This window comes from Diceros bicornis, chromosome 27, assembly GCF_020826845.1.
Source record: "Diceros bicornis minor isolate mBicDic1 chromosome 27, mDicBic1.mat.cur, whole genome shotgun sequence".
Taxonomy (NCBI): Eukaryota; Metazoa; Chordata; class Mammalia; order Perissodactyla; family Rhinocerotidae; genus Diceros; species Diceros bicornis.
Window position 1 is genome coordinate 33,736,266 of NC_080766.1, and position 71,336 is coordinate 33,807,601.

The 71,336-nt window shown below is 44.1% G+C and overlaps 2 protein-coding genes across 4 annotated transcripts; both read left to right on the forward strand.

The window, feature by feature from the left end:
- Positions 1–837: 837 nt before the first annotated feature.
- IFNAR2 (interferon alpha and beta receptor subunit 2) lies at positions 838–32,134 on the forward strand. The gene is made up of 9 exons (XM_058523026.1): positions 838–1,032; positions 10,893–10,984; positions 12,048–12,089; positions 13,303–13,429; positions 14,766–14,938; positions 17,085–17,245; positions 20,985–21,153; positions 25,028–25,158; positions 29,857–32,134. Exons 2-9 carry the CDS (start codon positions 10,930–10,932, stop codon positions 30,556–30,558), a joined length of 1,560 nt encoding a protein of 519 aa, XP_058379009.1. The 5' UTR covers positions 838–1,032; positions 10,893–10,929; the 3' UTR covers positions 30,559–32,134.
- An 897-nt stretch (positions 32,135–33,031) lies between these two features.
- On the forward strand, positions 33,032–57,658 carry IL10RB (interleukin 10 receptor subunit beta). Of its 3 annotated transcripts, none has more exons than XM_058523027.1 (7): positions 33,032–33,132; positions 34,395–34,518; positions 38,840–38,997; positions 41,214–41,380; positions 44,839–44,986; positions 51,995–52,152; positions 56,696–57,658. In XM_058523027.1, the coding sequence occupies exons 1-7, from the start codon at positions 33,084–33,086 to the stop codon at positions 57,032–57,034; spliced, it is 1,143 nt and encodes a 380-aa protein (XP_058379010.1). In that variant the 5' UTR covers positions 33,032–33,083; the 3' UTR covers positions 57,035–57,658. The 3 variants fall into 3 exon arrangements, with proteins under 3 accessions (XP_058379010.1, XP_058379011.1, XP_058379012.1); XM_058523028.1 differs by having other exon boundaries at positions 41,280–41,380; XM_058523029.1 differs by lacking the exon at positions 51,995–52,152 and having other exon boundaries at positions 56,696–56,838.
- Positions 57,659–71,336: the final 13,678 nt, after the last annotated feature.

Sequence of the window (71,336 nt, forward strand, 5' to 3'; positions counted from 1 at the left end):
CTACTGGGGATGTGGGGAGAAAAAAGGAGGAAGATTGGCAATAGATGTTAGCTCAGGGCCAATCTTCCTCAAAAAAAAAAAAGTATAACCTAGGTGGTTAGTGTATTTCATTTCTTCTCCTTCAAAAGGATTGTAACACATCCATTTAAGTAGCTTTAATGTTTAAAATATGCATACATTTTACTGAAAGCTACCTTATATTCTATTTTGGAAATTGATAGGATATAAATAATAGGTAAACAAAATAATGACTGACTAATCTGTATTTTCTCCACCTACCCCGAACACGCTGATGGGTGGGGGACTGGAGGAAAGACCCACAGAGAAGTGGGTCGATAGTTACAATATTTGCAAAGGCTTGCTCAGCCTGGCATTATACCAAGCCTTTACAACTCAATAGTAGCTATTTTTATCCCTGTTTTATGGATTGGAGAATTATGATCGAAGTGCTTTATACAGTATCTAGTAAGTGGGACAGCCAGGAGAGAATCCATTCGCACATTCATTCATTCAACACATTTTTATTGAGTTAATAAAGTGTGCCAGGCATTGTTCTAAATGCAAGCACTGTTCTAGCCCCCGAGGATGCTGCAGTAAACAAACAGCCAAAATCCGCTCCTTCTTCCCCCGTGGAGCTTACGTGGGGCGGGGGTGGGCGGCTGGGAGGTGTTAAGGGACCAACTCAATAAACGTCAGTCAATTGCACGATCCGGTGTCCCCGCCCCCGGCCCGCCCCGGCCCGCCTTCCCGGAGAGCTGCCGGAGGCCGGCGCTCGGGACGCGCGTCCGCGCTGAGGACTTGGTCAGCCTGACCGGAGGGGCCCCGGCGGTCGAGCCCTCCCGGGCGGAGTCCGCGGGCCGCCGCCCAGCCGCTGTGCCCGCCTTTGCCCCGCGCCCGCCGGAGGGGCTGCCAGCAGCGCGCATCCCGGCCGCGACCGCCCAACCCGGGAGCGGAGGGGCGGTGGCGGAGCCCGGCTCGCGGGGGGCCCGAGGCTAGCACCCCTGAAGGCAGCGGCGAGGCGACACTGCCAAGGTAACGGGGGGTGAGGGGGACAGGGGACGGGACCGCCAGTGCGGCTGAGCACCGGGGAAACGCCGCCTCCTGCAGCCGCTTCCCGGAATCCTCCTCCCGGACTCCTCCCCTCCCTCCTGTCTTCTCGGCCCCGGGCTTGGGCCCGCGCGCCACTGCCCGCCTCCCGGCTGCGCCCCCCGCCCCCGCAGCCGTGCGGGTCTTCCAGGGCCTCCGCCGGCAGACCCCCGCGGCCGCGCTGCCCCAGGCCCTGCCCAGCCCCTCCACTCATCGCCTCTCCCGGGAGCCCTCTTGCTTTGCTCTCAGCCCTGCACCCCACCTGCCCCTCCACGGGTGCCTGGGACGCCCGGGCACTTGCCGCTGCCAGATGTGAGCCGCTGTGAAATTGGAGGGTCACATTCCTCAAGATCCTCTCCGCCTCGCAAAACTGGGTTACCCGCTCGGGCCTCCGGTTCGGGGTCTTTTGCCCGCCCTCCAAGAGAACACCCGGGATTAACCATCCTTTGTTCCTGTGCGGGAGAGGCTCACAGAGGGGCAGCCCGGGCTGGAGGGTCCTACGTCCTTCCAGATCCATCGCTTGGAAGCTGGAGGGAGGAGAGGGGAAGGGGACATCGTCGCGGTGACAGACGAGTGGGCTCCCCTCCAGGGTCGAGAGGGAATGAGGAACTGAGTGCGAATCGACGCTCTCAACCCAAGCAGATGAATCAGTTAAACCCAGTTACGGTTGGATCCATCAGCCCACTTATATGGCCAGCGATGGCGTTACTGAGAAACTCTAGATATCCCACCTCCTTTTTTTTCTTTTAATATTTGTTTGATTTCCTTTTGTTTGGCAAGAGGTCTTTGAAACTAATATAACATGCCTGAGGAGTCAGATCTGAGCGGGACGAGGTGGGAGGTGCAGAGGCAGGCACGGGGGTGGGGGTGGGGGGTCCGTCCCGTATTCCGGGTGTCATACTAACTGACTCTGGGGTCTAATATCCACAGGCTGTCCGCTGTCCCACACCTTGGCAAGGTTTGGAAGTACCCCACCCCTCCCCCGCTGTTCAGGCTTAGGGAGGGGAGAGGTGGGAGCGAGATCATACCAAAATATGATCTAAGGAAAATATTTGGTAATCTTTCCTAGCAATTTGGACATTGTTGATAAGGTTTGACCTGGTTGTCTCAGGAAATGACTTGAACTTTTAAGTTCCATAGTTTACAAGTTGTTTTTCAATTTTAGATTATCAAAAATCTGCATGGCTCTTTTGTTCTTAACTGTATTGTCTCAAGTTTCTCATGTATTCATTTAAAAGTTAAAGAAAATCTACCTGAGACTTGGTTCCTGTGATTTGACAAACAATGATATGTCTTAAAAAAAAAAAATTATAAGAACCGTAGCCCAGAGGCACTGTCTTAGCAGTGAAACTTTTATTAAAATATATATTCCATCCCTCCTGTTTGCACGCAGAGAGCCACAGTGGCCTCATTTTCCTCTTACATTTATAAACCTTCCAGCTATCGAAGAGTCGATGGCATGTACTATATCTTTGACTATCTGTCATCATATTTTACCAAAACTAAAATGCCATTGAGTATAAGATGCACTTTTATTTTATGTAACCAAGTAAGAAAAAACAGTCAATGATGCTATGTCACGCCACTGTACAAAGCGTGCTGATTTCAGAGGTGTTGAAATGCAAGAAGGAAATGTGTAGTTTGTAATTGGGGAAATATAATGAGCTAAAGCAGATTGACAGTACTTTTCCCTTAGAATTTTTCATTCCTTGGAAGAATGAACTCGCGGTCTGCAATTGAGGAAGAATAAAGGAAAAGTAGTTAGTTGGGAGAGCAGGTTGGCCAAAGTAAAGGTGATGAGAAGTGGAGAAAAGACTAAACAAACGGCCGGCCCTGTGGCTTAGCGGTTGGGTGCGCTCGCTCTGCTACTGGCGGCCCGGGTTCGGATCCCGGGCACGCACTGACGCACCGCTTCTCTGGCCATGCTGAGGCCACATCCCACATACAGCAACTAGAAGGATGTGCAGCTATGACATACAACTATCTACTGGGGCTTTGGGGAAAAAAAAAAAAAGGAGGAGGATTGGCAATAGATGTTAACTCAGAGCCGGTCTTCCTCAGCAAAATGAGGAAGATTAGCATGGATGTTAGCTCAGCGCTGATCTTCCTCAAAAAAAAAAAAAAAGACAAAACAAACAAAGAAAAAAGAGAGATGTAGGATGGGAAATAGCTCAGACCCAGTGAAAATAAGCCAACAGGAAAATCAGTACATTTAGTTTCCCGACATGCCAAGGTTTTACAAACTGGTACATGGGAGGGTTATTCTTAAGCGTTGTTGTTGTTTTAATTATGAGGTTTTTAAAAATGTGTTTAACATTTGAGTGTGCCTGCCCACCAGAAACTATACTGGTGAGTCAACAAAAATCTTGCAAATGCTTCCTAAATAAACAGGAAAGAAGAAAACTGAGTCTTAGTATACTTAGCTTTTCCTTTTCTGACAGAAGAGCAGTGAGTGGGCTCTTCATGCTGGTCAGAGGTGAGTGAGATAGAGAAAGTCAGCTGGGCTGGGTGGGGAGCAGGGAAAGCCAGCACCACAGTCAGGAGAACCACCAAAAGACCCCGTGGTTGACCTGACCTCACCTCTCCACCAGAGGCAGTGGACCTGCATACAGGGCACCTAACAAAATCTTCCTGGAGAGACCAGGGCCCAGGTATCCTGGCAGATTGTGTGCTCCCTTGACTTAGCTCCCCCAACCCAGCACTGATCCGTGGGGCCAGGAAACTGCCCAATCTTGGCAGAACAAACTGGAATCAGGTACAGTTATAAACAGGAGGTCAAGATTTCACGCCACTGTATCACAGTAACGAGTGACAAAGCCATCCAGGTATGAGCAAGGTGAACAGAAATGGTGTAAAAAGAAAGAAAGAAAGAGAAGGAAAGAACAACATAGCTTGCAAGGGGTCTTACTAAAAAGAAAAGTTGTTCTTGGAACAGAAGGAAACTCCTTACAATAGCTAACATTCTACAACAACTTGACAAAAACATGAATTCCATAAAATAAACTCAAAGATGAGATAATTTTAAAATTGAGATAAAAAGTGAGATTGCAGACTTAAGGAAATAAATTGAAGACCATAGAAACATAATTACAGAAGAAATAAGAGGAAAGAATAAAATAAATCCTACTGAAAATAGAAATTTTTTTGTGTGTGTGAGGAAGACTGGCCCTGAGCTAACATCTATTGCCAATCCTCCTCCTTTCCCCCCACCCCTCATTTTTCTCCCCAAAACCCCGGTAGATAGTTGTATGTCATAGTTGCACATCCTTGTAGTTGCTGTATGTGGGACGCAGCCTCAGCATGGCCGGACAAGTGGTGCGTCGGTGCATGCCCAGGATCCGAACCCAGGCCGCCAGCAGCGGAGCACACGCACTTTACCGCTAAGCCACGGGGCCAGCCCGAAAGTAGAAATATTTTAATAGAGGAAAGTCTTGACTTAAGCCCAATGAAAAGAGACAAAGCTTAAGCCTGTTAGAAAGAATCTGGTGTGGAGGACAGGCCAAGCACAATCAAACATAGGATAATTGAGATCCCTGATGCAGAAAAACCAACAAATCGAACAGAAATGCAAATAAAAATAGGATAAAAGAGATTTTATTGAAATGAAGAAAAAATTATCTGTAGGCCAAAAGAACATGCCATTTTACTGGAAACTTTCATATGGGAATGCTCAGTGCCAGGGTATCTTAAATGATTTAAATTCAAAGAATTAGAATTATTTAGGAATCCAAGAAGAAAAAGAAGTAAAGGAGGGAAAAACCAAATCAAGATGGTCTCAGACTTCTCCAGTATTTTTTGTGAGGAAGATCAGCCCTGAGCTAACATCCGTGCCAGTCCTCCTCTTTTTTTTTGCTGAGGACGACTGGCCCTGGGCTAACATCCGTGCCTATCTTCCTCTACTTTATATGGGATGCCGCCACAGCATGGCTTGACAATTGGTGTGTAGGTGCGCGCCCAATCCGAATCCCCGCCGCCATAGCGGAGCGCGCGCATTTAACCGCTACACCAGCCCGGCCCCTCTCCAGTTCTAAGGGAAAGAAACTTTTCCCAAGAGGGTATTTTGTCCAGCTAAAATGTCATTGAAGTTGAAAGCCAATAGGCAGGCCTTCTCAAATATGAATGAACAAAGAGCATTCAGCTCCCATGAGTGCTTTTTGAAAAAAAACTACTGGATAACAAAATCCAGCAAATAGCAAATTAAGACATAAACCAAAATAAAGAACTCAGGCATGGGGAACTCACGATAAAAAGGACTGTTGGTGAACACTTATTTAAATGTAGAATTATTACAAAACATCTTTGGAAATTGTAGGTAGAATAAAATGGAATTGTTATATAAATCTAGATGCAAAGAAAACAATCAAAAACTATATAAGGAAATATGAGAATACTGAAGTTCTCATCTTTGAAATCATGGATCAATAAATATGGTTTAAAATTAAAAGATGCTGCGAACATATAATACTCCAACTTCCTAATGTCTTTCATAATCTTTTTTTAAAAGCCTTAGAGGGATAATTCAGAAAGTTATTCTTTCTTAAGGAGAAAAATAATTTAAATTTCAACAATTCCTTCAGCCTTTGCTTCAGTTTTTTTCCAAGTAAAATTAAATTTAGACAGAAACACTGTGTGTATGTGTGTGTGTGTGCGTGTGTTTGTGTGTGAATGTGTTTATGCATAGAAAGATTATGTTCACCTAATATTAATGATGGAAATATCTAGATACTAGAATTTACACTTTTATACATTATTTTTAATTTTTTAATGAACACGTAGAAGGATTTTTACAGAAACAAGAAAGATATTTGAAAAATAAACTAGAAACAGATAGGCTAAGAGGTTCACAAAGGTTGCTGCTGGGTGGAATAAGAAATGGGGATAATTGTTACTTTCTTCTTTGTACTCTTGCATTTTTTTTAATTTCCAGAAATAAATTATATTTGTATAATGTTTCTGAATCCAGTTCATTCATTACTCATTGACTACCAATGATATGCCAGGCATCAAGCTATGCCAGATAGAAGAAAAGATACAGTTATGCTCTCTCCCAGGAGCCTGGGAGGCAGCGAGTTCCTTGAGGGTTGTCTGTATGTCTGTCTGTTTAGGAGAATTTGAAATTCAGAGAAGAATCACTTCACCCAGGTAGCATCTGTTTGAGCTGGGCCTTGAAAATCGATAGTGTTTGTTCAGGTGTCAGTGGCAAGGATTGCTCCCTCTCAGGGAGGAATGGGGAGAGCCAGTAGGGCATGATGCGTCACCCAGAGCTCCTCGCTTGTGTAGGATAGTGACTCTAGGGAAACCTAGATAGGCTGATGACAGCCTTGAATTCAACCTAAGCCTCTTGGTGCCTCATTAGGCAACAGTGAGCTGCAGGCCGGGCTGTCTACGGAATTTGCAGGGCCCAGAGCAAAGTAAAAATGCATGGCCCACTTGTTTGAAAAGCAGGAAAAAGTACCATTGAAGGTACTAAAATAAACTCAGTCTCTCAACTTGTCATTTTTTAATTTGCTATTTAATGGCATTCTAAGGGAAAAAAATTTAATATTTAGCATGAATTTTACCATTCTACTTTATATTGTGCAAAACCAGATCTAAATGCAAATATGAGTAGCATTTCATTCATATGGGGAGTCACCGAATTACACAATTGGCATTTCCTAGTGCTTGTTGGGAGGGTGGCTCGAAGTAACCAGAAGAAGCAACTTAAACCAGACTCAGCAAGGTAGCAAGGAGGAAGAGAGGGTGCGCCCACGCACACAGCCAGCCCAAGGAGCACTCCCTCGTGCAGAGGGACACTCCCAGGGCCAGGCAGCTCCCCACAGGTGTCTGGGGCCCCTCTACCCTGGTGACTCTGGACATGCATGCGTACACTTGGGCCTGAAGGATGCCGGAGTCCACCTCCTGTTAGCCGCCCTGCACCCCAGTCTGAGGTGGGCTCTGGACAATTCGAGCTCTAAGTCTCCGCCTCCCAAGGACCTGCCTTCCCAACCCACAGCCTACTGGCAACGTCCAAAGGTCTTTAAACCTCTGCTCCTGGACCTGCTAGGTACCTGGATCCAGGCTGACCCATGTGCTCACCCGCACTTGACCAGTTGCAGCCCCCTGGGCCAGGCGGGGCACTGCCAGCCCAGAGCAAGGACAACTTCCACCCTGCCTGACCCCCACCTTCTCTGCACACACACCAGGAGGGCTTCAATGCAACATGGGATTCTCTGATGATGTGACCTCGCTACCGCCCCATATAAAGGGCATCAGCAGTCATGGGGTATAGAAAGAGAGGCCAGGCAGGATCTGGGACCCCATCCTGCAGGGGAGCGGGGAGAGAGACCAAGTGTGAGCCAAGGCTCCAAGCCCACTCTGTGTTCCATTATCCCAGACTTCACTAACAAAACACAAGTTCAAAGGTAAAATTATTAAGAATGTCAAGACAGGAGAGCAGTAAACCAAGCGTAGGACCCTTCTGCGTGCAGGGCCCTGGGGGACTGAAGCCAGCGGTGGCTCAAGAGATGGGAGTAACGAGAGCTATGCTTTAGGAAAGCTGATCTGTTGTACTCAGGGAGAGTTTTAAGGGGCTTCATTAACAATTTCAGGCAGGATACCAAGGTGGGAAATTCGATTTTCCAAGCAAGCAAGAATCTAGTCACCAGATATCTGGTTGGAAGTGGAGTATGGATCACCAGGAACACAGAAGGGGAGGAGGCAGCCCCTGGCTCAGAGTGGGAGAGCGGGACTTCTAATTGTGTAATTGTGTGTATGTGTTTCTTGGCTGCTGAAGGGACCGGGTGTTCTGCAGATGCAGAACAGAGGTGAAGAGGAAACGCCATCAAAACAAAACAGAGGGACCAGAAGCCACAGGGCAGATGTTCAACTATAAGGGAGTCAGCTCCTAATGTGGCATTCTGTAATGCAGGTGCACCCAGCATCTGGGGAATGTCCACAATCATGCAAGCCCTCTGCCGAAGGGTGATGATGGGAGATGCCATATCACAAAGATCTCTCCGTAGATGTTCTAAATGGATATGGTATTATGGGATACGTTGTGGGCACAGGTGTCTGGATATCTCATGGGTGGTGGAGTCTGCAGCAGGGGTGGCCACTTTGTCTTGGAATCTTGGATTTCTCTAGAATACCCTGGTGAGACCTGTTACAGTGATAGTCAAGAGGACTTTTTAATTTTTTGTGTTTGTTTTGTTTTGTTTTGTTGAACAAGATTCGCCCTGACCTAATATCTGTTGCCCATCTTCTTTTTTTTTTTTGCTTGAGGAAGATTCGCCCTGAGCTAACGTCTGTGCCAGTCTTCCTCTATTTTGTGTGTGGGTCACCGCCACAGTGTGGCCGCCTACGAGTGGTGTAGATCGGTGCCCAGGAACTGAACCCGGGAGGCTGAAGCGAAGCGTGCTGAACTTAACCACTAGGCTACGGGGCTGGCTCTTTAATTTGTTTTTAGCTTGAACTCAAGTCGGCTACTTTGTGGTCGTTTTTCATTTTGACTTGAGGCTGAATGCTGCCCCAGTGTTTGGGGGACAGAAAAACACCCGGAGTCTATAGGGCCCAGCTGCTTGGATGGAGACAAAAGCTGAGGGAGAGAGGGAACAAGACCCATTGGGGGCTCCTTAAAATTCTTGAAGAATTCCTTCCTCATCTTAGAATGAGGCAGGCTTTCTAACCATGACTCAAAATGCAGACACTAAGAAAGAAAATGCCTTTAAATCTGAAAACTTGAAACTCAGAAACTTCTGCGTGGTTTAAAAATAAAAACAGCACAAGCAAATCAAAGGGCAAATGACAATGAGAGGAATAACAAAAGATGTGAGTCATATCACAAAGGGCCAGTTTCCTTCATACTTAAAAAGCTCCTGCAAACCAATAGGAAAAAAAGCAACAACTCAGTAGAAAAACGGGCAAAAATACAGACAGTTAACAAGGAAGGACGTACAAGAAACTCTTACCTATGTGAACACACACTCAAGCTCACTCAGAAGAGAAATACAAATTAATATTAGTCTGAAGACAGTTTTTCATTTATGAATTTGATTTTAAAAAAATCCAAGAACTTGATGATGACCTCTGTGAAGAGGCTGTGGGGAGCAACAATTCTCACATACCGCAGGCGGTTGTTTAATTCAGTACAGCTTGAGGGTGGGAGTGTGGTTATTTCCATCAGAATTACAGATGCATGGGCACTTTGTGCCGGGTCTCTCTTGTCTGCCCCTCCAGACCCAACCTCCACCTTCTCCCCTCTTTACTCTGCCCTGGGATCCTGTCTTTTAGGGGTACAGCCCCCAACACCCTCGTCCTATGACATCTGGTTGGATTCAGCCAAGAAGGAGCCCCAAGTAAGAGAAGGGAGTGAAGACAGGGGATATTTATCCCCCAGCACCCTCCCTGCACAGCCACCTTGGGCTGGCTAAGTCTGGCTTACATGACAGCCCCTCACACAGGATTCTCTCCTTCCAGATTCCAGTGTTGGCACTTCCCCTGTCCCCTTCAAGCCCAGGATGGTAACAGCCCCCACTGCTGTTAGCTCCAGGAACTACACTCTTCCTTATGATTTGCCTACATCCTGCTCACACCTTCATAAATAGTCCCTTGATTAAAGTCCCTCAAAATAGCCTAACTTGGGCTGGCCCTGTGGCTTAGCAGTTAGGTGCGCACGCTCCACTGCTGGCAGCCCGGGTTCGGATCCCGGGCGCGCACCGACGCGCCGCTTCTCCAGCCATGCTGAGGCCGCATCCCACATACAGCAACTAGAAGGATGTGCAGCTATGACATACGACTATCTACTGGGGCTTTGGGGGGAAAAAATAAATAAATAAAATCTTTAAAAAAAAAAAAAATAGCCTAACTTGAATGTGTTGTTTCTTGCTGGGACCCTGACTGATATGCCCTTTTGCCTAGTAATCTTACTGCTGGGAAGTTTTCCTAATTTCCTAATTCCTTAATTGCACGTATGCAGAATGACTCATGTCCGAGATAATCCATTGCAGAGGAGATTGGAAGCAACTCAAATGTCCATCGTAGGGACTGGTTATGTAAATAATGGTATGTCCATAGAGTAGACTATGCAGCTGTTTAAAAAACAAGGAAATTCTCTGTGGTGCTGATGTAGAATGATCTCCCAAATATATGTATATATTTGTTTTTGTTTTTGTTTTTTTGCTGAGGAAGATTAGCCCTGAGCTAATATCTGTTGCCAGTCTTCATCTATTTTGTATGTGGGTCACTGCCACAGCATGACCGCCAATGAGTGGTGTAGGTCCGCACTGGGAAACTGAACCCAGGCCACGGAAGCAGAGAGTGCCAAACTTAACCACCAGGCCATGAGGCTGGCCCCCCAAATATATTTTTAAGTGGAAAAAGCAGGGATTGGGCAGGGAATGTATATGCTATCTCTTGTGTAAAAAGGGGGGGAAATAAGAATGTATATTTGTTTTTGCTTATGCACAAAGATATTCTGAAGTGCTCTCACACATACACACACAAATGAATAAAAATAGTTTTCTGAAGGAAGCAAAACTCTACACTATTTACTCTTTGTATGTTTAGAATTTCAGAACCAAATGACTATGTTACCTATTCCAAAGTGAAATTAAAAATTTCTCCATGACTAAATAGGGAATTGGTCCCACAAGCTGAAATAGGCTGCTGTGTCAATGGGGTAAGTGGTCCAGCTCCCAGGAGGGCAGAGAAAGCCTGGAACCAGAAATTTCCTGCTGGTCTTGTTGTCTTGTTTTTGTCCATTTTAATCTTTGCAATTTAATTAGACACTTCAGAATTTTGATCACCTAATATTGATTTCCTTTCAGATGTGACAGTAAAGACAAGACTTATCAAATAACAAAGATGCTTTTGAGCCAGAATGCCTTGGCGATTCGACCACTAAATTTGTATCCTGTAGGTAAGTGTTACTTTTTATCCTGGGGGGCTCTTGTAGGAGCAAGCCCTGTTGGGGAGTAGCAAATTGATTTCCCTCGCTAGAGGACCCAGTCTCAGCCTGCCCCATGTCAAGAGCCAAATGGAACATAGATAGGAAGCCTATGTTAATGGTTTGGATTCAAATATGGATTTCTGCCCTACTGTTAATTTTAGGAAAACAAACAAATAAACAAGAACGACTTAAGGTTCAGGGATGATGGGGAGTATCCTCTTATGTACTCTAAGAGTAATTTCTCTTAATACCCCCATTCTAATCCAGGCTGGAGTTTGTCACTCTTCTGTATCTGGGAAGAGGCCAAACCCCTTATCTCCTTCTACGTCACCAGACTGAAAAATCATCCCTGAACTTTGGTTTCCATACTTCATTATTGATTTTTTTTTTTCCATAGTCCTATTCATTTGTGCCTTTTCTCTCCCTTCTTTTGATTCTGTTTCAGTATCACTGTGTCATCTGTCCCATAGTTTATCAGTAGGGGATCCATGAGTGGGACACTTCTCCCCTGTGCAGGACTGTAGTGCCCATGCACTGGAGTATATAACATCCTTGGCCTCCACCTACAATAAATATCAGTAACCCCTCCCCCCAAGTCATTGTGACATCCAGAAAACAAATGAGAATCCCCAGTTCCCATCACCAACACCTTTCTTTCTCCACCACCCTTGGTAAATATCTTTACCTTTAATGTGTATTAATTAGCATCATGCTTATTCATATTCTAAGAATTTTTCCGGACAGATAACTGCTGCTCAGGACACTCCCTCACCAGCCAACCCTTGTTGTTAGTGTCAGCTCCCAAACAGATCTTATTTTGGATCCACTTAGAATGAAATCCTTGGACCATGTGCTTCTGATACCAATGGCAACTCTCTAAGCATCATTTACTTGAGCATTTTTTTTAGCACAAGAAAGTCTCCATCTAATATTAATATATATGTATAAAAGAATGTCATTCTCAGAGCAATGATCGTAAACTGAGCCCCGAGAAAGCCTTGTTACTTGTCTAACGTGTTTTTCTTCTTCCTAGTGTTCATCAGCCTCATGTTTGGTATTTTACATGCTTTGTCTGGTAAGAGATTTTCTTGGCTTGGCTAAATTTTGTATAAGGGTCAGCATGTGTGGGTGACCATTCAGAAGTCTAAAATGTGGGAAATTTGATTTCTGATCCCAGATCTGTTGCCCATTTTGTTTGAATCCTTTTTCTCAAATACTTTCTCTGTAAAAGGCGCCAAAATCAGAAAATTCTGGTTTTCAGATTTGTCTCATGAAACTATTAGGAGAAATTAACACTAGAGATAATTTTAAAACCCCTTAAAAGAATATTCCATTTAAAACCCCTTAACAGAAGAATGAGGAGACACAGACGATGCCAAAAAAAGCGATCTAGAAATAATTTCCCTTTAATTTGCATTCTTCCACCTGTTATCTGGTACTAGATAAAGAAAAATAGTTCTTTTTAAGCTAAACTTCTTGCCTACATATATAAATCTTTCCACAAAACTTCACTACACATTAAATATGTGTCCAGCCTTTTGGTGAACACTGGAAGATGAAGAACTGGCAACTGAGAAGCAAAGGCCCAGATCTTAACCACAGAAAACTTATATGATCTTCAAAACCTTAACCATATAAGGCGCGATTTGATAAGCGTAGCTTTAGAGTCATTTGTGCTGCTGAGTTTCAGCTGCATAACATTGCATAACTCAACTTCTCAATTTCACCCTTTGTAGAATGGGTCTATTAATAGACCCATTGTTGGGTCTTCAGCATTGTTGTGAGGATTAAATGCCTGCAGAGAGCCAGTCTGAGCACATATTATTCTCTCCCTCCCCTCTGTGATGGGGGAGTGAGTGCAGTGGGGGAATTCAGAGGAGGGAAAGCTGGCAGTGAGCTGAGCTTCCTAGGGAGGACTGCAAGAGGAGTTGGGAGTTGAGTTGAGAGAATAGGGGGCCCTGGGATGACGTGGATAATTTTGATCCCATGAGCCATTGAGAGTCAATGATAACTGGGTGAGCCCAAATTCTGTTTACACAGTGCTGAGTTCCTGTTTCCTAAGCTTGCCTGCCCTGACAGTGTGTTGCTCATTAATTAATTGCATTGGTTTGCTTCTCGAGTATGGGAAAACCATTTCCTTCCCATGTTTCCAAGACCCCAGGACTGTGGGGAGGGTTTCTCTGCTGGAAGTGTGAGCTCCAGATCCCAAGGGACGGTTTGAACAGTGACCAATTTACAACCCTAGGTTCCAGATTTCAATGTTTCTTTTTTTCTCCTGTTTCCTTTAGATTCTCCAGATGAATCTTGCATTGCTTTTAATATGACATTACGAAATTTCCAGTCAATTTTATCATGGGAATTAAAGAACCGTTCAATTGTACCAACTCACTATACATTATCCTACACAGTCATGAGGTTGGTTTAACATTTCATTTTTCTCCTGCTAAATATATTATCTTTTTATTATGTGGGGAGTAGAGAAGAGGTAATCTTTCTTGTGACTGAGCTTCTCTCTCTTTTTCATTCAGAGCTTTAAAAGTCCAAAGACAAAACACAAATCCGTTTTTAATTAAATTGACTACTTTAACAATCCAAAGCTATTTTTGACAAAGCTTGTAGTTATAACCAAAGCCAGTTTCTGCAGGTCAGAGCCTCAGGAGCAAAATAATTATTGCATATGATTTTCACAATTATTTCTCTAATTCAGTAAATCTGAATGTTTAAAAGTGCTACATTTTCTGAGGACAGGAGTCCAAAGGTCTGGTGACCATATTGATGGTTTGTGTTCACTTTTCTTTACTCAGGGAGGCATGTTGCACGTCAGAAAGCTGCCTGGCCCAAAGTAGCAGAGGGCCAGGTCCAGAGTCTGGCTTGGTCACTAACTGGCTGGAACCCTTGCGGGTAGAGCTCAGCCTCTCTGAGCTAACCCTTCTACTTAAGGGTTGTTGCAAGATTAATGACATAATGGACAGAGCCTTCTCTGGCTCTCTTCTTCCCACATCTAACAATCACCTCATAAGTCATTACTTTGATCTGGTAGCCCCTGGAAGTGTCCTTTTGTTCATTGTCTATTTGGCTTATAAACTGTTCCTACTGCTGACTGACCCGGTAGAGGGCGTCTTGTGAGTTTCTCTTTGGTGTCTGCTAAAGTCTTAAGTTTGTCTCTGCGTTAGGTGACCACATGTATCACCCATCCACCTTTCTGAAGCTGCAGAGATCAGACGTCTGTGTTGTCGCTATATAGCACAGGCTGCCTTTGGACTGGACCATGTGGTCCTCGGCTGGAGAGAGAGGGGGTCTCAGGGAGGGCATTCATGATTGCCCTGGAGGGGCAGGAAGATCTGGGGCTTCTACCATGAAAGCCCAAGGTCTGTTCATTTGTTCATCCAGCGAATATTTACCCAGCACCTCCTATGCCAGAGGTCCAACCATGAACCAAAGTCCTCCCCCTCCTTGGGCAGACATTCTGAAAGTAGGTGGAGATATCAATAAACAAAGAAAGATATAATGTAGCAGATGGTGGTAAAAGGTATGAAGAAAAATAAAGAAGGGTAAGAAGGATTGGGAGAGGGTGGGTGGGTGGAGCAGGGTGAGGTGTTCCATTTTAATCAAGGTGGTTAGGAGAGGCAACTTGATATGGTGGTATGTGAGCAGAGCCCTAAAGGAATGAGGAAGTGGGGCATGCCCTTAAATGGATTCTTATCCCATAAATGCTAATGCTTTCCTTTTACCATTTCTTTTCCTTTCAAAGTAAACCAGCAGGTGAGATGGTTGTTGAGGACTGTATAAATATCACAAGATCATTTTGTGACCTAACAGATGTGTGGGAAAGCGTGTCTGAGACATACCTCCCCACGGTAGTCGGATTCAGAGGGAACACAATGCTGGTCAGTTGTTGGGACAAGGTCTTCGTGGCATTGGACAGTGAGTTATCTCTGTTGTATCATCATCATCAAGGTCATCATTATTTGCTTTGCCATGAAGTAGGAAGGGGTTTTAGACTCAGGGCAAGGGTCCCCTCTTGGCCCTGCCACTTCCTAGCCCTGTAACCGTGGAGTAGTTACTTTGTTTCTCTGAGCTGGGTTTTCTTGTCCAGAAAATGGAATGATAATCCATGCTTTGCAGATGATTACTCAGTGTCTGTATAAGGCAGACATGTAGGCAGTAGGAGCTGCTGCTTTTGGGGTTGTTTCACAACCTGAAGGGAAGTGACAGGCCTGTATCTGAGCTGTCACAACTCTTTGGTCCAATGTTTTCCTTAATACTGCAGCCCATCCCCCAGATCGTAACCCAGCCGTTCTTGTACGTTCGAACGCCCAGCTGCGCATGCGCCTGGGGCCCAGACTCAGAGAGGACTGGCACTTGAGAGTGGGCCTGCCCTTTCTTTCTTACCCTATGACTGGAGTCAGCTCCCTAGCGCACTTGTGTTAACAGCTCCGGGGCAGTTGTCGGTGGCCCACAGCCAGACTCCATCACTTCTTCAATATCCTAATTTGCAACCTGTTTCTAAGAGAAAAATTACATGTTAAAGGCTTTGTGGGTGTACCCTCACATGTACCTGCTTAGCAAATTGACAACTGAATCCTACTGTAGCAAATGACTTAGATACTTATGAGATTCACTGGAATTGGTGCATGTTTATGAGTGTGTATAAATAGACATATCTGTCTGTGTCCACATAGAAAAGAAAGAAAAGCACAATTTATAGATCATGGTATTCAGACTATGAAAGGAGGTCTGTTAAAGTAATGATGAGATATCATTTTTCAAGACTCAAAATGGTAAATATGAAAAGTATGTAAATGCCCAGGTTTAGAGGAAATGCAGGGAGGGTACTTTGGCACAGTCTTTCTGAAAGTATTTGTCAGTGTATGTTTTTAAAACCTTATCATGTGTCTGCTCTAATCCAGAATTCCTCTTTAATAATTTGTCCTAAGGACATAATTATGGAGAGATGCAAAGATTTAGCTCCAAGACTACTCATTGATACATAGATTCTATTAGAAAAATTTGAGATAGTCTAAATGTTCAGTTAAATCACGAATCATCAAGCAGTTAAATCATGGTATAGCCACTTAGTGGAATAGAATTAATCATGAAAAATTATGATAAAGATCAGGGGTCAGCTGACTTTCTTGTAAAGGGCCAGAAAAAAGACACTATAGATTTTGTGGGCCACATATGGTCTCTGTCACATATCCTTCTTCATTTGTTTATAAGTCTTTCAACAATAAAAACCATTCTGAACTTGCAGGCTGTGCAAAAATCTAACCCACAGGCCATAGTTTGCCAGCCCTTGATGTAGATAAATATGCATCAATATGTTTGTGAAATAAGTGAAAATATATACCATGCAAAATAGTGTGGGTAAGAATGATTTTAGTTTAGATATGTGTATGTGTGTGTGTATACACACTAGTTCAGTTTATATATGTGTGTGCGTGTATATATATTTACATACGTACAGCATAGACAAAAGATGATTAACCACATTCAGAGACAATTGCCTGTCTGTATTTTCTGATGTTTCTGCAATGGTTATGTATTATTATTGTACAGTCATGCACTGCATAACAATGTTTCTGTCAATGACAGACCATATATATAATGGTGGTCCCATAAGATTAGTACCATATAGCCTAGGTGTGTAGTAGGCTCTACCATCTAGGTTTGTGTAAGTACACTCTATGATGTTCACATGACAAAATCACCTAACAATACATTTCTTAGAACTTTTCCCTGTTGTTAAGCGATGCATGACTGTAATATGAAAAGAAGTCATTTTTACTTTTGTGTTTAGAATACAGCCTGAAAACTGGGAAAGTACTGACTTCCATCTCAAAATCTGTTCTCCATTTATTGTGGTAATGTTAAGCAAATCACTTTATCTTATTGTTTCTCAGTTTTTCACCAGTAAAAAAATATAACTCATTCCTTAACTAGGACCATAGGCAGATTAAAAAGAAGATAGCTGTGAAGATGTAAGACTGTGTCATGACAATGGGAGCGTTACTGTTGTGCAATCATTGACTAACATTGGGGTTTGTTTCTGACTTTGTTTTCTAAACAGTGTCTTTGGAACCACCAGAATTTGAGATTGTTGGTTTTATCAACCACATTGATGTGATAGTGAAATTTCCACCTGTCATTCCCAAGATGCTAGTTGGGAAAAACTTACAGACTTATTTATCACTTGTCATCGAAGAAAAGTCAGGGAGCATTGTTAACCTGGTAAGTGGTCAAAGCAGTTCTGAGTTGGCAGTGAATACATTTGACTCTCTTCTTTAAAAAAAAAGACATTTGTAATGATTTGAACAATTAAAGCTAAAGGGTCTGCGTCAGTGTGGTCTGACTTTAGGAAAGAATTCTCCATAGTTCATTCATTGTGGAAATATGTTGACTTAGCCCAGCAGTGCAGTCTTCTTTCAAAGAATAAGCCACATGCACAACATGAAGGGACACAGAAGAGAGAGAGGCATGTGGTGTAGACGAGGAAAACAGGCAAATTTCAGCATGCCAGGGTGAGATTTTCTTTGAAAGGGATGGTTTAGCTGCACATAAAAAGCATCTATCTCTACCACTCCAGCCCTCATACACTGTAAGGGAAGTGGCTCTGTCCAGTAATTCTGTCCCCTCTTGATTTCTCTGAATGTGGGTAAGCTGAGGGCGATCCTAGTATCAGACAGACCTGGATCTTCAATTATGTGTTTTCTCAATCCCTCAGAATTCTGGAATGAATGAAATAGACAAACTGTGTTCACTGGTGGGCCCTGCTGTAATAGACAAACTGTGCTCACTGGTGGGCCCTGCTGTAATAGACAAACTGTGCTCACTGGTGGGCCCTGCTGTAACAGCAGCTTACATTTGCATAGCCCTTTGCAATTATAAAACCTTTTTAAGTAATACCAGCCCGCAAAATATCAGGGCGGGGCATTTCGGGCAGAGGGCACAGGATGTCAGAGGCCCTGAGGCTGGAGCGGGCCCAGTGGGTTTGAGAAACAGCAGGGAACTGGAATGGAGTGACCAAGACAGGAGAGTAGAAAGTGGTGAGGTCAGGGAGGTAGTGAGACCGGATCTTATAGGGCTTTGTGGGTCTAAGTCTTCGGAGTGTGATGGAAGCCACTGGAGGACCCAAGCCTTCAACAGGGCATCCTAGCTGATGTGTTAAGAATGGACCATAGAACTATGGAATTCTCCATAGTTCATTGATTGTACCCAGTGGCGTACTGGTAAGTTCATGTGCTCCACTTTGGCAGCCCAGGGTTTGCAGGTTCGGATACCAGGCGCAGACCTATGCACTGCTCATCTAGCCATGCTGTGACGGTGTCCCACATACAAAATAGAGGAAGATTGGCACAGATGTTAGCTCAGGGCTAACCTTCCTCAAGGAAAAAAAGAGGAAGATTGGCAACAAATGTTCGCTGAGGGCCAATCTTCCTCACCAAAAAAAAAAAAAGAGAGAGAGAGAGAAAGAATGAACCATAGGGGCCAAAAGTAGAAGTTGGAAGACCAGTTAAGAGGCTATTGGGATGCTAATTACTTAATAGAAAGCAAATTACATAATTATTATAATTTTTCCTTTATTATTCACCTGGATTATAATCAATACCCTAATCCTTTGATTAGGAAAAGGGAGCAAAAATAACAGAGGAAAAAATAAGCTTATTTTCCTCCAAGTTTCATTAAATATCATATTCTGGTCCCATCTAATTTATATTCAACCCATGAACTCCTAACTCTGTTTCAGATTATTTCTAAAATAAGAGACCTGTGCTTATTAAGATATTGACAACACTGTAAGAGGAAAACTATAGTTAATAAGCATCCTCTTCATTAAAGAAAATTAGTCTTTAAATTAAATTAAAGAAAAAAAAAAGAGGCTGTTGGTGTAATCCAGGTGACAGATTGTGGTGGCTTGGACCACTTGGCAGTAGTAAGAAGTGGTTAAATTCTGCATATATTTTGCAAGTGGAGCCAGCAGTATTTTTGGATGGATGGGATATGCAGTGTGGTGAAGAAAGAGAGAAGTTAGGACTCCAACACTTTCAGCATGAGCACCTGGATAGATGGAGTTTCCATTGATTAAAATGGGAAAGATTATGGATGGAGCAGGTGGATGGTTGGATATCAGTGGCTCAGTTTTAGACGTATAAAGCTTCCAGGAGGAGATGCTGAGCAGGAGATGAATGTACCGAGTCTGGAGGTCAAAGGAGAGCTCCCAGCTAGAGAGATGTGCTGGGGAACCATTGGCTTCTTGGTGTGTATCGAGTGCCTTGAGACCAGATGAGATCACCCAGGAGTGGACATGCAGAAAGAAGAGAAGTTGGAGTCCCAGAAGACTCCCAAATGTGGAGATCTAACAAATGTGGGGGAAACAGCAAAAGAGACTGAGAAGGAGCAACCAGCATGGTAGGAGCAGAACTAGGTGAGAGTGATGTCCTAGTAGCTGAAAGAAGGAAGTTCCAGAAGGGGAGAGTGATCTACTGAGTCAAATACTATAAATGGGACAAGTTAGAAGAGGCCTATGGATTGAGGATTGGGTTTAGCCACGTGGAAGTCATGGTGACCTTGATAAGAGTGGTTTTGGCGGAGAGATGGGGTAAAGACCTGGTGAGAGTAGGTTCAAGAAAGAAAAGGAAGAGAGAAATTGGAGACAGTGAGGAGAGCTAATTCTTCTAAGGAGTTTGTCTTTAAAGGGAAGGAGAGATATGCAGGTGGCTGGAGGGGAAAGGGGGGTCAAGGGAGGGACTTTTTAAGATGAGAGAAATTACAGCATGTTCATATACAGGTGGAATGTTCCAGAGGCATTCTTGGAGCCATGTCCTAGAGGAAATGAGAGCAAATGGAATCTCGAGAGCATGAGAAGGGGTTGGCCTTGGCTAGGAGCAGGGACTGTGTATCCGAGTCACAGAGGGGAGGCAGAGTCCACGGGCACAGGGCCATAGAGGAGGGAGGTTCCATTTGCTCTGAGAAACAGGAAGCAAGCCTTGCAGACTTAAGACCTCACAAGGGCAACGCCAGGTGTAGAACTCAAATGTTCTCACTCTCAGCTACCGTCATGCTGTTCCATTGCAAGGCGAGAGCCCTTCCTCCATGACGCTGTTTCTGCTCTGGCCCCTTTTTCTTCTTCATTGCTTATTTGCCATGCATGAGCTTTTAGTTTGTTGGTTTAAATAATTCCTCCTCCTTGCAAATAGAAACTTCCAGAAAAACATTATTACAGAAGGCTGTATTTGAACTGCTGGAAATCCTAAGTTATAAAACTGCTAGTAAGAATCTATTTTGAAAACTATAAAACATTATACAAAAATTGTTTTTCCTGAAAGAACCTTCATATCATCTCTTCGATTCCAAAATGGAACAGAATTACCTGGGAAAGGAGAGGCAAAGTGTTTTAAGGGAGAGGACAGGGGACTAGACATCAGCCTTATTTCTGCTACAGACAAGCTGTGTTGCCTTGGGGAAGTTACTTAACCACTCTGAACTGCAGTTTCCTCATCTGGAGAATGGGGATAATGCCTGTTTTGCAGACCGTTTTGATAATCAGATGAGTTAATATGTATGAAAGCACTTTTTGAAGTGTAAAGTAGACACATTGTTAATGAAATATGATAATCTTATGTTTTTATTTTCTTATTTTTGCAAGCTTATCTTATTGCAAGATAAAATAATCTTGCAAAAATAACATCATGGAGACCTTTATTCTTCATTGGGACTTTTTCTCTTCATTTGTAAAATGAAGTTGCTAGACTAGATTTCATGGTTTACAAATGTGTGTGTGTGTACATGTACATGTAGTTTTGTGATAAATTACTTGCCCCAAATCACTTATAAATACTTTTTCTTGCCAAGCCTATGATATTTCTATCCTTGTTTAAGATTTGAAGACAAATTCCCAGAGACTCTTAGGGCCTGCCTCTACGTGCAATTCTCCCTCAAAGTCTTACTGATTTTTTCCTTATTTTTACAGCATAGACCCAAAATAGATGGAAACACTACTGGAAATTTCACTTATGTCATCGACAAGTTAATTCCAAACACAAACTACTGTGTATCTGTTTATTTTGAGCCTAAAAATCTGGGGAAAATACATAGATCTCCCTTAAAATGTACCCGCCTTCAACCTGGACAAGAATCAGGTATGACAGTTTTTGAAAATTCATGTTTTGCTTTTACTCTGAGGGCAAACCTATTTAAAGAAAAGAATCTGAAGGTTGTGGGACACTAAAGGTATTTCTTCCACTAAAGGCGGATCACAGCAGTGTTTTCCTTTTTTTTTTTTTTTTTTGCTGAGGAAGATTGGCCCTGAGCTAACATCTGTGCTCATCTTCCTCTATTTTGTATGTGGGATGCCGCCACAGCATAGCTTGATGAGCCGTGTGTAGGTCCGTGCCCAGGATCCAAACCCACAAACGCTGGGCCGCCAAAGCAGAGTGCGTGAACTTAACCACTAGGCCATGAGGGTAGCCCCCTACAGCGGTGTTTTCTGTTGGTCATGTCTACTATGTGGTGGAGTCACTTTTATGTTGCCATATCATAGGGACAATCAGGTGTCTACCTTTTTAAGGTCAGAAATCCTCCTGAAATGGAAATGCTTTGATTTCGGGGGGTCAGGATTAAATTCAGTTCTGTGTCCCCTCAGCTTGGCCATTATTCAAGCCAAGTGCTAGAGGAGGCAGGGTTGCTGGAAGCAGCTGCGTTCAGAGGTATCAGGGTGGAAGCAGTGGCGTTGGGTGTGCTTCATTGATGTGGCCTGACTCTTGGGAAGGTTGGCTGTAGCTCATAGATGAGAGGGCACCTGGCCGGTGTGGACCAGATAGTCACTGATGAAGGCTGAAAGCCCTTCTGTGGCAAAGGCATCAGAACAGTAAACAGCGTGATCCCCGAACCTTCCTCCGAATGGAGAAATTTGCCGTGACAACAATCAGGCTTAGGAACATTGACTGCTGATTATTTTATCAGGAAGAAAATTATTTTCTCAATTCTGACACCATGTCACTGGAGATCATGTCAGATCCCACAGGTTAAGGGCCCCGTCCCGTAACACTGCCCCACCACCGCCACTTCAAATACCAGTCACAGCTCCAAGTTGTCACCTGGGCTTCTGACAGACTGGCTATAAATCAGAGATTCCCACAATCCCCTTCTTGGGTTTGCTAATTTGCTAGAATGGCTCACAGAACTTGGGAAAACAGTTTACTTACTAGATTCCTGGTGTATTATAAAAGGATACAACTCAGGAACAGCCGGAAGGAAGAGATACATAGGGCAAGATATGGGGGAAGGGGCACAGAGCTTCTCTGCCCTCTCTGGGCACACTACCTCCCCCCCAGCATCTCCATGTGTTCACCAACGCGGAAGCTCTCCGAGCCCCATCATTTAGGATTTTTATAGAGGCTTTGTTATAGAAGCATGACTAATTAAATCCTTGGCCATTAGCCATTAATTGAACCTCCAGTCCCTCCCCACTCCCTGGAGGTTGAGGGGTGGGGCTGTGAAAGTTCTAACAATAATTTGGTAGGTTCCCCTGGCAACCAGCCCCCATCCTTAGGGGCTTTCCAAAAGTCACCTCATTAAAGTAAACTCAAGTGTGGTTGAAAGGGACTCGTTATAAATAACAAGTCTCCTTTCACCTTCTTTGCTCTCATCACAGGAAATTCTAAGTGTTTTTAGAACTCTATGCCACGACCTGGGGACGAAGACCAGTTATATATTTCTTATTATAAATCACAATATCACACCAATAAAAACTCAAGTTAGTAATGTGACAGGACAGACGTTGGTTTGCTGAAACTCAGTTCCCACTGAGGTGAATGTAAGGCTGACCCAAGACACAGGTCCTTTAGAGGTTGACATGCTCTGTGATGACTCAGTTTCTCCCCTGACTTTTCTCTTTCACCTGCTAAGAAATGGTCATGCAACGGCATGCTGTCAGGTCATTTCATCTTTACTTGGTGTGAACACATCATTTTGCTTATTAAGTCAGCCTCCATTCTTGTGTCATCACTCAAGACAGTGAAAGTACAGATATCCTTTGCTATCCAAATATTTGAAGTCCCGGTTCTTGTTGTCTGAAACTCAGGAACCAAGTAGGGTCAGATAACATGGCCTCTCTCACCGTCCAGACTTGCCATCTGAACTACCCTCAACTAGCCAAACTCGGGAACCAGCCAGGTTTGGATGGGGGGGATTCTTGAAGGATAACCTGGGACCAATGTTAACTTACTTGGACTCAGCTGTGAACACTGCTATCTTAGGGCAGTACTCATATGGGGGGATTTTAGTCCAGAGATCTGGAGAAATGCCTTCCACTTTGTCAAGCCCTGAATGAATTGGTTGGCTCATTTAGTAAGGCCTTGAGAGAAATCTCTGCTCATCCATTTGACAAATACTTATTGCGGACCTGCTATGTGCCAGATTCTCTTCTGGATACTGGGGATACAGCAGTGAACAACGCAGGTAAAAATTCCTGACCTTGTGGGGCTTACACTGCAGTAGGAAGACAGAAAAACAAGATTAAACAATTAAAATACATAGTATGTTAAGTGATGGTAAGTGCTATGGAGAAAAATCAAGCAGGAAACAGATGGGGGCGATGTCGAGTAGAGGGTGGTAGCTCTCTATTTTAAATAGGGTGGTGTCTCGGTTTACATTCCCTTGGTGTACATTACATTTACATTACATTAAGCTTAGCCTAAAATGGAAATTCTGGTTCAAGTGATTTACTGGGTGTGGGAGAGAGGGTGGGCACACACGGGTCAGAATCCCATTACGTCATTGCTGCTCCAAAGAAATCACTTGGGTTCACAGAGTCCTTTTCAGGAAGGTAAACTCTATATGTATAAGAATTTTGTATCATAAAGGTCTGCCTTTGTGGCTAGATCTAATTCTAGAACTGTCAATGATATGACACTCCCTCATTCACTCTTGATAGAAATGAGAGTGGGTTCATGAATCCTCTGCTATCGAACAGTGCAAGGGTCTTCACTGAGTTTCTTTCTGTTCATTCCTTAACCTTCTGAAAGACTTTGAACACATATAATCCCCCTTGATTTCCTTTTTTCTCTCCTGTATCTGTTTTGCCTGCGGCTATGGTTACAGGATTAATGTTAGTAAAGGTCTTTCTGGAAGTTTAAGAGAAGCTTGGTTACGTAATTACTGATTTCTTCTCAGTCGAGTTGGACTTATGGAATAAAGCTATTTTCAGTCAGAAGGTTAAAATTGTCCAAAAGGAATTTCGACAAGAATCTAAGGGGGACTCATAATAGGACAAAGCGAGTTCTGCAGAGCCCTGATTTTGGGACCCGTGTGGCCCAAGTCCAGCCTCAGAAAGACCCAGTTGTTTTCTTCAGGTAAACTCCCCTTTTCCACTTCTTCCTGCCTGCAGTGCATGCTAGCTTGTGGCTATTGAGCATATGAGATGTGGCTACTGTGACTCAGAAACTGAGGGGGTGTTTTTCAATTTTGATAATTCAAATTTAAATGGTCACATGTGGCTAATGGCTACCATATTGGATAGCGCAGTCTAGAACATAATTATAAACTGGAAGAAATTTGACTTTTAAAAACTAATTCTGTCATTTTTATCATTTTAAAAAAATGTGGCACCGGCCCGGTAGTGTAGTGGTTAAGTTCGATGCACTCCGCTTTGGCGGCCTGGGTTCACAGGTTCGGATCCTGGACGCAGACCTACACCACTCATCAAGCCATGCTGTGGCAGCGACCCACATAGAAAATAGAGGAAGATAGACACAGATGTTTGCTCAGGGCCAATCTTCCTCACCAAAACAAAACAACAACAACAACAAAACAAAACAAAAAAATAAATAGATGAATAAATAAATAAAAACATATACTTGGATTACTTTCCATTCTTTTGTATTTAACAGTAGTTTTTCCAACTTTTGCTCCCTCAATATCTCCTTCCACCACCAGGCCAATGTGCATTGATTCCCACCTGTGATGGTTAATTGGATTTGTTTTGAAATTAAGTCATTTGATTTTTATCAACAGAGTCGTCAGAATCTGTCAAAATAGGAGGAATAATTACTCTGTTTTTAATAGCAGCTGTCTTCATAAGCACCATAATAACACTGAAACGGATTGGTTATATATGCTTAAGACATGATTACCCCAAAGTTCTGGTATGTAGTTTTTTTCAATTCTCTTTGTTTTTTATTTTAACTTAAGAATTTTTATTATATACTTAAATAGTTTCACTGAAGAAAATCCCATTTTCTAAAAACACCAAGATGTTTTATCACTCTGGGTTCTTTTCCATCCTTGCAAACATATATTTTGCATTTTATGTTTTCTTTTCATACTTTGTCCACATATTATTTTTAATGATCATGTGGTATTCAGTTGTTATTAATGTAACATTTTTCTCTTAATCGTTTCCCAGCTGTAGGGCATTTTAATTAGTTTCTCTTTCATTTATTTTTCTTTCCTTCCCTTCTTTCTTTGGCCATTAGGAAGAATGCAGTGAACATTTTTATACAGATTATCTTTTTATTTTTGGATTACTTCAGTGGAACGTATACACAAAGTAGATTTATCTTATAAAAAGAGAAATAACTAATTTATAGTGCCAGTGGTTCTGTATAGGTGTCCACATTTCCCCAAAGTTATACTGGCTTTGATTAATCATTTTTACTACTTTTTTTCATTTATAGTATGTGTCATAGTCCCCCATAGTTGTTCTCATTTGTGTTACTTTAATTATTAGTGAAACCAGCCACTTTGCTTGTCTGTTTTTTCTCTGTGCTTCCAAAGGCACATACTTTCTGCTCAGAGATTTTAACCACTCAGCACATCTGGGTATTGATCTGACATATTTCCAAAACCTCATGTCTTTTGACTCAACTATGTTTGCCCATCATTAATCATTATATCCCATTGCTTTCTTTCTATATTAGTTTTATAATTTCTCACTCAGAGGTATCTTATTTTTCTATGTTTAAACTCATTCACCTATTCTTCTAATTTTTTAGCATATTCAAATACCCCCCCACAGTTGATAAAACTGTACTCTTCTTTTTCTTGTTGTTTCTGTGTGTTCGGGTTGGGTTGGGGATGGGATTGTTTATTGGGTGTGTGTGTATGTATTTCGGGAGATTTTAATTACAATTGGTATTTGATCCTAGCTGGCATTTGGGTCTGCCTTCTGAGATGTAGATGGCTCTGTGTTGGTGTCATCCACACTGTGATCGCTGTCTTGCAAGAATGGGTGTCTTTTATCTAGCAGTGTGCTATGTCTTTTAGAGTCTTTTATGTTAGTGTTTGGTTACGACTTTGCTCTCAGCCTTCATTCTCACTCTTCCTGTCTGCCACGCATTGCTTTGGCCTTGAGGTCTTAAGTAAATCCTACCTCAACTCATATTTCTCATGCAGCCTTGAGATATGAAGGCCCTTAGCACCACCATCCCCTCCTAGATAAATCTTCTGCCTGAATCACATAAACTCGTTACTAACCCTCCTCCAGGTCTCCCTGGGGTTCCTCCCCTCCTTAAGATGCATCCAAATTATATGCCAATTATACGTATGCCTGTTATTCTGTTAACCCCACGTAATGACTGGAGGTGTTGTTATCTTGTGTCTGTCTAGTATTTCCCCATTTTAAATTGTTTCTTGTGTTTAAGTAAAAACTCTAGGAATAGTAAAACAGAACACTCTAGGTCTAGTGTGTTTGTGTATGTATGTTTAATCAAGAATAGATATTAAAATTTTTAAATGGCATCTTTTCTCTTTTTCTTCTTTTTTCCTTTTTTTTTTTTTTTTTTTTTGCATTTAACAAATATTTTTTGAGTATTTACTGTGTGTCCACATGTTTTAGTTGCTGGGATATAGAAGTGAAGAAAACAAACAAAAACCCTGCCCTCATGGAGCTTAAAGTCTAAGGAGTAGGGGTACAGACAATGATAATTTATAGATGATATGACTGGCTAAGTAAAAACTTCACATGAATCTAAAGTCTTAGGATTAATAAGTTTAGCAAAGTTGTTACATACAAAATAATCCGTTTAAAAATGCTTGCATTTTTATACAGTAGCAACAACTAGAAAATAAACATAAGGCTGCTTTTGAACATCCCAGATATTAAGTACACAAGTCATAGCGTAATGCTCTGTGAATTTCCGCAGATTCAACGTGCCCACCTAACTCATGTCCAGGTCAAGAAAGAGACAGTGACCAGCCTCCCCAGAAGTCTCTCTCCTGCCACCTCCTAGTCACTGCCCCCCCCCACTACCCTGATTACTAACAGCATAGATTAGTATTACCTGGTTTTGCACTTGGAATCATACAGTTTTTTTTTTTTTAAAGAATACCATTACAATAGTGATAAAAAATATTTTTTAAACATTTAAGGAAGATATCTAACAGAAGGTGTTACAAGCCCTTTGTGGAGAAAATTATCAAACCTTATTGAAAGGCATTAACAAAGATCTAGTCAAATGGGGAACCCAGAAATGGTCTCACACATATGGAAACATGACAGATGACAAGTAGGAATGGCAATGGGGAAAGGATTGGCTGGTCAATAAATGTTATCTATGTGGGAGAAAATGAAATTGGATCCCTACCTCACACCATACACAAACGTCAATTCCAAGCATATTAAAGACTAATGTGAGAGGCAAAACTGCTAAAGTTTTAGAAGGCAATATAGGAGATTCTATATGACTTTGGGGTAAGGAAGATTCTCTTAGACACAAAAAGCAAAAACCATAAAGGAAGAAAATTGATACATTTTCTTACATTAAAATTAAGAATTTCTTTTCATCAAATGTCAACATAAAGAGAGTAAAATGCTAAACCACAGACTAGGGGAAAATATGTGTAACATAAATCGACAAATATCTAGCATCCAGGTTATGTAAAGAGCTCCTATGAATCAATAAGAAGAAAGATGAGCAATTCAATAGAAAAATTTACCCCAAGGCTGGGGCTGGGTGGAGTAGGGGAAGAGCAGGTTTGTCTAATTGGGCAGCCCAAGCAGGCATAGGAGAATAGAGAGGAGGAGGATGCTGATGATGATTCCAGGCCTGTGAAAAGAATCTCATGACCACCCTCCTCACCACTGGCCCCATTGTAGTCATTCTGGATACAGGGAAATGCAGCCTGCCTCCTATTCTCCTTAGCTCACCCCACCCCACTGTGTCCTGAAGATGTTTTCTTCCAAGGGCTGTAATAGAGTGGCTCCCGTCTCCTCACTCTTCTCATCCCTGACCCTTAAGGGGTCATCATCATCTTTAAGGTCCTCCAGTCCAGGGGTCTTTGGCTCCAGTAGAATTGGCTCCCTAGAGTCTCTCCTCACCCACAGTTCCTTGACCCCCCTAAGAATGCCTTGGCAATCTAGAATTGAAATCTATCCTCATTTGAAATCTAGCCTTTGCCACTTACTGGTGAGGAACCTTGGGCAAGTTTCTTAACCTCTCTGCCTCATTTCTCATTAGTGAAGTGGGGATAAGAATAGTAAGCCTACTTCATAGAGTGGTTGTGTCAAGGCAGATAACCAATAACCATTCTATAGATAAGAGAGATAAGGTGGGTTTTACTTGAGCCGGGGTGAGGATTATAACCCAGGAAGGCAGTCTCCACAAAAGGAGAGAGTTCTGGGGAAGCATGGTTTTCGGTACAGTCTTATACCTTTTTAGGACAAAAAACAGACATTAAACATGCCCAGGGTACATATTCATCAAAGTTTCAAAGAGGTATTCAGTTGCAAATTAGCAGGTCAACATGACCCTGATGTCCCGGAAAGGGAATTTATCTTCAGGAATACTGATACGGCTTATGGATACTGGTATCTTAGGAGGGGAAGAATGCATGCTTATCTTAAAAGAGTGCATGCATTCTTGGGCTCGGTCTGGTGCCGTAGTGGTTAAGTTTGTGTGCTCTACTTCAGTGGCCTGGGGTTCACAGATTTGGATCCTGGGCACAGACATATGCACCACTTATCAAGCCATGCTGTGGGAGGCGTCCCACATATAAAGTAGAGGAAGTTGGGCACAGATGTTAGCCCAGGGCCAATCTTCTTCAGCAAAAAGAAGAGGATTGGCAACAGACGTTAGCTCAGGGCTAATCTTCCTCACCAAAATAAAAAAAAAAACAGAGTGCATTCTTTTACTTTGAGATAATGTTTAATGCATTCTTTACTATAATAGTTAAAGCAGATGTACAATGTATGTTTGATAGGCTGTAAGTCAGTCTTCTTTAGTTCAAGCCAAATCAGTTTTGCTTTTGTTTTTTTTTTTATTTTTTGTGTGTGTGAGGAAGATCAGCCCTGAGCTAACATCCATGCTAATCCTTCCTCTTTTTGCTGAGGAAGACCGGCTCTGAGCTAACATCTATTGCCAATCCTTCTCCTTTTTTTCCCCCAAAGCCCCAGTAGATAGTTGTATGTCATAGTTGCACATCCCTCTAGTTGCTGTATGTGGGACGCGGCCTCACCATGGCCAGAGAAGCGGTGCGTCGGTGCGCGCCCGGGATCCGAACCCGGGCCGCCAGCAGCGGAGCGTGCGCACTTAACCACTAAGCCCCGGAGCCGGCCCCAAGCCAAATCAGTTTTAAACCAGAATAGCTACCCCATATACCTCAACATGTGAAAATCTCTTGTCTTGAGGGTGAAATGAATTATAACATGTAAAGTACTAGGAGCAGTGCCCAGCAAATAGTAAACACTGTAGTATAACTGTTAGCTATTGTTATTGTTGTTGTTATTGTCATCATCACCATCCTTATCACTATGCAGTTAATCTCACTAAGTTTTATTATGTCAAAAAATAAAGAACAAACCCTCAGAGTTGATAATCTCTCTCTCTTTTTTTTTTTTTTTTAAGAATTTTTATAAGCTGTCAGCCTGGGTATTTCCTGAGCTACCGCCATTGGAAGCCGTGGCTATAGTGGAGGTCATTCACATCAACAGAAAGAAGAAAGTGTGGGATTATGAATACGGTGATGAAAGTGACAGCGATAATGAAGCCGTCCCCCGGGCAAGCGCAGGTGGTTACACTATGCATGGACTAACAGGCCTGTGTCCACTGGCCTCCACCTCCTCCGCCTCCTTGGAGAACTGCAGCAACCCAGACGCTGAGGAGCCTGACCTGCCTGAGCCTGGGGTTGAGTCTGAGCCCCTGATGACACCAGGGCCTGGCCCCTGCCAGTCGGAATGCACAGATGGGGACTATGAGAGGAGAGGGAACCAGCTGCAGGGCCACTTTTCCGAGGAGGACAACAGCTCCACTGAGGGCTCCGAGGACAGAATTGTCTTCAATGTGGATTTAAACTCTGTGTTCGTGAGGGTCCAAGACGACGACGATGCAGAAGTCCCTCCAATGTTATCATGTCTTCCAGAAGAGGCAGTGGACCTAGAGGATCCCAACGAAATGGAAACGAGCCTTCTGGTGGCCAGCGGAGAAGGCACACAGCCGCCCTTCCCCAACCCCTCTGTGGAGTGCCTGTGGCCTGAAGATGCTCCTTCTGATGAAAGTGACACTTCTGAGTCAGATGTTGACATTGGGGATGGTTATATAACGAGATGAATCCAAAAATATTTAACTTGGACTGACAGATACCTCCAGGGTGCTCTCTCCTTGCAACCCCACTTGCTCCTTTGTGGTCTGCAAGTGTTCTCTGAGGGAAGGGGTGGGAGACTGCAGAGTGGGCTGGGTTCTCCCTGGTGATGTCATCTATGCAAATTGTCAATATGGAGGAGAAGGAGGTGGGAAACAGTATCATTCAGTGCATTGTTTACAGGTTCAAAGTGATGCACTTTGAAGGGAAAATGCCCTGCCCATTCCCTTTACTCTCATGCATTTATAATGTTTCTGCATTATGTTTCCCAGAGTGAGGAGCAAGGATCCTTGTGGTTTTCAGGGGCTGGTCCAGGGCCCTGTAATATTTCTGGGAAATAATTAAATTGGGCCAGAGTGGGACTAGGGAGGGAAAAGGAAGACACTCAGCAGGGTTCATAGCTGGAGCAGTCAGCAGTGTTGAGCCCAGCAGGCTCAAAGAAGGAGCTGGAAAGCAAGCAGGAAAAGAGTGAGGAAGGGCCAGTGGAGGGAAAGGAGGGGGACTCAAAAAGAAACAGCAGCATATGCACTGAGTTGGAAGTAGGGCAGGGCCAGGCAAGTGTGGGCACCTCCCAGATGTCATATTCTGTCGCCTACACTCTGAGAATGTGACTCTCAGCCCCTCATGTGAGGATTCGCACACAAAAAGAACTTGTGTCAGGCAGGTGACTAAAAGAGGAAACATTTGCATGCGGGAGAGGGATAGAATCTTGGTGCCATATTTTAAGATTTAAAAAAAGCAAGTGACAGAACAAATGCAAATGTGCTTCAAGGTCTTCAGAAGCAATGAGGCATAAAATTTAAGGAGTGCTATGTGTGCTGATTCCAAATGTCCTACAAGTGACTACAGTTCCTGTGAATCTGGGGGTAGGAGGGGGGAAGGGGCAAGGAAAGTTCTAGAATAGCATGTGGCAAACAGCACAAGGACTAGGACTCAGAGGTCTGACTGCTGCCATTTCACTCTGTGACCCTGAGCACTTTGCTTAGCCTCTGAGCCTCAGTTTCTTAATTTATGAAATAAGGGGATTAGACTAGGTAACCTTCAAGATCCTGTGATGCTGGGAGAAGTATTAGAAAATTCATAGGAATGGAGGTACTGCAACCCTGAGACCCTCCCAGGGAGAATGAAAGGTGTAGGACCCTCCTATCTCGCTCTCCTCACCCCAAGAGGAGAGTTCTCAGACCTTTCTTCTGGGCCCATTCAAAAGGGGAAACAAATTTATATGAGTCCTAGCTCAAGGACTTTAAATAGATTACTTTTCTAATTGCTCTAAAGGAGCTCAAAGGAGAGGGCTGAGACACCAGGAGCTGTTATTTAATAATAATCTAACAAAATTCCATAGGAAAGGGACCTTATCATATACAGAGTCCATTTCTCAGCCCTCTGAATGCATCTATCATATTTTGAAAGATTTCCAGAGTGATCTTTTGGGATAACCTTTTTATGGCTGCTTGTGTGTGTGTGTGTGTGTGTGTGTGTGTGTGTGTTTTTTAATTTTGTATAACGGTTGGTGAAGGATAATACAAATACACTTTTTAATACAAACTTGGGATGTCTTCAGAGTTGTTTCTCACTAGAGAGTGTATAAATGCAGCAAGTCTGCGGTCTGCTGGCATCTCCAGGGTTACAAGGCCCCCTCTAACTGTGCGGTGGTCTGCAGGGGAGGGCACATTCCGCCTCCTGCGCTCGTTCACGTGGAGTGTTCTGGGTGAACCTCGGGCTGCGCTTACATCACCCTGTACTTACCCTGCTGTGGGTTTCCCCGAGTCACCGCTGCACAAGGTTAAAAAGAGGAAATTAAACCTTTCTCAGCAGTCTTGTGAGAGAAACGAGTTATTGCCAAATAAATGACTTGGTTTTGTGTTGTTCTCTATCCCTGGGGGGAAGGGAGTCAAGAAGACCCTCTCAAGCTGGATTTGCTAATGGAGTGCTTTAAAATCATTTTATATGTGGGGAGAGAGGATTATAGAGGGCATGCTGTTTCACTGGAGAACGCCTGGGGAATACTGAATGGTGTAAAGAAAAACCACCACCACCCACAAGTCCACTACCCAGACACAACCTCTGGGTTGGCATTGTCGTGTATTGATTTAATTTGTAGGCTCCTTTCAAAGCCTGCACTTGATGTTGGCGGGAGCGTCCCCCAAATCGGGACACTGTGCACACAGTTTTGCCACCTGTTTCACTATCGGTGTTTTCCACTCGCGGAGGGAGGAGCAAGATCACCTTCCTCCTCGGCGTCGCCCTCTGCCAGGACCGCAACACTGGCCTCTCCAGCAGGGCGCGCGGAGGCGTAGGAGGACCCCGGCCGGGGGCGGGCACCCGCGAGCGCGCGGGGGCGGGGCCGCGGCGGAGGGGGCGGGGCCCCGGATCGCCCCGCCCCGCCGGCTCCCGGAAGCGTCAGCGCTGGGGGCGGGGTGGCGCTCCCGGGCGCTGGCTCGGGGGCGTGTGCCCCGCGGCGCCCCGAGTGCCCTCCTGGGCACCCGGCGCGGCCATGGCGCGGAGCCTCCGGAGCTGGCTGGGCGGCTGCCTGCTGGTGTCAGGTGAGGGGCCTGCGGGGAGGGGGCGCCGGGCGATCTCCGGGGCGCGGGCTCGTCCGCGCGGCTTCCCGGGCCTGGCTGCCTGCGCAGGGACCCCGACCCGCCTCGGCGCCGCGTCCCCACCCGAGGTGCGTTTGGGGACCGGGAGGCCCGGCGAGGTGCGCTTTGCTACGACGCGCGGCAGCGATGGCCCCACGGGCGACCCCCGATCGGACCCCTAGGCGCACTGATCGGGTCGCCATGGCCTCTCATTCAATCCTCAGCACCCCAAGACTGAATTCTGCCCCTCGCCTCCGCAGCTGTGTGGACTCTGAGTTCTCAATCCCGTGAAACCTTTCCTATGCTCTAAATTGCCTGCCCAAGTTCAGACAACACAGTGGACCCCTCCCTCCTTTCTAATGAACTCATCCCTAGCCTTCCCGGGTACCACACTCGCCCTGTTTTCCTCCTGCGTCTCAGGCTGTTTCTACTTGGGATTCTCCACCTCTCCCAGATCTTTCTACAGCCAAGGTCATGCCGGAGCCCTCTTGTCTTCTTCCCCTACACCGCCACTTTGGGGGCTAGCAGCAGAGCCCTGGCATTAAATACCAGCTAGGACCGTGACTCTCAACTTTATATTTCGGTTGGCACTAGTTGGATGATGGGCCAGTGGTGGTTTGTTATACTCTCTCTACTTTTGTGTGTGTTTGACATTTTCTATTTAAAAGTTTAAAAATGATTTCTCTTTCTAGCTCAAATCTGTCTCTGGGCTCCAGGCTTGTTCATCCAGCTGTTTCTGACATTCCTATTTGTACACCCTCCAGCTTCTCAAACCTAATGCAAATTGTAAAATAGGATTCTTGATTTCCCTGCCGCCAGCCCCAGTCAGGGCATCAGATGCTTAAACCAGGAATGGATATTAACTTCTGCTTCTCCACACCCAATGTATCAGGAAGTCTGGAGCTTATACCTCTGGAAATATACCTAAAATCCATCTACCCACCCCCTCACACCTTTCTACCACCACCCAAATCCAGGTCACCCTCATCCATCCCCACTTCCCTCTGGGTCTCTGCTCCCTCCCACCCCCAGCAATTTCTTCTCGTGGCTCTTCAAGTAAAACCTAGACTCCTCAGCACAGCTACCATGTGTCTCTCCCTCACCCACGTGCCCATTTGAAGACATGGAGCACTAGGGGAGACACTGCCCAGTGCAGGACATGGTCATTTCCTGGGGCATCCTTTTTGAGGAAAAAAGTTGCAAACGTTTTCCCTTTATTTTTACAGCATTAGGAATGGTGCCACCTCCTGAAAATGTCAGAATGAATTCAGTTAATTTCAGGAACATTCTACAGTGGGAGTCTCCTGCTTTTCCCAAAGGGAATCTGACTTTCAGAGCTCAATACCAAAGGTGGGTGTAGGGGAGGAAAAACTATTCCTCTACCCTCTAAGTCCTTCTGGCTGGTCTAAGAAATAAATTGACGTGAGACAGAATAACAGGAGAAAATCAAAGTTTGATAACATGTATACATGGGAGAAACCCAAGAAAACTGAGTAACTCACCAAAGTGGCCGAAGCCATCACCTTAAATACCATCTTCAGCTAAAGATAAAGCAGGATGTTGGGGGTGGTGGTTTGGGACTTCAAAGAGGAGGAAGGCAATTCACGTGGAGACAGAAAAGCAAATGTTTGATAAACAAATGTTTGCTGGGCCATCTACAGACAGTGTGACCTGAGAGAGAACTTTGATAAGAATGAGCTCGGCGAGGATCCTCCCAGTCTGTTATATCCAGAGTTATCTGTGGTGATGGACTGTCCTGGGAACAGGCCTTCTATTTTAAATTCTTTTAGGCAGTTAGGAAGAAGGTCAAAGTTTCCTTCAGATTCTTTTCTCCTCAAAAATAATCAAGCCAAAGAGACACATTTTGGAGTGGCCAATTCTGATCCCCCACGTGGCTCTGGGGTGCTCTTGGCAGGAAGGCTTCAGAGGATAGTGGCCCTGGGCTGGATCACGGGAGAGAATCTGATTGCTGTCACCCACGTGACCATGACAGCCCACAGGGAGCCTCTCTCCTGGCTTTTTTCTTTCTTTCGGGGAAATTCTTGTGAAAGCTCTGTTCTCTGAAAACAGACAAGTAAAATCCTTTTTACTTTTTCCTGTTGTGATGATTCATGGTTTGGTGATTACCACCGGGCTGCCTGGTAGATACATTTTATCTTGTGGGTGTGGGTGTCATTGGCCACAGTGGTAGCCTACTGCAATGCAAATGGATCAGGTTTGTCACAATTGATGTTTTTTAAGAGAAAAATGCTGCTGATAACATCTCCAGTTAATCAAGTAGTATTGCTAGAAATCAACAATTTATGGTTGGAAGCTATCCAAGAAAACTGAGATATGCAAAGCAGTGAGGAAGGCCCTTGCTGTGTTACCACCCACCCCCTCCAATAGATTATAACTGCACACTCCAGTGCTGCGGGGTGCAGATAGTTTGCGTAGTGGGTGCTTGGTTACTCCATGGCTACTTCCTGAAATTGCAAGTGAGACAGCTATTGGCTTTTATAAGCTCTGTTCTCTGAAAACAGCAGAGGCCTATGAAGGAAGGATGAGTGTCACTCAAAGCGACTATCTCAGTGGTGCTTTGACCCCCTGCCCTGCCTATCAGTTTTTCCCTGTGCCAGCCCTCCTCTGGCAGCCTGCCACCATATACCACGAGCTGGACTGCAGGTGATGCACCTTTATGCCAGGTGCAGACAGCAGCAGGAGGACAAAGGCTGATGAGCCAACACACCTGCTTCTAATGTGACTCAGAAACATACAAAGATAGACAACCCTTCGGTGAGGCAGGACCCACTGTGAGTCCTGGATCCCATTAATCCCACACTCCTTCTCATCCAGCTTTCATTTCACAAACCTATCCAAGGCCTGCTAAGTCAGCGAAGAAGCAGAAAAATGAATAAGATGGGCCTTGTTTACATTTTTTTTTTTTAACTTTTTAGTTTGAAATAATTCCAAGACGACAGAACATTTCAAAATTTCAAGTATAGTACAAAGAACTTCCAAACAGCTCACATCCAGATTCACCAATTTTTCAGGTTCACCACATTGTCTCTCTCCCTCTCTCTGGTACATAATGCCTTTGGCCCTTAATATTTCATTGTGTATTTCACAAGAGCAAGGATAATCTTTTACATCACCACAGTACAGTTACCAAGATTAGCAGCTTTAACACTGATAAAATACTTTCATCCAATCTATGGTCCATAGTCCAGTTTTGTCAGTTTTCCCAAGGGCTTAAGTCATTCTGCGACTTATTTTTTTCCTAGCACTGATTGGTTTTACAATTTCATCTCTGTGTTTTCTCCGCTCGATCTTGATAGCTCTAGAGATTTCACCGTGGAAAATTAACTTCTCTCTCTGTCTGTCTCTCTCCTCTGGAGTTTATTTTTTGGCTCTTCGATTTTTTGCTTCTTTGCCTTTGGAGTAGAGGTGTTTGGTTTGGGGTGTTCGTCTTTTAGATGAGAGTTCCCAGAGACTCCCCAGTAACAGAGTCAATGCCTGGGTTCCAGTCTGCTCAGCCTGGAAGTGCAGACCAAGCGTGGCATGCACTGGGTGTGTCCTTGAAGAAGACATCTGATCCTGAAAAATCTGATTACTCTTCTCTGGCTCAGTAAGAGATTTCTTTAGAATTTAGCCTGAGCGGTTGCATAGCACAGACTCTGTTATATGCATGCATTGGGTAGGGTTGGCCAGAGGAGGGGCACTTCAGAGGATGTATTGGTGATTTTAATATGCAACCATCTAAAGCAATGAGGTATAAATATGGGGAATGGGTCATATTACCTATTTAATGGGAAGAAAAATATTTTTAAATGTAATAAAAATGACCTAGTGAAAGAGAAGTTATTAGAAAACAACTTTTGAAATACTCTGTGTTCCAGCCAACTGATGCACTGGTTTAAATGAAGGATATGACCCCATGTGAGAAAACCCCCTTAATGAAATGACCCTTGGATTTTCCAAATGATGGGCTGTGAGGCAGCCATGAAGAGTTGATTGATGGAGAAATGTTTGTAGTATATTAAGTGAAAAAAGGGCAGATTGTAAAATAGTATGAGCCTAATTATCTCTACCTACTAGGAGTGTGATGGGGTATAGTATGGGCCCTGAGACTGTGGGCTCTAAAGTCAAACTTGAGTTCCATTGGGCAAGTTTCTTAGTCTCCCCAGGCCTGTGCCTCGTCTATGAAATAGGAGTGACTTCGGTTCTGCCCTCCTGAGGTTGTGAAAATTCAGTGAGATCAGACTGATAAGACACTTCGCCTGACACCTAAGTGCTTGACAAGTGTTGGCTGTTATTATTTTCATCAGCATCATCTTCATTGTCACCTCTAAAGGCAGCCAAACCGGCTTTAGCACCAAGACCAGAAGGAGTACTGAGGAACCAGTCAGACAAAATCCTCACTCTTTGCAAGACAAGAGCTTGGGTTTCCTTAAGTCAGGTGGAGCTTATTACACCTTTCAGGCTGTTGTGAGGTTAAGTTGCAGCCCCTGGTAGGTGTTTCCAACCATCCCTTTTCTTCATCCACTTCATGTTTCTGCCATGCTCCCTTCAGTGGTTGGTGTCAGGGCTAGAGATCTGAGATCAATTAATTGTTTTACAATTTTTCTAAAGTAATTGAACAATAGTCACTTATAAGACATTATTTTAAATCATTGTAAGGTACTTATTTTGGCTAATCTGTGTATATCAATATTGTACAAACCGTGTCCCACTGCTTTCAGAAATACATAATCAAGGAAGGAAGTTTTCTTGGTCAAATATGTTGAATACTCAACTCCTTTTTGGAGAGGCACGTGCTCATTAGAATATGAAAGTCTCTGATATGAAACTTTCACTTAGAGTATGAAAGTTCTGTTGTGAAGACAGACACCTGTTTATGTTTCACCCAGTTTTTGCCCCAAATTGTTTGACCACACGATGGATTATTTTTGAAACATACCAAACCTCTTATTTTCAAGTTCCTCTGCCTGATGCGCAAGAACCAATCACTGAGACGTTGGTGCTTGGAGATGGAGAAAAGTTTATTCCAGTTGGCCAAAATGAGAAGGCAGGAAGATAAGTTCTCTCAAATTCACCTTAATAAGAGAAGAAAGCAGGGAGTTCTATAGAGCTAAGGGACTTGGGAGGAGGAGTTTTGGAGAAACAAAGGGGGAAATCTATTTCTTTCACTCCAGATAAGCCCTTGGGCAGTCAGACTTCTGGGCATCAACGGCAGCTGGGCGCTGGTTATCTGATGATTGTAACTTCCTTGAAGGCATCTTTTTTCCTCTGCAAAACAAGCTCATAAATCCTTATGACTCTTGAGTCACCCCTCAAATTAAGCAAGAAAACAGCAAATTAACAAAATTAACTTCTTTTCGTCTGTGTCTGTGTTGGGAACAAGGTCGAAGGGTGATCGTGTTCTTATTGAACATTTACAGTAACTCTCAGGTACCCAGCTTCAAAATGTCTTATGATATCTCAAGGATCATTAAGATGTGCTCTCATGGAGCACAGTTTGGAAAACGTTCATATAAATGATGTGTACTGTTCATCAAAATTGATGATTAAGAATTTGCTTTATTTTTCTTTCATTATCCTGCATTATCCTTTGGTGGCAGAGGGAATAAAGCACCAGTTAGCCTCAGAGAGACTGGAGTTAGAACTCTCATGATTCTTTCTGATTTTGTAGTTATAGGAAATTCCAAGATATATGCACAAGTACTGCCTTGACGGAATGTGATTTCTCAAGTATTTCCAAATATGGTGACCATACCTTGCGAGTCAGGGCTGAATTTGAGGACGAGCATTCAGACTGGGTAAACATCACCTTCTGTCCTGTGGATGACAGTAAGCCACTTTGTTTCCCATTTCATTGTAATGTCATCATCTTGCATCAGTTTTTCTCCCATTGGTTGGCCCATCGGCAAGAAATCTTTGAGTACTCACAAAGTAGATGGCCTTTCACAAGGAGCTTAGGGAAGATGATAAAGAGGTCTATGGCTTTTAAGAAGTTTGTGGGAGAGACAGGAAAGGATAAGCATAAAGTCAAGAAAATACTTAAATATAAATTTAATAACTAGTGCCTTGAGCATGAGAATGAGTTGGTTCCAGTACTATTAATGAGAAGAACTGGAAGGATTAATGTAGTAAATTTTCTGGGAGGAAGTCAATTTGGAATTATGACTTAAAGAAATGTGACATGATAGGCAGAAGAATAAAGGTTATTCTGGGCAGATGTGGAGATAAGAAGACCAGATACAGACAGCCAGCTTATCCAGAATGAAGGACAGAGGGATGGATGCAGCTGATGGCAGATGAGTTGGGTCAGGCTGGCTAGTAAGCATTGAAAAGAATGTTCCCAGGTTAGATCTGGAGGGTCCTGGTAACTCACCAGAGGTCATGAGATGAACATAATTAGAACATCAGAAATTAAAAACTAATTAAACCGCCATAGAGCAATTGAGAGAACAAGAGGATAAGGAGTTACAAGAACATTAACAAAACTCAAGTGCAGCCTTCCAAGGAGTAGATAGAGAGAAGCTTTAGAAGAATTGTCAATGTAGGGAGGGGTCTTTATATCATCCCCTGCTCTAGACCCCCATGGCACCCACAATTTCACCCTACCTGGTAGGGAATGGGGCTAGGATGCCCTTCTGCCCTTTCCCAATTCTGTCCCAGGTTCGGGTAAAAAACTCTTATTTCTGGAGTCAAAAATTATCAAAGTTATATTATCTTTTCTAAAGGTATCTTTATATAAACTAAGAAAAAATGAACACTAAAAAATACAAATAGCTTAAGAATGGTCAAGTTTGCAAAACATAGTACAAGGTTTCTGCTCCTATAATTGCTGACTGACTCACTGGGTCCTGACTGGTTCCAAATTTTAGGGCCCATCTATGAAAATTTCCTTTAGAAACTGATACAGAATAGATAGGCAGCTTGCCCAAAGGTCACACAGGTAATAAGTGGCCGAGCAACGATTCAGACCCAGGCTCCTGCGTCTGCGCTCTTAGCAGTGACTACCCTACGTTGGATATTTGCCTCTTGAAGTTTATATGATAGGAAAGTGCTTCAAGATGTCACATGGAACCTATTTATACTTGCTTTGGAAAAATATCTAATTAAGTTTTCTTATGCGGTTTTCTGCTACTAGCAGATTAGAAACAAGGTAGAATGCCAGGAGCAGGCCCATTAGCAGCCCCCAAACAGTAACAGCAGCCAGAGAAGAATACAGGCTATAACTCAAACAGTCCAGTTGCCCCGAGCCATTTATTATTCATTCTACAATTAATTTTGAGGACCTACTGTGTGCCAGGTACATTCTTAGTGCTAAAGCTACAGTAGTGAACAAAATAAAATCCCTGCCCTTGTGGAGCATGCATTCTAATGGGGAACACAGATAATAAACAAATAGATACATATTTTATGACAGATGGTGACTGTGGCTCTCAAGAAAATAAAGCAAGGTACTGAAGCAGGAAGTGATGGGAGCTGCTCTTTACATAGGGTGATAAGAGACAGTTTCTCTGAGGAGGTGACATTTGAACTGAGACCCAAACAAAATGAAAGGGCCAGCCACATGAATATCTAGTAAAAGAGCATTCAGAAGGCAACAGCTTCAGCCTTTGTTGGAAAAGGTATATGGTTAATTATATATGTTAAACACTAAAAGTAATAGAAATACCATCTGTAGCTTCCAACCTAGCAAAGGAAATAAAGAAAATTCAACCCAACAGAAAGAAAAAAGAGGAGAGGAAAAAGCCAAAAAGAAAAGTTTTCTTTACAGGAAACACAAAATAATATAGTTGGAATAATTCCAAATATATAAGAAATCACAATAAATATAAATGGACTAAACCTGATTGATAAAGGCAAAGTTTGTCAGATTTTTTTAAAGAAATAAAACGCAACTACCCTCCTTAGCCACATCAGTCAACATCATAGCAATGGTATATCAAAGAGCAGAGTACTTCTGTAGACCAAGTGGTCTGCACAGTTATGAAAAATAAATGTTAACATTTTTAAAATGTGATTTTTTACTGTCGTTTTGTTCTCATACTTAGCCGTTATTGGACCTCCCGGATTGCAAGTAGAAGCACTTGCTAATTCTTTACATATGCGTTTCTTAGCCCCCCAAATTGAGAATGAACCTGAAACATGGACCATGAGGAATATTTATGACTCATGGACTTATAATGTGCAATATTGGAAAAATGGCTCTGATGAAAAGGTAAGCTCAGCGAATCATATGTATTCAAGACATAAGCTCCCTGTTCTTTGTTCAGGGTTAGTCTGAGGCCATGACAATGGAAAGAGGAGTCCAAGAGGTCACTAGTCAGGGTCTTGCAAGGTGGCAGTACCTTACAGTCCAGAGGATCTAAGGCCTGGTCCTCTGAGCGCCAGAAATTCCCAATCTGAAGGATGATCAGTATCTCTGGCTCACGCTTCCTGGACCCCAAGGGAAATGCATAGAGAAGACTTCCAGGGTTGCTAGCTCAGTGACAGCAGGCTTTTCCCTCCCTGAAGGGAAGTTGCAGAAGGCAGAGCTGACTCAGTGGTTTGCTGGGGGAACTTGGAGTCAGCTGAATCAGATGATCAGCTGAGTGACTACTGTTTCATGTCACGAACCCTCGTGCCCCACGTATGCCACAGAATGGTCAAGTCTGTGGTCAGGGCAGCCCCACTCCATTGCTCTCCTCCTCTCCTCCTCTTCAGGGGACAGTTCCTTTAAAAACATGGGCTGGGAGTGGAAAGACCCACTTTCCACTGGAATGTTGCCCTTGTCACTGTCTCACTCTGGTCATGTTCTTGACCTCAACTTCCTCATGTCTGCAAAATGAGCATAATAACCCACTTCATTAATAAAGTGGGGATACTAACCGGCTTCATAGGATTGTTGGGGAATTTAATGACATAATGAAAAAAATAAACTTGTTCCATTGCCTGAACAATGTATATCGTCAATACGTGAGGTCCCCTTCCCCTTATGTAGACATGTTAAGGCTATTTTCATTCATCCTTGGTCAACTTTTATTCTTATATTTAGTTCCTCTGATCTAAAGGGCATTTGTGGTCCTAAACTGACTTACATATATGTTATGTAAGTTAAGTTACATATGTGTTATCTCCTCGCTGTTAAATGTTGATTTTATCACTTAATTCTCAAGAGTTTGGGAGGAAAGGGTCACCCATATGTATTGTCTTAGGAATGATGTAATTAAATTTATATGTACATACTGCGTAGCCCAAAAAAATCTCAAGTTAATTTTTCCTGCCTAAAAAATGATCCATTAAAAATGATGCAGGATATCTGCCTTCTTCACAGAATAGACAATTTTGCTTATAGTCAAGACCCTAGGAAATGTATGCCTAGAAAGCAATACAGAAAAATTAGTTTTATGGTCACTTATCAAATGCAAGTGTCTCTGTGAAGCTCCAGGATGCAAAGATAAGACGGGATTGCGCCACTCAAGGACTTAGCAGTGTACTTGAAATAAAGATTGGATTCCACAGTTACCATGCCTGGGTGCCTCTTGCACCAAGCTTGAAATACAAAACCCAGTTTATCTTTAGCTCCTTGTCTGGAATATGCCCACAGCACAGGCATCTGGTTACACATTTGTCTGCACTGTTGTATGGAAACCTTTGATGTGACATGCTGGGTGTTGGAAAGGCTGCCTGCTCCCCTGGTCCTCCCTCACTGGTGCCTGCAGTGTCACCATTTCCAGTTTACATGTGCTGTGAACTGAATGTTTGTGTCCTCCCCCCAAATTCATATGTTGAAACCTAATCCCCAACATGATGGTATTAGGAGGCAGGGCCTTTGGGAGATCATGAGGTCATAAAAGTGAGGCCCTCATAAATGGTTTAGTGCCCTTATAAAAGAGACCTGAGAGAGTTCCTTTGTCCTTTCTGCCACGTGAAGACGCAGCCAGAAGATGGCGGCTATAAACCAGGAAGCAAGTCCTCACCAGACGCCAAATCTGCTGGTGCCTTGATCTTGGACTTCCCAGCCTCCAGAACTGTGAGGCATAAATGTTTATAAGACACCCAGTCTGTGATGTTCTGTTATAGCAGCCCGAAAGGAATAAGACAATATGGTTCCCTTTTGGAATGTAAATGTTTATGAGAAGGCGCCATGTTAGGTCCCTAAACTAAGAGTATAAAAGGCTTTTGGAAATTCTGTTTCTTCCTGATGGGAGGAAGTGAGAAGATAAAACCAGAAGTTGCCCAGAAGTGAAAGAAGGCTAGAAAAAGCCATGAAAGGGACATAAGCAGGTCCCTTCACATCTGTGCTGCCTTCTTCTCTTCCTGCCACTTATGGGCCAGCTTCTGAGTTTAGTCTTTGAAAAAATAGCATTGTAAGGTTTTAGAGGTATTGGATTTCTAGAAATGACAGCCAGGATTTTTTGTTTTTATTTTTGTTTTTAATTATTAGAAGTTATACATATTCAATTGGTATAATCCAATTCTTGCCCTCGATGAGCTTGGTTTCTCATACAATGAAGGACTACAGACAAGATGTCAACAAACCCAATCCCAAAAGAAAAATAACAATTAATAAAATAAAATAAGAGTCCGTGCTCACTTTATATTGAAGTTCCTATTCATGTAACAAATTTTGCATAGGACCCTTCTGTGAGGAAATTATAACCACGATGGAGACACGAGTCACATATACTCTTTCAATCCCCTTTATTTTGCCTGGAACTATTTTGGTTTCTCAAATGCAGGAAGGTATCGTCAATTATGATATCTTATATTCACATTAAACTAAGATGGTTCAGGACTGTCTGCACCAGAGACAGGCTGTGGTGTGTGCCCTTGAGGTGAGGTGGGGCCGCTGGAGGAGGACAGCCCAGGTGCACAAGTGGAGAAGTGATTCAGAGGAGAACCGGCAGCCAGGGTCAGAAACACACTCTTGACTTACAAAGAAAACCACCTTGAGTCTTACTGGTGTATTAGTTTGCTAGGGCTGTTGTAAGAAAGTACCACACACTGGGCAGCTTAAACAACAGAAATGTATTGTCTCAAGGTTCTGGAGGCTAGAAGTCCAAGATCAAGGTGTCGGCAGGGTTGGTTCCTTCCAAGGACCGTGGGGAAGAATCTGTTCCATGCCTCTCTCCTAGCTTCTGGTGGTTTCCTGGTAACCTGGTTCCTTAGCTTACAGAAGCATCACCCAATCTCTGCCTTCATCTTCAGATGGCGTTCTCCCTGTGTGCATGTCTGTGTCCAAATTTCCTCCTCTTATAAGGACACCAGTCATACTGGATTAGAGTCCACCCTAATGACCTCATTTTAACTTGATTGTCTCTGTAAAGACCCCATATCAAACTAAGTCGCTTTCTAAGGTACTAGGAATTAGGACTTCAGCATATGAATTTGAGGGGATACAATTCAACCTATACGACTGGTTTATCTTTTTAAAAAAGGAGGTGGAATGCTTTGTATGTCATTTAAACTAGAAAATTCAGGAAGTGAGAGGGTTGGTCAGGACCACAGTCAGTCCTTGCCCCATCCCTTAGAATGGTATCAGGGTTCTCTGAAATGAACTGGGAGAGCACCTATTTCCTTCATCTTCCTATTTTGAGCCTGAGATAAAGATTATAACTATTAAGTGTGGGGGGAAAAAAAAGATGGTGTGCCTTCACTGCTGAGACATGTTCTTATTTTTGTCTTTGTTACTAGTATCCGATTACTTGTCAATATGACTTTGAGGTCCTCAGAAATCTTCAGCCATGGACAACTTACTGTATTCAAGTTCAAGGGTTTCTTCCTGATCGGAACAAAACCGGGGAATGGAGTGAGGCTGTCTGTGAGGAAACAACCATTGACGGTGAGTCTTGAGATGCACGGCCTGTGATTCTACCTCCTCTGAGCATTTTAAACAGCTATATAGACTCCCAATGGGTGTTAGGGTTGGAAGACTCCTTAGATATTCACATCCAGCTCAAAGTGCAACCCAGTTCAACCCTGACTGATCGACTTCATGCTGGGAAGGAGACCTCCACCTTCTGAGGCAGCTAGCTCGTTCACTCTTAGACCAAAGCAATTGATGGACGTGGCTTCTGTCCAGGGAGCTCCGGGCACCCACCTCCGCTGTGCTCATTCTGTCCTCTCGGGCTCCCTGAAGCAAGTCTCATCAGTCCTCCCAAGACCACCCAGCAAGGTCAAGCCCCATCACACCCCTCAGAAGCCTTTCCTTCCCAGGCTGCCCGTCTCCAGCTCCTTCAGACACGTGATGGGGAGAGTTTGGAAGCTCTATCACGTCCTCAGCAAGCGCTGCTTGCTTCAAGGTCTCTTGTAAAATATGGTACCAGGACCTCAGCAGAGTCTTTCACATATGACGCGCACCTCAGTGTCTAACAGAGTGTCTCCACTCTTGGTGTTTCTTTAAAAACAGAGCAGGAAAGGGAAGGAGGAAAAGAGAGAGAAGGAAGGGTACCAGTTGGCCTAGACACTGAGATCATTTACATACAGACGCATTGCAGTTGCATACGAGGTGATAAAACTTGTGGCCTAGATGTCTGCACACAAATGACAGGCCTTTTTATTTTTTAAATTTTTTTTTATTTTATTCGTTTTTTTAATTTAATTTTTTTATTGAGGTCACATTGGTTGATAACATTAAAATTTCAGGTGTACATCATTATATTTTGATTTCTGTGTAGGCTACATCGTGTTCACCACTCAAAGTCTAATTACCATCCATCATCACACACATGTGCCCACTCATCCCTTTTGCCGTCTCCCATCCTCCTTTCCCTCTGGTAACCACCAGTCTATTCTCTGTGTGTATGTATTTGTTTGTTGCTTTTTTATCTTCCACATATGAGTGAAATCATACGGTATTTGGCTTTCTCCATCTGACTCATTTCACTTAGCATAATACCCTCGGGGTCCATCCATGTCACAAATAGCATGATTTTGTCTTTTTTTTATAGCTGAGTAGTATTCCATGTATATGTATATATACCACATCTTCTTTATCCATTCATCTGTTGATGGGCGCTTGGGTTGCTTCCAAGTCTTGGCTATTGTGAATAACGCTGCAATGAACACGGGTGCATGTATCTTTTCAAATTAGTGTTTTCGTGTTCTTTGGATAAATACCCAGAAGTAGAATAGCTGGATCATATGGTAGTTCTATTTTTAATTTTTTGAGGAATCTCCATACTGTTTTCCACAGTGGCTGCACCAGTTTGCACTCCCACCAGCAATATATGAAAGTTCCCTTTTCTCCACATCCTCTCCAACATTTGTTATTTCTTGTCTTTTTTATAATAGCCATTCTGATATGCTCAGGTGAGGTGATATCTCATTGTGGTTTTGATTTGCATTCCCCTAATAATCAATGATGTTGAATATCTTTTCACGTGCCTGTTGGTGACAGGCCTTTTTGTTATTTAAAGATGTTGTCCAGAGGCTCAGCCAGCTCAGACCACGGAAGGATGAATACCTGCAGGTCCACTCCTGGCCATTCGCATTTACCGAGGCCCTCCTGGGAGCAAGGCACTGATCTGGGGGCTACAAAAATATGAAGGAGAATAATAAAGATTTCCCTCCAGAGAGAGAGCAAAACTTTCCATCTTCTGTGGCACTCTGCAGTTCTGCGAAAATTGTAATGCTGCAGTCACATTTATTCATCATTTCAGCTGATGCAATTCTTCTTGAATGAGGGTTCTTGTCACTGAACATATTTCTCACCCAATTTTGCTTGGTCTCATCTACTAATTTGCTAGGAAGAGCTTCAGGATCCTTACCAGTTTGTTACTTAAACAGTTGGTGTGCTCTAGGACACAGCTTTCTTTGAGACTGCCCAGCTGCTTGCTTACCGGTCACCCATCCATCTGAACATAGTGGACTGTCATATAAGTTGTTTTATTTTATTGTCCGCCAGGTGATTATGAAACACTTGAGCAAATATCAGCGGAGATCGATACCCAATGCCAAGTTCAGTGTTGCCCCAACTGTGTCCCATGAGTGTTTATGGATATTTCTCGAAAGAGGAGCCCTGTAGTCAGGTGTGCCTGGAAACAGTGGTGCCTGTATTTCCCTCTCAGAATAGTCGCCCTGTACGTTAGCATTTTTAGCGTATTTGATCTTTCAACATATTTTTTGAGAATTAGCAATCCGGGAAACACAGCTTGGGAAAAACCAGCCTATAATATGCCGTAATTTAGCAACAAGTCGCCGTGTCCAAAAAAGGGAAATCAGCCACTTTGAGCTAATTTCTTCTTGGTGCCCTAATGTTATTATTTTTAGTTATCATCCTTATCTTTTTTAAGGGTTTGTAATTAACCACTTCATTATCCATTCTGGAATATTTGTATTTTTTCTGGAGATAGCATCAGTAAGCATCAAGATTACTGGCCTGTAGTTTCCCGAGTCTTGTTGTTGTTTTTTTTTCCTTCTTTTGTAAGTGCACAAATTATTTGCTTGAATCCAGCATTCTTCCACCTCTCCCAGGCCCAGAGTCTTTCCAGTGTCATCCAAAGCTGTTCTGTGATTGTATTAGCAAGCTTCCTCAGGACTGCAGAGCCCCGCAGAAGATAAGAGTCGTGCTGTCTCTCTGGAGAGAATTCTCTGTCACTCTCCTTTCTTTTTCTGTAGCCCCCAACTCAGGGCGTTGCCTCTGCAGGCCCCAGGTCAGTGGCAGAGTGGACCTGCCTGTGTTTCTCCTCCCATAGTCTGAGCTGGCTGAACTTCTCAACAGCATCTTTAAATAACAAGAAGCCGGCCGTTTATGTGCCTCAAGTTATTTTCTAGGCCACAAGTTATTTTAACAGTCTCTCTATTTTCTCTCATTTTATTCCTCTCTTGAATCATTTCCACATGAATTAGAATTCCATACCGTGGGAGCCCCATCCTGCTTGAATCACTAGAGTTGCTGACCTTGGAGGCATCCATCTTTCCTCTACACACCTGCCCTCTGCTTTCCCAAGGCTTTGAGTACATGCCCGGATCACCTAGTGTCCCATCCTTCCCCGCTGTGAACTCCAACGTAACGTGTGATGTGGGTCACGTCCTGAACTGCCCTGTGCCTCAGCCGCCTCATCTGCAAAATGGGGGGAATGAAACGGTGCCACCACAGCAGGGTTGGGAGGACTCAGAACAGTGCCCGACAGAGTGAGCCCTCAATACATGTCAGATATTACTATTATTATTATTATTATTATTATTTTGTGTGTGTGAGGAATATCAGCCCTGATCTAACATCTGACGCCAATCCTCCTCTTTTTGCTGAGGAAGATTAGCCCTGAACTAACATCCATGCCAATCCTCCTCTTTTTGCTGAGGAAGATTGGCCCTGGGCTGACATCCATGCCCATCTTCCTCTACTTTATATGGGACGCCGCCACAGCATGGCTCGACAAGCAGTGCATCGGTGCGCACCTGGGATCTGAACCTGCGAACCCTGGGCCGCTGAAGCGGAGCGCATGCAATTAACCGCTGCACCACCAGGCCAGCCCCTGGATATTACTATTATTAATAATGACATTATTAGAATCACATTATTAAATATTCCTAAAGGTTTATGTCATGAAACCTGGCTTGAGGCATACAATTTGACCAAAAAGAAAAATATTTCAAATATTTTGTGACTATAAGTGATTACCCATTAACTGACAAAATCCAAACATTTTATAAAAGAAAAGGAAAAGTCTAACCTGTTGAAAATCTGCTTCTGTCAAACATCATTTTAGGTTTGTTTAAACATAGTTGTCTCATTTAAACCTCACAACAAGTTTTCAATGAGAGCATTGTAAGGCTCTTCTTCCCTTTTACAGACTGGAAGATGAAGGTTCAGAGAGGTGAAGTAACTTGCCCAAAGTCGCTCAGCTAGTAAATGGCAGGGATGAAACAGAACGTAGACCAGTCTGAGCCCAGGTTATCCTTCCTGTAATTTACAGATGCATTCTCTAGGTAAGAGAAGGCATGATTTCCCTGCAGATAAAGCAGAAAAAATTCACCTGCCCAATAGTGTGGTTAGATGGAGCGGCAACAAGTTAGCTTTACGCAGAGGGTGTTGGTTAATAGATTCTCCCACAGTTCACAGCCTGTGTAAAGCACGGTCCTCTCTCCTTCCCCTCTTCTTTCTCGGGGTGAGTCACGGAAGTGTCCTTTGAATTTTGCAACCATCAACCAGGTGTGCCTGTGGAATGTCCTTGTCTAAGATGCTCAGATGTCCTGGCTGGAGACACAAGGAGACCCAGACGCTGCCCTCCAGGGCCTCATCACAGTGTCATCAACAATGCCCGGGCTGGCCCAGCAATCAGTGTTTAATCAGCCTTTAATCAGCATTCAATGAGTAATTCTGATGCGTCTTAATTAGCTACAGAAATATTAAATAGAAAGACGGAGGAGTAGGATCCTGGAACTTCCTCAAGAGCTGGGATGTCAATCCTAGTATCAGCTAGGGTATAGCCTGGGGGCCACTCCAACCAGCTCACTTGTGACGTGACCCTGATTTGCCAAGAAAACATGTCTGAGTCGAACATGCTGGAAGTGTGGGTTAGAAGACAGCTCCCCTTGAGTCTGGTGTGGATGCAAATTACCAATAACCCTTCTATAGATAAGAAGGATAAAAGAGTTTTTACTTTTGAGCCAGCCTGAGGATTATAACCCAGTTTCCACAAGGGAAGAAAGCATTCTGGAGAAACATGATTTTCAGTACAGTCATATACCTTTTGAGAACAAAGAACAGTCATTAAACATGCCCAGGATACATATTCATCAAAGTTTCAAAGAGGTATGCAGTTGCAAATTAGTAGGTCAACACCACCCAGATGTCCTGGAAAGGGAATTTATCTTCAGGAATACTGATACGGGCTTACAGAAACTGGCCTCATTGAAGGGGAAAGATGCATTCTTATCTTAAAAGAGTGCATTCTTTTACTTTCAGATAATGTTTAATGCATTCTTTAATGGTTAAAGCAGATGTGCAGTGTATGTCTGATAGGCCATAAGGCAGGCTTCTTTAGTTCAAGCCGAATCAGTTTTAAACCAGAATGGCTGCCCCATATACCTCAGTATGCGAACATTTCTTCTCACTAGTAAGTGAAACAAGAATTCATAGGGAAACGGATAAGGAGTTCCTCTGAACTGGGCCAGGGCGTACACTGGAAAGATTATGAGGTCACTGCCAGCGTGAATTAAAACACGAAAGAACCAGGGAGGAAGGGAGGCAGGCTCGCCCAGCCTTTGCCCTTTAGGGAGTGTCTCTGAGCCCCGCACAGTGGTAAGTGCTGGGAGGGGCCAGCATGTCACTCCAGGACCATTTGCTGTTTCAGGGTTTTTTTCTGAACCCTTTCTCTGTAACGAAGAAATGCCTTTTTCCCCCCAAATAATGACTTGCGCTTACAGAGCAGGGCTTGTTCTCTTGGCCTCTCTCAGCACCAAATGCTTTGGGTTTTGATCAGGAGGGTGGTGCTGGTTGCCAGGGGCTGGGCCCAGAGAGGTTAGGAGGCCGGGGCAGCTAGGGAAGGGGCCTAGTGCTGAACCAGGGAGCTACGACCACGAATGACCAGGGCGACATCCTGGATGCTGTCAAACATGAAGCCGGACTTAGTTAAAGCAGTAAAAATGGATTTTATTCAGTAATGACTGCAGGAAGGGAAAGTGCTGACCGGGCATTTTAAAGGAAGAATGGGGGCTGCCCCGTGGCTTAGCGGTTAAGTGCACGCGCTCCACTACTGGCAGCCCGGGTTCAGATCCGGGGCACGCACCGACGCACCGCTTGTCAAGCCATGCTGGGGCGGCGTCCCACATACAGCAACTAGAAGGATGTGCAACTATGACATACACCTGTCTACTGGGGCTTTGGGGAGAAAAAGGGAAAGAAAAAAAGGAGGAGGATTGGCAATAGATGTTAGCCCAGGGCCAGTCTTCCTCAGGAAAAAGAGGAGGATTGGCATGGATGTTAGCTCAGCACTTATCTTCCTCACAAAAAAAAAAAAAGGAAGAATGAAGGAGGGGAAGGGAACAGAGAGTCAGGGAAGTGAAAAATTGCAAAAGTGAGCATGAGGGTCAGTCAGTTCGGCCATCTGTGTCTAATGCTAACTGACATTTGTCAAGTTAGGCTTCCACCCTCCCACAGAGACTGGGAGACGGGTCACTCCTTCCTGATGATTGCATTTTAAAGGAGTTGCTTTCAAGTTCTTGAGAAAGAGGCTCCTGGATTGTAGGAGATACATATTCATCTCAAAGGGACAGAGGAAGGATTTACGATCATGAAACATTTTATAGTAAGTGCTCTAAGAAAGGAAGGTCAGGTGTTGGCAGAACGAATGGTAATTCTTTTGGCAGCCTTGAGTTTTTCCAGACTGGTGCTGAGTGGGCCCAGCAGCGCGGCCTTTAGGCCGCTAGAGGCCACACTGGAGTTTGGGCAAGTCTCTGAGTGCAGGGATTTGGATGGAGTCATCCGCGCCAAGAGCTCTTGCAGTTCTCAGTATAAAACACTGCAGTATAATTCAGGCTCTGGGGCCCCGGGGAGTCCTATTTTCTGCTTCAAGGCAGAAGAGGTTTATCCGGACTGGGAACGCTCATTGCTACCCTGCGAGTAGATAAAGTGCACCAGAGGTCTTGCTTATTATTCTTTTTGAGTATATCAGCAATCATGCCAGAAACCAAACCGGAAGAAGGTAGGAAAGGGATGAAACTTGTTGGCAACCTGTGGATCCTCGAGCAGCTGCTGTGTTTCCTCCTCATGCCTTCCTGAGATGAACGTGTGGGCCCTCTTTCCGGGGATTGCCATTGGATTGTGATGGCGAAAATACTGTTGAGGTCGCTGTGACCCGATCTGTGCATGACAAGAGCGTAACACACCCTGTCGTCATTGCAGAAACACCCTCCCCCTGGATCGTCGCCATTGTCCTCGCAGCCTCAGTTTGTGTGGCCTTCTTGCTTCTCCTTGGCTGCTCTGCCTTGGTGTGGTGCATTTACAAGAAGACCAAGTACGCCTTCTCCCCAGGGAATGCTCTTCCTCAGCACCTGAAAGAGGTAGGTGGTAGGATGGAGCCAGAGGTGGATGAGAAAACCCTGATTGGAAGGGTCTTCCCTTTTTCCTCGTGAGGAAGATTGGCCCTGAGCTAACATCCGTTGCCAATCTTCCTCGTTTTGCTTGAGGACAATTATTGTTGGGCTAACGTCTGTGCCAGTCGTCCTCCATTTTGTATGTGGGACGCTGCCACAGCATGGCTTGATGAGCGGTGTGTAGGTCCGCAACTGGGATCCGAACCCGCAAACCCCGGGCTGCCAAAGCGGAGCGTGCAAACTTAACCACTACACCACTGAAGGGCTTTCCTTTAAGTCAGGGCTGCCTAAGTTAGCAGAGCCTCTTTTCCTGGCGGTGACACATGTCTTGCATGGTGGTCCATTCCCCAGCACCCATTTCATGGAAGTCCGTGGTCGTGGAACAGCCCTAAGGAAGGAGGCAGAGGTCCGTTCTGGAAGCCCTCCCTGCAACCTGGATGTTCCTTCTCCGACCTTCCCTGCCTAAAGCCACATGTGGTCAAGGAGCAAAGGTGATGGTTCAGGGACAGGAAGAGAAAAAGCAGAGCTCAGAGAGAAGATAAGGAAGAGAAAACTCTAGACTAAGTGCCAGCGAACAACCAGGGGGAGAGAATAGGGGGAGAGACAGGTGTGTTTTCAGTTTGGGTATATCTGAGAGTGACTGCAATTACGGGATGTGTATCCTAGACTTTAGGAAAGCTATTTTCAAAAGGTTTAGAAAGAAGAAAGGATGTACCTGGATAGAGACTGTAGGACTGAAGAGGCCCTAAGAAATGAAATTCTGGATATACACTAACACTTAAAATGCCAAGTCCAGCCCAAAAAGAACCTATCTTTGGTCTCATTCCTCAGGAAACAAACTCTGAGACCGAGATTTGCATTCAGAAGGCTTGATGAGGAGTACCCTTGGGAATAATACCCCTAAGGAAGTGAGGGCAGCAGGATGGGAGAGAGAGAGAGGCTGAGCTGTGATAGTCACCACAGAGGACTCAGCCAGTTCAGCGCTGGAGCCAGGGGAGCTTTTGAGAAGCCACATTTGCAGCAGGAAGAACAAAGAGGGGCAGCCCTTTGCTCTGGGTAGACAGTGTTTTGTAAGTGGGGAGCCAAGAGGAAGCAAGACTGTTGGCTTGCTGTTTTTATTCTGGCTTCGCCATCAAAGAGACGGGTCAGACAGGAAAGAACAGATGGGACGAACATGCCGCCGGGCAAATCAGAGCTGGAGACAAGCATAAGCTCGTCTAGAGGGGGCAGTGGGGTGAGGTCTGGCCTCCAGGCCAGAAGACTTTGCAGACTTGACTCTGGAGTCAGCCCCTGTAATATCTGAGAAATACGGGGGCGGGTGCTGGAGAAGGGCCAGAGGAGTGAGGATGAAGGAAACGCCAGGGACCTATGCACATCAGAGTCCTCGAATCGCCAGATTCTCCAGTTTGACTCATAATGTAGACCTAGAGCTTAATTTGAATTTAGGGAGATTTGCTGGGGATGGAGACTTTTAGTTGAAACAGCAGTAGGGAGATTTATCCAATACTGATACATTGAGCCAGCTCACCCCACTTCCGTGTGCGCGTCCAGCCAGGAGACCAGCCTGCTGTTTGCTTTCTTGAGATCTAGCGCATCTTCCTGTGTTCTTCTCTCCTCTCGCCGTTTCCCGGGAGAATCAAGGGTGGCTTCTAATCTGTTCTTATGAATCCACTGGATCTGAGGATTTGGGGAGGTTCCTACTCCTCCCAGCTTTCTCCTTTACCCAACAGAACATAATTCCTCTTGCACCCCCCCGCCCCCCGCTTCCATCTGCTGCTCAAGGCTGGTGGGGGTGGTGAGGGCTGGTAAGAGGGGATCCTGCAAGTTCACACCAATAGACAGTGCAGCCGCCGAGGGCTTAATTAAGTCATATCAGAAGGCTGAAGGTGGAGATTCCATTAAGAGGGGAGCAGACTGATCAATTGCAAGTGCAACTAGGAGTCAGCAGTTGGAGAGGAGAAGTTAAAAATGCAAAGCTTTAAAGAATGTTTCTCTATCTCAACCTGAAGATTAAGAGCATAGAGCTACAAGGGTGAAAAATGGAGACTGTGAAATCAGATATTTCAGGAAACATATATGGGCATCTTCATTGTTCAAATGGTTGGAGAGACTAGGATAATTAGACTATGGTTCCTGTCTGTAACTAGCCCCGTCTACTGGGAGAGACAAACCATGAGGGGTCAATATCCATAAAATGTGCCAGATAGAAACCTAGCACAAGCCACACATATGTTTTAAACTTGCTAGTAGCTACATTTTTTAAAAAGTAGAAAGGGAGCCAGCCCTGATAGTCTAGTGGTTAAAGTTCGGTGCTCACCGGGTTCAGTGCCTGGGCACAGAACCATACTACCCGTCTGTCAGTTGCCATACTGTGGCGGCGGCTCACCTAGAAGAACTAGAACCACTTACAACTAAGATATACAACCATGTACTGGGGCTTTGGGGAGGAAAAAAAAAAGAGAGGAAGATTGGCAACAGATATTAGCTCAGGGCAAATCTTTCCCTGCAAAAAAAATAAAAAGTAAAAAGGAACAGATGAAATTAATATTAAAAATATATTTTATGTAACCAAGTATATCCAAAATATCATTTCAACGTGTAATCAACATTTTTAAAAATTATATGGGGCCGGCCTAGTGGTATAGCGGTTAAGTTCGCACACTCTGCTTCAGCAGCCCAGGGTTCACAGGTTCAGGTCCCAGACGCAGACCTACGCACCACTTATCAAGCCATGCTGTGGCAGGCCTCCCACATATAAAGTAGAGGATGATAGGCATGGGTGTTAGCCCAGGGCCAGTCTTCCTCAGCAAAAAGAGGAGGATTGGCAACAGATGTTAGCTCAGGGCTAATCTTCCTCACCAAAAAAAAAAAAAAATTATTGAAACATTTACTTTTTTTTTATATGAAATCTTTGGAATCTGGTATGTATTTCACACTTACAGCACATGTTGATTCAAACAAGCCACATTTCAGGTGGTCAGTAGCCACACATGGCTCCTGGCTACCATAGTGGACAATGCAGGGCTGGGGGCTGAAACTGAGGGACACACAGGATGCTGGGGAGCACCAAAGAGGGCCCCTAACTCAGCCTGAGGATGCACAGGAGATTCTGCTTGTTATTCCAAGACAAATTTATCCTGGCCCTGCGACATCCCTGCTTCCTAGAGGAAATGACGCCCAGGCTGCGCCAGCCCCGCAGCATCATGATGGTCCTAATAATCTCCTTCCGAGTTTACAAGAGGAACTGTCAGAGGGTAACCTGTGATCACTTAGCAAATGTGGTGCAGATTTATTGTCAAATTTTTTTTAATTGTGGTAAAATACTCATAACATTTACCATCTTAACCATTTTTATTTATTTTGTGTGTGTGTGAGGAAGATCAGCCCTGAGCCAACATCTGCCAATCCTCCTCTTTTTGCTGAGGAAGACTGGCCCTGGGCTAACATCTGTGCCCATCTTCCTCCACTTCATATGGGACGCCGCCACAGCATGGCTTGACAAGCGGTGCGTCGGTGCCCTCCCAGGATCCGAACTGGCAAACCCCGGGCCGCCGCAGCAGAGTGCACACACTTAACCACTTGCGCCACTGGGCTGGCCCCTTTAACCATTTTTAAATTTTTTTGGTGAGGAAGATTAGCCCTGAGCTAACATCTATTGCCAATCCTCCTCTTTTTCCTGAGGAAGATTGGCCCTGAGCTAACATCCGTGCCCATCTTCCTCTATTTTATATGTGGGACACCTGCCACAGCATGGCTTGATGAGCAGTGCTTAGGTCTGTGCCCAGGATCCGAACCTGTGAACCCCAAGCCACCAAAGCAGAGTGCACAAACTTCACTATACCACCAGGCCGGCCCCCATCTTAACCATTTTTAAGTATACAGTTAGGTGGTATTAAGTACATTCACATTGTTCTGCAACCATCACTACCATCCATCCACAGAACTCTTCTTTTCTTGTAAGACAGAAAATGTCCCCACTAAACACTAACTCCCCATTCCCCAACCCCCAGCCCTTGGCAACCACCACTCTCCTTTCTGTCTGAATTTGACTATCCTAGATACCTCGTACAAGTGGAATCATACAGTATTTATCCTTTTGTGTCTGGCTTATTTCACTTAGCAAAAGGTTCATCCATGTTATAGCATACGTCAGAGCTTCCTTACTTTTTAAGGCTGAATAATATTCCATTGTATGGATAGACCACATTTTGATTATCCATTCATCCGTTGATGGACATTTGGGCTGCTTCCACCTTTGGCTGTTGTGAATAATGCTGCTCCGAACATGGGTGTACAAATATCTCTTTGAGACCCTGCTCTCAGTTCTTCCAGAAGTGGAATTGCTGGGTCATATGGGAATTCTATTTTTAATTTTTTGAGGAACTGTCAGAAGGTTATTGTCACGTTTTTTTAAAACAGCATTTTCCAGCCAGGAGTTCTGTATAAAATCTTTGTAAGCCCAGAAAAAGAAATGGGAACATTTTTTATTAACTTTGTTTTTCTCTTGCAGTTTTTGGGCCACCCTCATCACAGCAGGCTTCTGTTCTTCTCTTTCCCACCCTCTGATGAGGATGAAGTTTTTGACAAACTGAGTATCATTACGGAAGTCTCTGGAAGCAGCAAGCCTAATCCTGGGGACGGCTGCAGCCCCAGGACCCCATCTGGGCAGGACTCCTTCGAGCTCGTCTCTGAGGGGGGAACACACTCAGCTGGGCACAGTGACCCCCTACTTCTCACATCTGCCTCAGACGATGATCAGAGCAACAAACAAGGGCCAAGACCACCTAAGCAAACCCCAAATCTAGAACTCTCAGACGCTGGGACAACATCTGAACAACCAAAGAGCTAGATTTTAAAGGCTCACTTCAGGGGTTGGCCCAGTGGTGTGGCAGTTAAGTTCGCACACTCCGCTTCAGCGGCCCGGGGTTCGCGGGTTCGGATCCAGGGCCCGGACCTGCACATCACTCATCAAGCCATGCTGTGGCAGCGTCCCACATACAAAAAATAGAGGAGGATGGGCACAGATGTTAGCTCAGGGCCAATCTTCCTCAGCAAAAAAAGAAAGAAAGGCTCACTTGGCAAAAATACTCCATCTTGGAACCTGGCTGCTTTATAAAGACCTTAAAGATTAAAAAAAATAGTTGGCCCCTGAGAGTGTAATTTTAGGCCTCTGATGCTCACTGATATAAGGAACAAGTTTTAATGGTGAGAAATAAAATGAGGAATAAAAACTGAGATGCTGTAAAATCCCACCAGACGGCCGATAGACGGATCCAAAAAAACAGCATCAACGCAGAAGCGGTCAGCAAACGCTGTACAGAGCGCAGACGTTTTGGATTCTCAGGGAGACTTCCACTGGACTTATTTTTCTACTTGCATGTGTTTTACATAATGCTGGTGGTCTATGGTTTTATTCTCTATTTAATCCGTATGTGTTAATGATATTACATTTGTGTAATTGTCAGATATTGAATGAGGCTCTTGTGTGCCATTCATTCAGTGGGCATTCCTTGGTCCCTGCCTGCTGTCAGCCAGGAACCGTGCCGGGTGTGAGGGCCTAACAGCATCCACGAGCTCTCAGTGTGTAGGAAGCTTCAAAGAATAGAAAGCCCTGGGTTTTGAACTCCACCTGAGACACTTACTGGCCTGTGACTTCTCAGTTTCCTCACCTGGACTAAGGATTAGCAATATTCCATGAAAAATGCCCACCCCAGTGCCATCCCAGAGTAGACACCCCATAAATGGCAGTTCTTACCAGCAACATAATCTCATGGGTATGACTTTAACACCACAAACTTAGGTCAGCAACAAATGCCCCTTCCTCTGGGCCAGATTGCCCAATAAAACAGATTCGTCAAAGGTTCCAGAAATAGGAAAAACACTTTTTGAAATAACCTGACATTGTAAAAATGAAGCATCGTGGAGGGAAAAGTCAGAAGTTTATTGACCTTCCTCGTATTCATTTTCCAGTTCAGTATTTTTAAGTTCTTTTCAATAACGTTGTAAGGAAGTGCTCACCATGTTTTCAGTTCTCAGTGCCCCCAAAGATCTTACTCTGGTCTGGGGCTGGTCTTACGACAAGGGAGAAAGCGATTCTCTTCCCCAGTTGAGCTCTTCCTCCCTGAATGTGGAGTGACAGGACGGCTGTCAGGTTCTGCACCCCGTGGTTGCATCTGGCTCGGGAGAAGAGGCGATATCCCTTTCTTCATCCAATCCCTGCTCTGGACACTTGGCATTCTTTTGCCTACTTTGCGCCTGAATCCCCTTCATATGTCTGAGGCATCGCCGACCTTGCAAATGTGAACACCTCTCCCTTTTTAGGGGCTCACGATGCCACATGCTCGTTTCCCAGCCCCCTTGCTGCTGGGCTGTAGGCACACAACTCAGGCCACAGCCCGGCTTCGAGTTAGAAGAGGGCAACAGCAGTAGAGGCACTGGTTCTAGTAGAAGCGTCCGGTGGTCAGCGGGACTCAGCACCAGCAGCAGTGATGTCCCCCCCAGACTGGGTCTCATTTGTACCTTGTTCCTGCCTGTGTCCCCCTGAGGCTGTTCCTCCAACCCTTCCAGAGATGCTGTGAGCTCCCCAACATCATACTGAGAAATTCCTTTTCTGCTTATATCAGCCAGAGTCAGTTTCTAATGTTTGTCACTAAAACCCTGAGCAAAATGGAATGGATGTGGATTTTCTAGTCCTAAAAATCCACCTGATCAGGCACAGGAGTAAGAGGAATGTGACCTCTCTGGGGCGGTTCCTAGCAGAGGGAGTTGACAGTAGCACCTTCCCTCCAGAGGTTGGGGGTCCTGAAGGGCTTCGATGGGGGAACAGTTGAAGACCGAGATTGGCTAGCTGGAGTCTGAGAGGCTAACAACCTCCCACCAAGAATGGGAGATGCAATGGGGAGAAGACGAGGGGAGAGAAACACACAGGCTCTCCTGGGCCAGGAGCTGACCACTGAGCTGCTGCCTCCTGCTGGGGAAAACCCCCAGATTTTGTGTTGTGCAGATGGAACCAGAGGCATCTCATCGACCAAGGACTCTAACTGCTGAGAAATGCACTATTTGCCCGACTCCCAACACTGATGGATATTTGCTTAGTGCTGAAATCAAGGCCTCCCACATACTCACCATCCTCCTAGTAACTCTGTTTAGCTCTTGACGGCCTCTTTAATGATGAAATCTACTCACGTCTCTGGCGTGATAAGTAGTAAGAGGCCATTTGGCCTGCAAGATATCAGCAATCTTAGCGATAAGGAATTCTATTTCTCGCAATATGGCTGATTAGACAATCTCCTTGACTTTCAGATGAAATCAACTAAAATGCTGGATGTCATGTCTAAAAAACAATGTTTCCTAGCAAAGAGGCCTAGAGGAGCTGATCCAGTGCCACCTTTCACCTTGACGGCATTTAAAAAACCCTGAGGATTTCAGTCCCTCACAAGGGCTCAGGGGACAGAAGACAAAGCTCAGGGCTCACCCAAGGTGGGGTCTAAAGGAGATCTCCCGCATAAATCTGAAATCATAAAGAGCCACCCCTTCTGTATAAGGGTGAACTAGGAATAAACGAATCCCATCCCACTCCCATATTAGCTGCCATAATAAAGTACCACAAACTTGGTAACTTAAAACAACAGAAACTGGGGCTGGCCCGGTGGCATAGCGGTTAAGCGCGGGCGCTCTGCTGCTGGCGGCCCGGGTTCAGATCCCGGGCGCGCACCGACGTACCGCTTGTCAAGCCATGCTGTGGCGGGGCGGTGTCCCATATAAAGTAGAGGAAGATGGGCACGAATGTTAGCCCAGAGCCAGTCTTCCTCAGGAAAAAAAGAGGAGGATTGGCAGATGTTAGCTGAGGGCTGATCTTCCTCACACACACACAAAAAAAAACAGAAAATTATCCTCTCACAGTTCTGGACTCCAGAAGTCCAAACTCAGTATCACTAGGCTGAGGTCAAGGTGTTGAAAAGGTCTTCAGAGGTTCTAGGGGACAGTCTGTTCCTTCCCTCTTCCAAATGCCGGCATTCCTTGGCTCGTGGCAGCATGACTCCAATCTCTGCCTCCGTATTCACATCACCTTCTCCTCTTCTGTATGTGTCTCCCTCTGCCTCTCTCGTAAGAACACTTGTATTTGCATTTAAGGCCCACCCAGATAATCCAAGATAATTTTCCCTTCTCAAGATCCTTAGTTTAATCACATCTGCAAAGACCCTTTTTCCAAATAAGGTCACATTCACAGGTACCAGAGATTAGAACCTGGTGTCTTTGGGGATTGTTATTCAGCCTAGTACACACTCCCACCAGGGGTTACAAGGGAACCTTTTTGGTTTTGGTTTTGTCTTCTCATTGAAGGGGCAAAATATATCTTTCCTGCAAAGTTATAATCTCAAACAGTTGGTTTTAGCCCGAAATCAGACTATCTGGGTAGTCAAATAAAATTCAGGGGTATCTGTTAGGAATCACAAGACCCCAAAGGAAAGCATCATAAGCAAGAGCCAGCAGAAACAACAACAGCTAAGCCAGACCCACAGAGACTTCAGATCCTGACATAAACAGCCAGAGAATATACAGCATGCTCAGAATAGTTAAATAGATGCAAGAAGGCATTGATAATGGCAGGAAAGCACAGGAGGCTGAATAATTCACGACCCCCAAATCTCAGTGGCTTTTAATAACGAAGACTTGCTTCTCACTCATCGTATGTGTGGCTGGAGACGACTTGTGAGTCTGCTGTAACCTCGGTGACTTCATTCTAGGATCTAGGGTGAAGACCACGCCAAATGGGAAAAGAAATGCCAATTCCCACCATAGTTCTTAGAGCTTCTGCTTGGACGTGGAGCATGTCACTTCTGTCCACACTGCTTTGGCCAAAGACATGGCCAAGTCCAGTGTCAACAGAGCAGAAAAGTGTACTGCTCCCCGAGGAGAAACTGCAAGTCACATGGCAACAGGTGGGAATGTGTGATTCTCTTACAAGGGGAGAGGAAATAATTGGCAGCAATAATTACAATCTACTACAGACTAAGAAGTGAACAAACAGATTTAGGGGGGTGGCAAATAGACCCCTAGAAATGAAAAATATAATAATTGAAATTTAAAAGTCAGAGGATGAGCTTAACAGCAGTTTAGACACAGCTGAAGACAGAATAAGTAAACTGGGCAGACAAGTCAGCATTCAGAGAAACAGAACCAACAGGATGTACGTATATATATAGGAGAGAAATTTGTTTTAAGGAATTGGCTCATGCAATTGTGGAGGCTGGCAAGTCCAAAATATGTAGGGCAGACGGAAAGGCCAGAGACCCAGGGAGGAGTTGATGTTTCGGTTGAGTCCAAAGGCAGTCTCAAGGCAGAATGAGTTCTTCCATCAGGGACTTCAGTCTTTTTTCTCCTAAGGCCTTCAACTGATCGGATGAGACCCACCCACATTATGGAGGGTAATCTGCTTTACTCAAAGTCTACTGATTGAATTGTTAATCTCATCTAAAAAATATCTTCACAGCAACATTCACACTGGTGTTTGATCAAATATCTGGGTACTATGGCCTAGCCAAGTTGACACATAAAATTAACCATCACTGGGAGGGTAGATCTGAAGCGATTATCAAGAGTGTAGTACAGAGAAACATAAGGATGGAAAATATGAGAGGTTAATATGTAAGATATATGAAGGATAGAGTGAGGTGATCTGTTACATGTCTAATCACAGTCTCAGAAGGAGAGATGAGACAGGATGAGGCAAAAGCAATATTTGAATATTTGAAAAGACAATGGCTGATAAAAGACATCAGTCTACAAATTCAGGAATCCTAATAAATCCCAAACCGGACAAATAAGAAGAAATCACATCAGAGTGAAACTGTAAGTGAACATAAGTGAGGCCATCTTGTTACGCTAAATGACTCCAGCCCCTCCTCTGTGTGACTACTGGCTGCTCTGCACGTACTTTAAAAAAATTCACATGCTCTCCTGATTTATGGCCCCTGTTTATGTATGTACTCCCCTATAGCTTGATAAATTAAAACTTTGTTCTATGAGTTTCTCTCCAAGAACAGGCTGACCAGAGGTGGGAAACACACCTACAAGATATTCATCATCACTGACAGAAGAAAAGAACAATGAAAGATCCTGGAGTCCATCACACCTGAAGGCCAACATTTCTAAACCCCTCCTTACTGCCCACTTTCCCTATATAATTACCTCAAGATTCTGTAATTCTTGAAGATGGTTTTTTTGAGACATTAGTCTGCCTTCTTCCTGATTATTCCAGCTAATCAAACCAAAGCTTCCTTTCTTGATCCCTAACTCGTTGTGATTGATTGGCTCAGATCGCCGTGAGGGGAGCGAACCCATTGCTTGGTAACAAAACTGCAGGACAGCAAAATCAGAGAAGGCATATTCCCTTCAAAGGAAGAACAATTATACTTATGGATGATTGCTCAGCAGTAATAGAAGCCAAAAAGTGATAGAATACTTCCAAGTGCATCAAAAATCTTTGTCAATTTAGAATTGTGTATCCTACAAAAAATATTTCTCAGGAAAAGAGATAAAGACTCAGACAAACAAAAGATGAGAGCTTTTGACATCAAAAGACCTTTGTGAGATAAAGATCTAAAGAATGTTTTTCAGGCAGAAGGAAATCATATGACATGAAAGAAGAAATATAAGAAAGAAACTGGTAAATATAGGAGTAAATCTAAACAAATACTGACAGTATAAATCAATAATAATATATCCTGGGTTTAAAAACCAATAACTAAAACACAGGAAGGGGAACAATTGAAGATAGTGTTTCAAAATTCTTGTTGGTGTCAGTGAAGAATAAAGACACTGATTAATTTGAGATATGGGTAAGTTTGTTAAAATTTCTAGAAAATCTTCATTACTAGAGAACTGGTTCTCAATGTGGGCTAGGGGACTTTTGTCTCCCAGGGGACATTTGGGCAAGGTCTGTTGTTTGTTTGTTTGTTTGTTTGGTGAGGAAGATTAGCCCTGAGCTAACATCTGTTGCCAATCCTCCTCTTTTTGCTGAGGAAGATGGCCCTGGGCTAACATCCATGCCATCTTCCTCTACTTTATGTGGGACACCGGCACAGCATGGCTTGATAAGCGGTGTGTAGGTCCACAGCCTGGATCCGAATCTGCAAACCCTGGGCCACCGAAGCAGCGAGTGAACTTAACCACTACACCACCAGGCTGGCCCCGGAAACATTTTTGATTGTCCCAACTGGAGGAGTGTTACTGGCATCTAGTGAGTGGAAGCCAGGGATGCTGCAAAGCATCCAAAAATGCATGAGACAGCCCACACACAACCAAGAATTATCTGGCCCAAAATAGTGTAGAAGTTGAGAAACTCTGTACTAACAGAAAAAGTGGAATAAGAAAAATCACTCAGTCAAGAGATTACTCGGACAAGAAAGGAGAAGAGACCTAAAAAATTTTTTAAAAGGCAGAAAAATAGAAAACATAAATATAATAGAAATAAATCCAAAAGTAAGTGGACTAAATGATCCAGCGAAAGACAAGATTGTCAGACTGTTATTTCAAAAAATAATAGTAAAGATTTAGTTGTTTTTAAAAGACCAACAAAAAAATAAGGATATAGAAAAAAATGGAAATAAACAGCGGGCAGAGGATATACTAGCCAAATTCTTTTTTTTTTTTTTTTTGGTGGGGAAGATCAGCCCTGAGCTAACATCTGCCAATCCTCCTCTTTTTGCTGAGGAAGACTGGCCCTGGGCTAACATCCATGCGCATCTTCCTCCACTTTATATGGGACTCCACCACAGCATGGCTTGACAAGCTGTGTGTGGGTGGGCGCCCGGGATTCAAACCGGCGAACCCCGGGCCGCCGCAGCGGAGTGCGAACACTTAACCGCTTGCGCCACCGGGCTAGCCCCAACTAGCCAAATTCTTTTTTTTTTTTTTTGTAAGGAAGATCAGCCCTGAGCTAACACCCATGCTAATCCTCCTCTTTTTGCTGAGGAAGACCGGCTCTGAGCTAACATCTATTGCCAATCCTCCTCCTTTTTTCCCCCCCAAAGCCCCAGTAGATAGTTGTATGTCATAGTTGCACATCCTTCTAGTTGCTGTATGTGGGACTCGGCCTTAGCATGGCGAGAGAAGCAGTGCGTCAGTGCACACCCAGGATCCGAACCTGGGCTGCCAGTAGCGGAGCACGAGCACTTAACCGCTAAGCCACGGGGCCGGCCCCTGACTAGCCAAATTCTAACCAAGAAAGTTGACTTCACGATATTAATATCATATGAAGTATACTCTAAGGTACAAAGCATTACTAGAGTTAAAGAGGACCACTGTATAATCACAAAAAGTTTCAGTTCAGCAGGAAGATAATACAGTTCTAAACATATATACACTTAACAACACAGCTTCAAAACTGACAGAGCCATAAGGAGAACTAGGCAAATTCAGCATCATGTTAAGATAGTAATAACAGCTAACATTTGTGTAACATTGACAATGAGCCAAGACACTGCTGAGCACATTACCAATTCTGTTGTCTATTGAATCTAACATGTCATCAACGGTAAGATGCACCATTAGTATTTGAACCACTGGGAACAAACAGAAAGAAATGTGGTCACTTGATCTGTGCCTCACTATGGATTGTTAACACATCTAAATGTCAGAGATGTTAAAATGTGTGTATTGTGTATGTGTGTGTGTGTGTGGAGAGAAAGGAAGAAAATGTGTTGAAAAGTTAATAGTGATTCTAGATGAAGGGCATCTAGGCATTCAAGTTTTTTACAAGTTTAAAAGTTTTCAAAATAAAAAATTGGAAAAATTGTAATGAGTATACAAATGAGTATGAATAGTCATCATTCCAACATATATTCAATCCCTGTATTCAAATATACAGTATTTTCTCAAAACAGGCTGGTAACGGGTCTTTGTCTCAGAAAAAAAGCTGTTCAGGCATATCACATCTGTTTTGCTGCTTTATCTTATAAATTGTTTTGTCCCAGTGGCTTTCTGTCTGGTAGGTAACATTTCCACTGCCGCTTGACAGGGATGGTGTTGTTGGGGGCCACCCACATGAGGGGCTGCTGCTGCCTGTGCTGAGAGGTGGCCCCCAAAAAGCAGAGAAATACTGAGCACACAACTATTTGAGGCCTGAGGAATTAAGACAACAGGTGTCTTCCTCTTAAATGTACTTAAATCTTTTCTTTTTAAATAAGTAATAATATTGACAAAGGTGTCGTGTATAAAATGCTCACTGTGCACCAGGCTTTGTGATAAATATTTTACATTAATTATTTCATTTATTTCTCTGTAGTTGAACCCTCCACAGGAAACTCTGAAACCTTGCGACAAAAGCCCAAGGCAAGTCACGAGAGCCACATTAAGAATTCACACCGGATGCGTGACAAGGGCCGTAGCCTGTGCACAACTGGGGCCCAGGGTGGATTTTGCAGTCTTGCTGAGTCTCTGGAGCCTGGTTATACTGAGGAAGATGTGAGCGACCAGCTGCTGAGGCTGCAAACTTTGCAGCTGGAAGTGAAGAAGGAAGGAAGAACCCCACCTGTGAGAAAATGTCCAAGAATTCTGAGACCAGAAGGGGATCCAGCAGGTGATCTTGTGGGCCACCACTAAGACATTGTGACAGAAACGTGTTCTGTTTGTTTGAAAGGCACCCGCCCAGAGAGAAGCCAGCCCGAGCCAACTTCCTCTCCTCCCCATCCTTCCCCTTGCCGGCTCTTTCTAGCAGCCCAGCCTTGTGGGAAAGGACCTCATTTCCACTTGGGGCTCTCCTCCCGCCCTCCATTAGCCTCCCAGGGATCCTGTTCCTCCTCTCACAGCTGTGGTTCTCAGCCATGGCTGCCCACTGTAGCTACCCCGAGAGCTCTAGAAACGTTAAGCCCCAGGCCTCGCCCTGACCAATTAATCCCGGCTCACTGGGGTGAGATTCAGGCATCACTATTTTCATTTTGTGTGTGTGTGTGTGAGGAAGATCAGCCCTGACTAATCTGTGCTAATCCTCCTCGTTTTGCTGAGGAAGAACAGCTCTGAGCTAACATCTATTGCCAATCCTCCTCCTTTTTTTTCCCCCAAAGCCCCAGTAGATAGCTGTATGTCATAGCTGCGCATCCTTCTAGTTGCTGTATGTGGGATGCGGCCTCAGCATGGCCGGAGAAGCGGTGCGTCGGTGTGCGCCCAAGATACGAAGGTGCTCACCCGGGATCCGAACCCCAGGCCGCCAGTAGCGGAGCTCGCACACTTAACCGCTAAACCACGGGGCTGGCCCCCAGGCATCACTATTTTCTAAAGCTCTCCCAGGTTATTCCAGTGTGCAACCAAGGAGAACCGCTCCTCCATCTATCATACCAACAGGTTGGGAGTACCTGTTGACCTGCACTCCCATATGTCTCTAGCCTTCAAAGGGGTCACTCTTGTTTTTAATATCCAGCTAATGAGGTCCACCCATCACCCCATGCTTTTGCAGGAAGGTCAGAAGTTATCCGAGGTGGTGAGCATCTCTGGGATATATTTTCATGGCCAACACCTTTCCCTTCCAGCACAGCTCCTGGCTTCTGAGCTGCCCACCACTGGTCATCTGAGAAACAATTCTCCATGCTTCTACCCCTTTCTCTGGCCAGCACCTGACACAGTGCCTAGTACTAAGAAAAATCTGTTGAATTAACGGATAATTAAAAATGGTAAACTGAGCCAGCCCTTAGGGTCTAGTGGTTAAAGTTGGCACTCTCACCGCTTCAGTGACCCGGGTTCATTTCCCAGTCGCAGAACCACACCACCCGTATGTCAGTTGCCCTGCTGGGGTGGTGGCTCACATAGAAAAACTAGAAGGACTTACAACTAGGATATACAACCATGCACTGGGGCTTTGGGGAGAAAAAAAAAAAAAAGAGGAAGATTGGCAACAGATGTTAGGTCAGGGTGAATCCTTCCCTGCCAAAGAAAAAAAAAAAAAGGCAAACTGAAGCCTTCTTGAATATGTGACGATTACACTGCAGATTAAATAGTCATTAACACATGCAGATTAAATAGAGATAATTCTTTTTTTTTTTTTTTGTGAGGAAGACCAGCCTTGAGCTAACATCCATGCCCATCCTCCTCTTTTTGCTGAGGAAGACCAGCCCTGAGCTAACATCTGTTGCCAATCCTCCTTTTTTTTCCCTTTTTCTCCCCAAAGCCCCAGTAGAGAGTTGTATGTCATAGCTGCACATCTTTCCAGCTGCTGTATGTGGGACGCAGCCTCAGCATGGCCTGACAAGCAGTGCATTGGTGCGCAGCTGGGATCCAAACCTGGGCGCCAGTAGCAGAGCATGTGCACTTAACCACTAAGCCACGGGGCTGGCCCAAATAGAGATAATTCTATGTAAGTTAACAAAACATCATAAAACATATGCAAGAGAAAAATGAGACCAGTGAAAATATTTCAGGTAAAAGAAAAGGGTTATATTCTGTAAGATTATCCTGACTACTTGTAAATTGAGTTGAAGTTGTTTTTCAACTGCAACTGTGTATCAGAAGTCATTCCAAATTTTACAGCATCTCTAGTCTCCATTTTTACTATTTTTGTTTCTTGTCACCAAAATGTAGCCCTTATTTTAGTTAGCAGCCGAAGAGCGAGTTAGAAATTACACCCTCAATGGCAAATTTTGTTTTAATGTTAAAAGCCATCTTTGAGCACAAGGACCAATGATGCAGTGTTTTTACCAAATGAGCTTTTTTTTTTTTGTGAGGAAGATCAGCCTTGAGCTAACATCCATGCCAATCCTCCTCTTTTTGCTGAGGAAGAACGGCTCTGAGCTAACATCTATTGCCAATCCTCCTCCTTTTTTTCTTTCCCTTTTTCTCCCCAAAGCCCCGGTAGATAGTTGTATGTCATAGTTGCACATCCTTCTAGTTGCTGTATGTGGGACGTGGCCTCAGCATGGCCGAACAAGCAGTGCGTCGGTGCGCGCCAGGGATTCTGAACCCGGGCCACCAGTAGCGGAGCGCGTGCACTCAACCGCTAAGCCACGGGGCCGGCCACCCAAATGAGCTTTTAAAATTTAGTTCTTTGGCTGTTTAGATAAGCCCAGTGTTGGAGAGTTCTAGATTCAGTATTTGGTCAAATGTTCTCGGTCCTCGTTTGATGCTCTGATCATCCTTAGAGACAGATATGAGAATTAATTTGCTGTGCCCCCAAATTTGTTTTTTCCTCAAAAATTGGCTCTAAGGATTCCTGCCAAGACAGAGTCCTGAGAGTATAGACATAGCCAGAGTCATTAGAAATTCCACTTAATTTATCATGACTTCATTCTCACCAAAAGGTGAGGAAGAAAGAAATGGAGAGCTGTGATGAGAGTGAACCAAATACTGCAGAAGCTTAGGTTAAAAAAAAAGTCAGTATTTGCCCTTTCTTTTTCTAGCCTTCTAGAAATTCTATGTAGAATGCATGGCTAGAAAATATGGTTTTAAAATATGGCAACAGATTGTATTTGCCAAATAAAACAAGGAAACACACTGTCACAGTTTCTGTTTTACGCTGGAGGTAGCTTTTGTGGCTGATCACAATGCTGGAGGGCCTCCAGGAAGCTGCATAGAGAAGCAATGCTAGTGATGATTCAAAGAACACAGGAAGCTCACGGTGAACCTTCAAGCTGAGTGAGTGGCCCTCCTCAGTCCTGCCCCAGCATCCTGTGTGTACTGCAATTTCAGCATTTAAAAAAATAACAATAACAGCTTTACTGAGATATAATTCAGACACCATGCAATTCATGCATTTAACATGTACAATCCAGAAGTTTTCAGTATATTTGTAAGCTTGGGCCCTCCAGGACCAGTTCAACTGACCGCATCTCTTATCAACAGAGTGATTAAGAATTGCCTTTCAGAAAATCTGCAAAGTCACGTAGCCAGAGCATGTGCAAAAGAAGAAATCTTGACCTGAAATGACCACAGAACCAAAGATCCTCCTTCCCATGGAACCCAAGGACCGGGACACGACCAGAACTTGAAAATCAGACTCTTATCAGAAGTAAGGGGTCCCTCATTTAGGAAGATCCAGTTTCAAAATTCCTTCCCCACCTCATCAAAAATGTTTAGAATTCTATTATAGAAGTTTAGAACCTCATCATAAATGTTTAGAACCCTGTCATAAATGTTTAAAACCTTACCAGAAATGCTTGAAGCCCACCAATTGAAACCTGTCCCACCAGGGTTTCCATGTGCCAGCCTGTTCTCTCTAACCTCTTCAATTTTGCCCCAAATCCTGATTCAGGGAGACAGATCTGAGGGCACACGCCCCCTGTTCTCTGCAGATCAATCTTGCAGAATAAAACGGATCTCTTTTCCCAAAGGCTGATGTCATAATTAATTGGCCGTTTATGTGCATTGGGCAAGTGAACCGCAGTTTTGTGCAGTAACATATTCACAAAGTTGTGCAGCTGAAGCTGGGTACCTGAGGGTTACTGTAAATATTGGCTTAGCGGTTAAGTGCACGCGCTCCGCTGCTGGCGACCCGGGTTCGGATCCCGGGCGCGAACCGTCGCACTGCTTCTCTGGCCATGCTGAGGCCGCGTCCCACATACAGCAAGTAGAAGGATGTGCAACTGTGACATACAACTATCTACCGGGGCTTTGGGGGAAAAATAAATAAATAAAATTATAAAAAAAAAAAAAAAAGAACACAATCGCCCTTCCGTCTTGTTCCCAACACAGACACAGATGAAAACAAGTTAATCTTGTTAATTTGCTGTTTTCTTGTTTAACCTGAGGGGTGACTCAAGGGTCACAAGGATTTATGAGCTTCTTTTGCAGAAGAAAAGAATGCCTTTAAGGAAATTATGATCACCAGATAACCAGCCCCCAGCTGCCCTTGACGCCCAGAAGTCTGATTGCCCAAGGGCGTATCTGGAGTGAAAGAAACACAGATTTCCCCTTTGTTTCTCTGAAACTCCTCCTGCCAAGCCCCTTTGCTCTATAGAGCTCCCTGCTTTCTTTTGTTCAGGTGGATTTGGGAGAACCTATCCTCCAGCCTTCTCATTTTGGCCAATTCAAATAAACCTGTCTCTATCTCCAAGCACCTGATGTCTCAGTGATTGGCTTATTGTGCACTGGGCACATGACCTTGAGATTAAGAGGTTTGGTATCATAGCCATCATGACTATCTCATTGTAGAATATTTTCACAACCCCAAAAAGAGGCCTCCTGACCCATTAGTCACTCCCATTCCTCTCCCAGCCCTAGGCAACCACTGATCTACTTTCTGTGTCAATGAATTTCCTTATTCTGGACATTTCATATAAGTGAAATGATACAGTATGTGATCCTTTGTGACTGGCTTCTTTCACTTAGCACAACATTTTCAAGGTTCATCCATGCTGTAGCATGTATCGATACTTCATTTGTTTTTTATTGCTGTGTACTACTCCATAGTATGGATAGACCACATTTTGTTTATCCGTTCATCAGTTGATGAACATTTAGGCTGTTTCCATGTTTTGACTACTATGAATAATGCTGCTATGAACATCTGTATACAGGTTTTTGTGTGGATGTATGTTTTCAATTCTCTTGGGTATACACCTAGGAGTAGAATGGCTGGGTCATGTAATTTTATGTTTAACTGTTTAATGAACTGCCAGACTCTTTTCCAAAGCAGTTCTGCACTTTTTAACAATCTTTTCACAGGGTCTGTCCCCACTGTTAGTTATTAGAGCAGCAGGACCACATTCTAGTCCCAACCTAGTCTCCCCAGCACTTGAAACAACAAATAGATGTTTGCTGAGATTTCTGCCAATTTAAAGTTCTCTAGCCTTCGCAGCCCAACTTCTTCAGTCCACTAAAGGACCTTGACATTCACTGTGAGATGGAGAAACATTTCTTGGTAAAGCTTTACATGGATTTACTATCCCCTCCCCAGCTAACTCCTTGTTACCACTTCCTTAGATAGTCTCTTCCCTCTTATAATTTCTGCTGCCAGCCCTTTGGCTGGTCCAGAGCTGTCAGGGTCTCCCTTCATGGGCTCAACGTCTTCATTTGCCTCATTTTCATCCAAGGGGGAAGTGATTAGGGTGGGGAGTATAAGCAAGAGGATCTGTGTCCAGGTTGGCTTAGGGAATAAGGGAGGGGGGAAGGGAGAGGGAGCTCCCAAGAGATATACACTCTTGATTCTCCTCGAAAAGTTGTAT

Bases quoted from the DNA above. Each gene is read 5' to 3' on its own strand.
- IFNAR2 (XM_058523026.1), top strand. From the start codon at position 10,930: ATGCTTTTGAGCCAGAATGCCTTGGCGATTCGACCACTAAATTTGTAT. The intron at 10,985-12,047 runs GTAAGTGTTACT...TCTTCTTCCTAG, and splicing joins ACTAAATTTGTATCCTGTAG to TGTTCATCAGCCTCATGTTT. The intron at 17,246-20,984 runs GTAAGTGGTCAA...TTATTTTTACAG, and splicing joins CAGGGAGCATTGTTAACCTG to CATAGACCCAAAATAGATGG.
- IL10RB (XM_058523027.1), top strand. From the start codon at position 33,084: ATGGCGCGGAGCCTCCGGAGCTGGCTGGGCGGCTGCCTGCTGGTGTCA. The intron at 33,133-34,394 runs GTGAGGGGCCTG...TTATTTTTACAG, and splicing joins CGGCTGCCTGCTGGTGTCAG to CATTAGGAATGGTGCCACCT. The intron at 44,987-51,994 runs GTGAGTCTTGAG...TCGTCATTGCAG, and splicing joins TGAGGAAACAACCATTGACG to AAACACCCTCCCCCTGGATC.